We start from the raw sequence: 72,089 nt of genomic DNA on the forward strand, positions 1-72,089 counted from the left end.
GATCCTTGTACACTAGATGCTTTGCAAGCAGATGTGGTTGTGACTTTGTGCAAATTTGAGATGTATTTCCCACCCTTATTTTTTGACATAATGGTTCATCTGGTTCTTCATTTGGTGCGTGAGATTAAGTTGTGCGGTCCAGTGTTCATGAGGTGGTGCTACCCTTTTGAAAGACACATGGGTACATTACAAGATAAAGTACGGAACCGAGCTCACCCTGAAGGAAGTATAATGCAAGGGACAGTGGGTGAGGAGATAGGTAACTTTGTGGCGGACTACATAGCCCTTGCTCAACCTATTGGTCTTCCTACTTCTCGACATGAAGGTAGACTTGATGGTCATGGCACAATTGGGTCGAAACGAATGTCACCAGACCGAGATCATTTCTTACAAGCACACCTTTATGTGTTGCACCATGTTTCAGATGTGCACCCATATTTAGACGAGTACATGGCTTGTTTGCGTGCTGAATTTCCATCCAAAGGTGAAAGGGCACTTATGCAGTTGCATAATAAGAAATTTATTGATTGGTTTCGTGAACGAGTAATGAGTGGATTGAATGATACTAATGTGACCGATACAATACGGTGGTTTGCGTACGGTCCTAGGGATGATGTCCGTTCATTTGAGGGATATGACATCAATGGGTACACTTTTTGGACCGAGGCTCGTGATTTGAAATCTTCCTCCACCCAAAACAGTGGTGTAACTCTTGTGGCATCGTCAAGGGAGTTTGCAAGTTCTAAGGATAAATCATCTGTCGATGCAGAGTTGTCATACTATGGTCGAATTCAAGAAATATGGGAGCTTGATTATTGTGACTTCACGGTTGCTCTTTTCAAGTGTAAGTGGGTTGATAATATCAGGCGTAACGTCAAACATGAGGACTTTACTCTTGTAGATCTTGGACACTTGAATGATAGTACGGAACCATTTATCCTTGCATCTCAAGCTAAGCAAGTGTTCTACGTAACTGACCCAATGGATTCAAAATGGTCTATAGTGCTAGCTGGCAAAAGAAGAATCCTAGGCATTGGAGATGTTGAGGATGAGGAAGAATATGATGCGTTTGATGATTCAGCACCTTTCACTGTTCCTAGACCTGTTGTACTAAATGACATAGACAACGAAGCAAGTTATATGCGATCAGACCAAAACGAAGGAATTTCAGAATGAGGTAGTTTGATTAAAAGTTAGTAATGGTTTCATTGAAAATATAGTTTAGTTATCATGTATATAGGAGCATAAGTAGGCAAAAATGATATATTTGTAGTTTGAAATTGCCTAAGTGTACTCATTATCATGCATATACAAGGTTATAGGACCATAAGTAGGTGAAACTGGCATAAATAGCTTCTACTTAACCCAACTCCTTTGTTTTGTGTATGAACTAACATTTATTCATTCTAACAACCTATTTTCCATATGTAGATTGAAATTGGCATTTTGTACTCATTATCATGCATATACAAGGTTATAGGACCATAATAAGTAGGTGAAAATGGCTAAAATAGCTTCTACATAACCATAATAATTATCATGCATATACTTTACTATACACTAATATTGTTTTATGATTGCTTTGACAGGTGCTTATATCTCATGGCGGACGATCATGATCCTCCTTTGGTAGAGGACATTGACGATGATGAGTATGAGGACGAGTACGAGGATGACGACTCCGATGATAGTGATGTGCCTTATGATGTGAATAAGGAGGATGACTTGGGTGAGCCAGAGGATCAGGCTCAAGATGAGTTCGAGCGTAGGCTTGACGATTTTGAAATGTCAGCTAAACGTGCACCGGCCATTATAAATACAACACGTGAGATTGTTGGTGAGAACCCGACTCCTGAAAGTCAAGGCCAAGGACAAGATGAAAACAACACAGGTGGTGGAGGGGGGGGGGGGGGGAAGGCACCGGCTGAAAGAAAAAGAGGGGGTCCGATGAGAAGCTTTAAGAAACCGGACGGTCCCATAGTCTTGGAGTATGACAACAAAGGCCAACCCGGGCCCAAATGGCGTCGACAATATGCTAATCAAGTTGGCATATGTTCGCGGAAAATCCCCATTACACTTGTAATGCGGCAAGTACCTCCGGGTTTGATTCAAGCATTTTGGGATGATACAAGGGTAAGTGTGTTTTTGGCACATTTAAACAATTTAAGATACCTTAACCTTATGGTTGTTACTAAATAGAAACTAATAATCGGTTTTAATTTGTGCTTGCAGAGGCAGTTTTCTATTCCTAATGATCCCGAGAAGAAAAGGGTGTTTGTCTCTTTATTAGCGGAAAGATTCAGAGGCTTTAAGACCAAGTTGACTAATCGGTGGATCCACAAGAAGAAGAAGGTGCAAACAAAGAAGAAGAGTGCCAAAGAGGATGACCGTCTCCCATGGCAAATATGGCCGACCGTGTCAAAAGATGATTGGGAAGAGTTCGTTAGAATGAAGAGTCAAAAGAAAGCCATTGTAAGTTTGTGTAAATCTGATCTCAATTGAATAATAGCTTGACACTTTTTGTATTAATGAGACTAACATTTTTTGTTTTGTAGGAACTTCGAGAGCAAAATCAAGCGAATGCAGAAAAGAAGGAATACGTCCATCGTATGGGTTAGAGATGGCAATATTAAGTGGATATCCGCTAACCCGCTCCACCCGCTTAAAATAAATGGACGAAAATTCGAATTAAATGGATGAGAAGCGGGTGACGGATGAAGCGGATGATGGATCGGATCGGATGTGGATGATATTTTTTTCACCCGCTAGCCATCCACCCATCCGTTTAACATATATTAAATTTTTAATCAAAGAATTTTACTAATAAAATATAGAATGTGCAAGAAAATTACTTGTCTTTTTTTTGTTGTAAATTAATTTTTCAAACAATATGTTGTTATTGTTTCTTTTTTATTAATAAATTAAAAAAATTATTATATAAATAACCGAAAAATAAAGTTTATCTGAGTTTTTTGTTCATTTTAGTACTCATCCATTTGTCATCCGCTCCACCCGCTTCATCCGTGGATGATGGACGGACGGATATGGATGATGGGTGAAGCGGATGACGGATGGATGTGGATGAAGAAATTAGGATAATGGATGGATGCGGGTGAAGCTCCACCCGATCCAAATCCGATCCATTGCCATCTCTAGTATGGGTCCTAAGACTTTTGCTAAAAAGAGACCTGAGTGGGCCGCTTCGGGTTTATACCCTAAAGCGCTTCTAATGGCATCGAAGGAATCCTCTAGTTCCACGATCACTACATTGGTGAGTCGTGCCGGTGATTTCTTTTGTTCTCTCCATTCGTTTGATAAGAAAACCTGAAAATGGTTCATCAAGGGTTCGGAAGCCAAAAAACTGGCGGATAAGCTTGTAAGTTACCTATGAATTGTTGAAATTAAGCCACTTTTGCATCTAATCACTGTACAAACCATTAACTGTTTTAATGACCTCATTTTTCCTTATGCTATAGCTTGAGCACACTCAAGAGATGGTGGAGGGCAAATTTGAACCAAGTGTGGAGAATGACCCTTTCACCATGGCTTTGGGAAGGCCATACCATCTAGGACGAGTAGTAGGTTTGGGAGGGTCATTGCTTGGATGGAATAAGGTGATGGGTCCCGAATACACAAAATCGGGTAGATCTCGAGCCAGTGTTAACTCACCGGGGGAGTTGGATGCCAAGGTGGCATCAATTAAGGAACAAGTACGCAACGAGTTAGTTGGTGAATTGAATGCTTGGGCGAAGCTGATGAACTTACCGAATTTGCCGTTCCTCACTAGTACCCCGGTCGACTCATGTTCTGAACCAAAAGGACAAGGAGAAGGTGATAGACATGGAGGAGATGAGATACGTGGTGAAGATGTGCCACCTGAGGTAAAATCAATTGGGTAATTAAAAGTTTTAAAATACCGAGTTAATTGAGATTTGAGGTGCAATGATTGATGTACTATTGCAGGTTCCTACTCCTACACATGCGGACTCGAGGGAGCTTGAAAATCGAACACCGCATGAATTTCCAGAGTTACAGGTGATTTGTAACCCTCTACCTTAATGAATTTTGTTATATCTATGCTGTTGTAAAAGTCCTATTTAACTATCTTCTTTTTATATATATACTTGTGTAGGAAGACACCCGGTGTGCACTTCTAGCCCCGGGGCATGCAAATAGTACCGCGTTGAGTTTGGTGGCGTATGGTAGTGCCCAACCGACGACGGGTGCTACGGCGGGGCCACATCATTACTCGGTTGGGATCAATTCAGTGGTTGCGGGGTTCGAAGACATCCCACTACCCATACCGATAGAGGAGGTTGAGATAACAACTCTTTGCCAAGCTGTAGGTAGCTTCGTTGAATGGCCACGTGCATGGGTGAAATTGATTAATAAGGAGGTAAATTATTTACTTACTTGCCTATTTTCTTCATTTCTCAATTTATAAATTCCTTGCATGTCAAAACAACTCATAATCACATATTTAAAAGTGTTTGTCATTTGAAATTACATTAAAATCGCTAAGTTCTAAGGTTTTGGGTCCAATTCATCAAACTAAAGCCACTTTGAGCCGAAATGGCTACTCACTTGCCTATTTTCTTCATTTCTCAACTAATAAACTTATACATTCTTAAACCATATCATAATTACATATGTATAAGTGATTGTGACATGAAATTGCATAAAAGAAGCAAACTTTCTAATGTTTTTGGCGCATTTCATCAAAATAAAGCCAATTCGAGCCGAAATGGCTACTTACTTGCCTATTTTCTTCATTTCTCAACTTATAAACTCCTTGCATCTCAAAACAACTCATAATCACATAATTATAAGTGTTTTTCATTTGAAATTACATTAAAATCGCTAAGTTCTAAGGTTTTGGGTCCAATTCATCAAAATAAAGCCACTTTGAGCCGAAATGGCTACTCACTTGCCTATTTTCTTCATTTCTCAACTAATAAACTTATACATTCTCAAACCATATCATAATTACATATGTATAAGTGATTGTGACATGAAATTGCATAAAAGAAGCAAACTTCTAATGTTTTTGGCGCATTTCATCAAAATAAAGCCAATTCGAGCCGAAATGGCTACTTACTTGCCTATTTTCTTCATTTCTCAACTTATAAACTCCTTGCATCTCAAAACAACTCATAATCACATATTTATAAGTGTTTGTCATTTGAAATTACATAAAAATCGCCAAGTTCTAAATTTTTTTTTTAAATAAGCAACTTTCGCCGCACCGGGACACCCGAGGGAGCCGCCCCCGCTGCCGGAACAGCAAAGGAAGCCCGCGCTGAGGCCACAACAGCCCCGACAGGTGGCTGCCAAGGCTGTAGCAGCCACGGCAGGTGGCTGCCAGACTGCTGCAGCCTCGGCAGCAGCCTGCCTGGGCTGCTGCAGCCTCGACAGGCGGCTGCCATGGCTGCTGCAGCCTCGACAGGCGGCTGCCATGGCTGCTGCAGCCTCGGCAGGTGCTGCCTGTGCTGCTACAGCCATGGAAGCCGCCTGTCGAGGCAGTATCAGCCCAGGCAGGCTGCTTCCAAGGCTGCAGCAGACTGGCAGCCACCTGCCGTGGCTGCTACAACCTTGCCAGCCACCTGTCGGGGCTGCTATGGCCTCGGCACGGGCTGCCTTCACTGTTCCGGCAGCGGGGGCGGCTCCCTCGGGTGTCCCGGTGCGGCTGCCTTTGCATATTTTAAAAACAAATTAAGCAATTTTCATCATTTCATCAAAATAAAACCATTTTGAGCCGAAATGGCTACTCACTTGCCTATTTTATTCATTTCTCAACTAATAAACTTATACATTCTCAAACCATATCATAATTACATTTGTATTATTGATTGTGAGTTGAAATTGCATAAAAGAAGCAAAATTCTAATTTTTTTGGCGCATTTCATCAAAATAAAGCCAATTCGAGCCGAAATGGCTACTTACTTGCTTATTTTCTTCATTTCTCAATTTATAAACTCTTTACATCTCAAAAAAACTCATAATCACATATTTATAAGTGTTTGTAATTTGAAATTACATAAAAATCGCCAAGTTCTAAGTTTTTGGGTCCAATTCATCAAAATAAAGCCATTTTGAGCCGAAATGGCTACTCACTTGCCTATTTTATTCATTTCTCAACTTATAAACTCCTTGCATCTCAAAACAACTCATAATCACATATTTATAAGTGTTTGTCATTTGAAATTACATAAAAAATCGCCAAGTTCTAAGTTTTTGGGTCCAATTCATCAAAATAAAGCCATTTTGAGCCGAAATGGCTACTCACTCGACTATTTTCTTCATTTCTCAACTTATAAACTCCTTGCATCTCAAAACAACTCATAATCACATAATTATAAGTGTTTTTCATTTGAAATTACATTAAAATCGCTAAGTTCTAAGGTTTTGGGTCCAATTCATCAAAATAAAGCCACTTTGAGCCGAAATGGCTACTCACTTGCCTATTTTATTCATTTCTCAACTACTAAACTTATATATTCTCAAACCATATCATAATTACATATGTATAAGTGATTGTGAGTTGAAACTTATTATTTCTCAAACTATTTCAGATTTCCAATGGAAGCAAAACTTTAAAGAGAAAGAGGGTGGAGAAGCCTAAAAGAATTGATCAACCTAAGAAGAAGCTAAGTGAACAACGGTCCAAGAGTGAACAAGCGTCGAAGTTGCACTCTTCGAAAGGTTCACCCATGCCACCTACTCCACTTGTTGAAGACATTGTTCTTCAATCGCTCTCTACTGACATGACCTTTCTTCACAACCGTGCTTGTCATTTGGTCGATCCCATGGAAGTTGCACTTCCTAAGGCAATGTTCCACTATGATGAGGATGCAATTGCATGGATCAGCAAAGAAGATGTGAAGGAATTTCTACGTGGTGCAAAGCTTAACATTTCCCTCATTCAAAAATTCATGAGGTTCTTCAATGCCCACATAATCTATACTTTTTTCAAGTTATTCAAATTGATGGTGATTATCCTACATCTGATAAATTATTCAATGTTCATGCACGCAGAGCACTACAGGAGCACTTAACTGACACTGATTCTCCTTGTAAAGTTGGGTGGTTATGCCCCAAGCAGTTATCCACTACTAAAATCATAGGCAACCCCCATGACGTGTTGTACTATGTTGAACAGAGTATAAGGGAATCAGCGCGTGCAGGAGACAAGTTCATATTCGCCCCATGTTATAGAGAGTAAGTCTAACCATGTCAAATTTAATCGATTTGGCCTCATTATATGTTGACTCCTAAATATTAATTACCTTGTCTATTGTGAACTTATGTAGGGAGCATTGGAGCCTCATGGTGATTTGTAATTCCACTAACACAATTTATCACCTTGATTCAGCTCGATCATCGGAGAAGTGGCTCGTGAAGTCTATATTGCAAAAGTAAATATATATAGCAACCTAGTGATGATTATTGCTAATAATAAATAATTTAGTAATCATACGACTAATCAAATTTGAATGTACTTTTTTATACTACAGTGTTATGAAGAAGCTACATTGTCGTGCTCCAAAGGGTCCAACATGGAAGACACCGTTGGTAATTTACATGATATTGTGATTATCTTGAAAATCTATGGTAGTAAATATTTGCTCATTTCCTTTGCATGTTTCACTGATGTGATTTGTTTGTCATATGCTAGTGCGCACAACAAGAGAATGGACTTGATTGTGCTTTGTATGTGATGAGATTCATGCTTGACATTGTGACTCATTGTACGGACACTCAACAGCTTGATGAGGTAAGTCCTAAAACTTATTTAAATGGTATATTGATGTGATTTCACGCCTTAGACACCTAATATTACCCAACAATGGCATGTTATGAGAAACAAAAAAGCTATTTCACAAGAAAGGTAGAAAATGGGCTGAATAGAAGTCATATGGGCCATGTTAGGGCCATTTTGTGTTAATATGCTCTTTTGATGTGATTTCTTTCCTTATACACATATAACTAGATAATATGACATGTTATGAGATAAATAAAGTTCATTTAATAAGAAATGTAGGAAATGGGCAAAGTAAGGTCATATAGGCCATATTCGGGCCATTTTGAGTAAAAAGCGTCATAAATCTTAATAAAATGATCTCCTATACAATTTTAGGGCTTACACACATACAACTACCCAACATTGACATGTTATGAGAAAGAAATAGTTCATTTGATAAGTAATGTAGAAAATGGGCTACATAGAAGTCATATAAGCCCTATTTGGGCCATTTTGAGTAAAATGCGTTGTTAAACTTATTGAAATGCTATATTGATGTGATTTCACGCCTTAGACACCTAATATTATCCAACAATGAAATTTTATGAGAAACAAAAAGGCTATTTCACAAGAAAGGTAGAAAATGGGCTGAATAGAAGTCATATGGGCCATATTAGGGCCATTTTGTGTTAATATGCTCTTTTGATGTGATTTTTTTCCTTATACACCTATAACTAGATAATATTGACATGTTATGAGATAAATAAAGCTCATTTAATAAGAAATGTAGGAAATGGGCAAAGTAAGGTCATATAGGCCATATTCGGGCCATTTTGAGTAAAAAGCGTCATAAACCTTAACAAAATGCTCTCCTATACAATTTTAGGGCTTACACACATACAACTATCCAATATTGAAATAATATGAGAAATAAATAGTTCATTTGATAAGTAATGTAGTAAATGGGCTATATAGAAGTCATATAGGTAATATTTGATAAAATACATATTGTTTGCCTAATTAATTATATAATGTTTTTGTATTTCAAGTTTTGCAAGGTCCAAAAGGATGGTCCGTTGACAATCAAGGAGCTTAATGAAGTTCGTGACATGATGGCGTCTTTTATCACCTTCAACATGTAAATTGCATTGTAATTGTAAATTATTTATGTTAACTTTTGAACTATATAACTTATTATTCATTATATATGTACTTACTATTATTTGTATATGTAAGCAACTTTTTTTTTTGTATTGCGTTTGGGAATATTTATATCTATATATATAATTGAATTCTTGTTTCTAATATTATTTTTGTATCTTATTGTAATAATTAATAATATTATTATTATTAGTTATTATAATAATAAAATTATTAATTATTATATTTAATATAATTGCTAGAATTACAGGTTATTATTATTGCAGGTTTTTTTTTAAAAATATTATTGCACGATGGAAAAAAAAACGAAAAAAAAAAATTGGTTAATAGGCACCGGTTAGGCAGCAACCGATGCCTAAACTATCTACCACCAAAAAAAATGGCGGGAGAGCAGTTTTAGGCACCGGTTAACCGGTGCTTATTTCACCCTATGGCACCGGTTAACCGGTGCCTATTACACCCTATGGCACCGGTTTTGAACCGGTGCCAAAAACCAAGTTTTTGGCACCCCTCACATAGGCAGCGGTTCAAACCGGTGCCTTAGACCGGGTTTGAACAACTGCCAATTTCCTTTTTTCACCTAGTGAACGGGGGTTTCAATTAATGAACCGTCCGACCTTCCCCCTCGCAGAGCTCCTCCTACTGGGAGTCAGGCGGCTGGTGCCAAAGATAAGGACAAACGGCCACTTGAAGACATTATCTCTCCTCGAGGCGGCCATAGTTCTAGGAGCCGCAGCTCGGCGGAGGCAGCCGACCTGGATAGAGTGTTGTCTTCCGAGTTTGGGAGTGCTCCTCAGCGAGAAGAAGATGAAGCTGAGAATGCGGTCGAGGGCAATGCGGCGGCCGCTGAGGGTGAAGAGGTGATCGAGGAGGATGTTGCCAATATTGACAACTTCAAGGATCCGTTCGCCTGCATGGTGGGTAGCACAGCCTTGGGCTACCTGAACTACAAATTTGAGGAATACAAGGCATTCCTCCACCTTGGGGGAGGGATTTGAGATCCAGCCTCCAAGGAAGTCCTACGCTTTGGCCGCTTGAGAAGAAGAGAGGCCGCGCCAAAGATCCTTCAGCGTCTACAGGGCGTCCTTAGACGTTGGACTGCGCTTCCCCCTCCATCCTTTCATCCGCACAGTCTTGGACGAGTATGACATTGCCCTCTTCCAACTGATGCCAAACAGCTGGTTGAATATTTTTGGGTACTTAGTGACGTGCATCTGCAAAGGCTTCAAGCCGGAATTTGCAGTTTTCTGTGAGATGCACTCACTGACTAAGCTGGACGCGGACACGGACGGCTGGTTCATCTTGAGCACCACTAGAGATTATATGATGGTGGTGGACCGCGTCTCTAAGTGGCGTGACTGGAAGCACCGATTCTACCGCATCAAAACTAAGGACGTCGAATTTAACTTGCGGATGAATCGGTTCAATGCTGAGCCAATTCAAATTGGACGTGGGGACCTCAAGCCCGATAAGCCACCCGTCCACCCCAGCCAGGAGTACCAATATTTCAAAGTCAAGAGGGTGAAAAGGAACGGCAAAACTGAGTGCGTTCCAAGTAACTGGGTCCCTTTATCCAGCTGGCTGCGGGATCCCACCTTTATGTCCGCCTATGGCCTGTACAAGAACCTGCCCCAAGGTGGACGCACGGACACATATTCTTACACTTACACATATTATTTGATATTGAAGAATTTTCTAACACTTTTTCCTCTTCTCTTTCAGCTGAGGCGTAAAAGATGCTGGACCAAGAGCAGAAAGGGGAGGTCAACATGTCCGAGATTGACTTGGCTCGGTACAAGGCTCGCCAGAGGCTGTATGAGCAAACTAAAGGAGTAAGAAAACCCATCTAGCTTTCTTCTTGTCGTCCGTGTATGCATTACGGAAGAGACTTTCTTCCTAACTTGGCTCGGCCTATTATATTATCTTTGTTTTCTTTTACTAACTTTTGTCTCTACAGCTGGCCACTCCAACCCCCAGGTCCAAACGGAAGCAGTCGTCCCCTGCGTCCAAGACGGACCGGGACGGCAAGGCGTCCAAACAAAGGAAGACGGTCGCGTCTAAGACTACTTCCACTTCTGCGGCCAAGACGACGTCGCGGACTGTCTCTAAGCAGTCCAAAGGAGAACAACCCCGGCTGAGCGATAGCGGGGCCTCCAAGTCCATATATCCGGCCGCCATGCCGGGTCATGTTAGGTCCGAGAAATCGGACGATAGGGGTAAGTCGACCCTGGCAAAACCGACCGGGCAAGAAGTGACTCCGCCCGTCCAAAGAGTATATGAATCTGATTGGATTGATGCCAGTCAGTCGGCCGACGATCAGCCTGGCCGGACGGGGGAAGAGGATAACGAGCCTGCGCCGCCCCCGCCATTCACTTTCAACCTTCCTACCCCTCCAAGCTTCTCTGATGGTCAGTCCTAGTAACTTTGGATTTTTTTATTTTGTTTCTTCTTTTTTTATTGAGCTTACATTAAGTTCTTTGCGTCCGCCTACAGACATTGCAGAGGAGCTACAAATGAAGCTGCCCGGCCAGTCCCTTACTGGGGTGGACAGGAAGGCTATGCGGGAAGCCATGGCCTGGGCCGTCCCTGCTGAGCAGCGAGATAAGCTGCGGGGGATACATGAGGGCTTCCTCGGCCCCATGATCAATTGCAGCGCTGAGGTAACTTTTACCCTCAAACGCACTAAGTCAATTTTTCACTCTTACTTTTCTAACGCATTTACCCTGTTTTTCTTGTGCGCAGCTTTTCTTGCGGCTGACCGCCTTCCTTGAATGGAAGGAGAAAGAGAACGTAAAGCTGAAGCGCGCCTGGGAAAACATCCAGAAGGCCTAGGATGCTGTTACTAGGGAAGTGGCCGTCCAACGCTGATATTTTGTACCCAGATCAATGCGCTGTCCGATAAGGCAACGCGACAGGCGGAGGATCTGGTGAAACTGGGTAAGGCCCTCAAACATGAGGCCTTAGCCAGGGACACTATGAGGCAGGAGAGGGATCAAGCCCTCCTGGACGGCCAACGCTGGAAGGAAGGGTTTGAGGCTTCAGAGAAGCTCAGAAGTGAGGTGTCCTTGGCCCAGAAGCATTTGAAAGAATCCCTGGACGAGGTGGAGACCTTGAAGAAGTCTGTTGAGGACTTGACTCTCCAGCTAAAGACCCCTCGGGCCCCTAGCACAAACAAGGTCGTCCGCATTGAGCAAAACACTGAGGATAGGCTGAAGAGTTTCTTCTTCGAAGCGTTCGAGCTCATGGTGGACGATGGGGAGGCCGCCTATTTTCAAGAGCGCTTCACTAAGCGCCTCAACTTCGTCTGCCTTAGGGAAGAAGCTAAGAAGGCTGGACAGCCTTCTCCTGAGCTGGACGCCACACCAACAATCTCAGAGGATGAGGAAAACCAAGTGGCGGCCGACCATGATGGTGAAGCGGAGAGAAAAGAGGTGCCAGCTGAGGACGCCTCTCCTGCAGCTTCTTAGGATCCCATCCCAGTCCATGATTCAGCTTCAACCCTAGTCGCCCCCTGACTTTTAGCTTTCTCTGCTTTTAAGCTCTATTTATGTATATTTTTCTTAACTTTTTGAACCGCTTTTTCGAGTGGTTTATATGTAAGATATTTTACCGCCTTTTGAGCGGTCCTTTTATTAATTCAGCTTTCAGATTTTGTTTCATACTTTGCACATTTTAACAAGTTTTTGCATAGTTTTTTGCATTTTCGTACGCATACTTTTCACGTTTTTGTATCTTCGTACAATTGGGGGGTATGCCCCTTTATTCGGCGTTCGCCTAGTCCATATTTTGGGTGGTTTGATTGACTTGGTAGAACTTATACCTTAGGTGGTATGACTTCTAAAAAGTTAATCAAATCATAGTAATGATTGCCCTTGGACTAGGTGATACGCCGAATCAACACATTGTTTGGCCGTTTAACTGACTTTATGCGAGTTTGTCCGTTGAAACTATCGCTCGGACGCACTCAGAAAATTCCAAGTATGATCTCAACTCAAAATTTTCATGTTCGGCTGGGCTGGAATGCCTAGGTATGCCCTTGCCCCATTATATGGGTTTCACAGGGTACCTTACCTTTACCGTCCGCATTAATTAAGGGCGGACGCATTCATGTGACTTTTAGGATCAAGTTGACCATTCTTATTTTATTTGATTTACTTTTGTTCTGCGACCGCGTTTCTATGTTGCAAGCAACCTACTTGCAACTTTCACGCGGCCTGTCCGTATAAGTTATGACTGCAAATAAGCATAAATTAAATGGAAAAATAATTATAACAATGTTTGACTTTTTCATTGACTTGTCAAAATTACATTGTCGTGGCCGTACGACTTACATTGCTCGTTCAACAGACCTAGCTGTATACACAGCTTTTGGCTAAGTAATTAAACATAATATTTCTTCAGATTGTCAGTGTTCCATGTACGCGGAATAGGTCGGCCGTTCATGGCTTCAAGACGGTAAGTCCCATCTCGGACCTCTTCCCTGACTCGATACGACCCTTCCCAATTTGGGGTCAGCTTGCCATCCTCATTTGCTCGTCCCACAGCCTCCATCTTCCTTAGGACCAGATCTCCCAATTTTATCGGTCGCTTTGACACTCGGCGATTGTATGCCCTTGTCATCCGAAGACGATAGATTTCGTGTCTAAGCGCCGTGTTGCCCCTAGCTTCAGGAAGGAAGTCTAGGGCGGTCTTCATGGCTTCCCAATTGGTCGTTTCATCATATAGCATCACCCTAAGGGTGGGCTCATACATTTCAATTGGAAGGACCACCTCGGCACCATAGACTAAGAAGAAGGGAGTTTCTCCTATGGAACTCTTGGCCCTGGTTCGTATGGACCACAACACATTAACCAATTCGTCAGCCCATAAGCCGCCTGCTCTTTCAAGCTTGCGCTTAATTCCATTGGAGATCAATTTGTTGTATGCCTCTACCTGACCATTTTCTTGTGGGCGGCCGACTGAAGCAAAGCAATGAGCTATGCCTTGGTCTTCCAACCACTCTTTGAGTTGAGGCGTTTCGAACTGAGGTCCGTTGTCAAACACCATAGACTGAGGAACGCCAAAGCATATGATGATACTCTTCCATATGAAAGCTGAAACATCCGTCCATTTGATGCCCCGGACGGCCTCGGCCTCTACCCATTTTGTGAAGTAGTCTACTGCTACAAACACATACCGCCTCTGGCCGGACGCTGGTATGTACGGTCCTAAAATGTCCATACCCCAGGGGAGCGGACTACTGATGGCCGAAAGACTGTTGGCGGGTCGGTGAATTAATGTTGCAAACCTCTGGCACTTGTCACACTTCTTTACCATTTCCATTGCGTCCAACTCTAAGCTCGGCCAGTAGTAACCCAGGCGGGCAGCCTTTTCAGCCAAAGCTCGTCCTCCAATGTGAGAACCACACTGCCCCTGGTGAAGATCATTCAAGACATCATGCCCTCTCTCAGGAGTGATGCATTTCAGGTACGACTTTACAAATGCCTTTTTGAACAGCTCTCCTTGCTTAATTTCAAACCAGGCCGCTCTCTTTTTCATCAACCAGCTCTCTTTAGGATCGTCCGGGAGTAATCCGTCCTTTAGGTAAGATATGATCCCGTCCATCCAAGTGGAGCTTCTATCAATGGCGTGTACTGGATCAGCGTCAATACTCCTCTTCTCTTTCACTTCCCAAAACACTGACCTGGGAGTATCACATGATGCTGAGGATGCTAACTTAGAGAGGGCGTCCGCCTGATGATTGGACGAACGAGGGACCTGCTGTAGAGTAAAATGATCTAGGCTATCAGCCTCCTCTTTTACAACCTTAAAGTACTTTATCATGTCCGGCTCCCTCGCCTCGAAGTCTCCATTCACCTGGCCGACTACAAGTAGAGAGTCCAAGCATACATCAATTTTTGTCGCTCTTGCCACCTTAGAAATTTTTAGGTCGGCCAAGAGGGCTTCGTACTCGGCCTCATTATTAGAGGCTTGAAACTGGAATCTCAGGGCGTACTCAAACTTATATCCTTCAGGAGACTGGCATATAACACCTGCACCGTAACCAGTAGTTGTCGCGCTACCATCCACGAACACTTTCCAGATTTGATCTCCGGCCGTCTGAAGATCCGGCCGAGTCATTTCAGCTAAAAAATCAGCAAAGGCTTGCCCCGTTATTGCTTTTCTTGGCTCAAATGTAATATCCAAGCCTCTCATTTCCAAGGCCCATTTAAGCATACGACCGCTTGCCTCTAGCGTTGTAAATGGCTTCTTCAAAGGTTGGTCTGTGTAGACCACAATTGAATGTGCCAAGAAGTATGACTGCAGCTTTTTTGATGCCATGTACAATGCTAAGCCAAATTTTTCAATGGGGGATACCTTAGCTCAACGTTATGTAGAACGTGGCTAATAAAGTAGACAGGGATCTGGCGGTCGTCCCGTTCAGAAAGTAGGACGGCACTTAAGGAGTGTTCTGAGATAGCAAGATAGATAAATAGCTTCTCGCTCTTAAGTGGACTGACAAACCGAGGCAATGTATGTAAATGGCCTTTTAGCTGTACGAATGCTTCCTCGGCCTCCTCTATCCACTCAAACATGACTTTCTTTTTTATGGTTTGAAAGAAATAGCGGCACTTATCCCCTGATCTTGACAGAAGTGCGGCCAAACAGCCGGTCAATCTTTGGACTTCTTTAATTGTCCTTGGTGACTTCATGTCCATGACAGCTTGGATTTTTTCAGGGTTGGCCTCGATTCCACGTTGATCAATTAAAAATCCGAGAAATTTACCGGACTCAACACCAAAGACACATTTCTTTGGATTTAACATCATCTTATGCCGCCTGAGTTCGGTGAAAGTTTCTCGTAGATCCTTCAAATGGTCGGCCGACTCTTTTGACTTGAAAATCATGTCATCAATGTACGCCTCCATATTCCGGCCGAGCTGATCTCTAAAGACTGTGTTAACAAGTCGCTGAAAGGTAGCTGGGGCATTCTTAAGGCCGAATGGCATAACTTTGTAACAATACAACCCCTGCTCAGTCACGAACGCTGTTTTCTCCTGGTCTTCTTCCCATAACGGAATTTGATGGAATCCGGAGTATGCATCCATAAAGCTCATCAGGGCATGCCCGGCCGTCGAATCAACCAGACGGTCGATTTTGGGCAGGGGAAAGCTATCCTTAGGGCATGCCTTGTTTAGATCGGTGTAATCTATGCACATTCTCCAAGTTCCATTCGGATTCTTGACAAGGACCACATTGGCCACCCATTCTGGGTAATAGCATTGCCGAATGAAACCTGCGTCCAGAAGCTTCTTGAATTCTGCTGCGGCCACCTGATTCCTCTCTTCTCCATGATTCCTTTTCTTCTGGCGGACAGGTTTAACGGCCTGATTTACAACCAATTTGTGCACGGCCAGATCTGGACTTATATCTGGCATCTCGCCGACATCAAATGCAAATACATCCTTTAACTCTCTTAATAATTGAATTAACTCATCCCTAAGCACACCCAAAGCTATAGTGCCCACACTGACCGTCCGACTTGGTTGATCGGGGTCAAGCACTATATCCTGGTGACTGCCGGCCGGCTGGGGCTTAGCTCTTCTGGCCGTCCGACAGTCATTAGCTGCTATGCTTGCTCTATCTTGGTCGCCTTACGCTTCTGACCGACCTGGTGTGTTGGGAGTGAGGTTCCTTCTTCTTTTGGCTCGGACGATTTTGGTCCGCGCGCTGTAGGCTTAACAGCCAAGTGATTGCATTCCTTAGCCATCTTCTGACTTCCTTGGATTGTACCTATTTTCCCGTCTGTCCTTTCAAACTTTAGCAGCATTAGGTGAGGCACAATGACTGCTTTTGCTGCATTCAGTGTAGGACGACCGAGTATGACATTATATCCAGTCAGTTCTTTCACTACCAAGAAGCGGACAACCATATCTCTTCCTTCCCCCTTTTGCCCGAATCGGACAGGTAAGTCTATCCGCCCCACTGGGTGGATGACATTCCCCCGAAATCTGACCAGCGGGTGAGTGATGTCCTGGAGAGCATCCTCTGGGAAGCTTAGATTCTTCAAGGCGGCCAGGCTGATGATATCAGTCGCGCTACCCGTGTCTATCAATATTCGTCCGACCTTCAAATTGGCTATCTTCATAATGAATACCATGGGATCATTGTGCAAGGCTTTGACCTCCCCCCGATCGGCCTCACTGATGATTACTTCGGGGAAGGGTTCAGCCTTCACTGAATCCATCTGCATCACCTTTCCCAGGTTCCGGGCGTCCTGCTAGATCCCTTTCATAGTGGGACCGCCTGAGGCAAATCCTCCTGATATCACGGCCACAAAGCCTGAATCAGTTTTGTTGCCATCATCTTCTTTATCTTTGTTCTTATCATTCTTCTGTCTTTTCTCGGACGTGTTGGTTGTCCGTGTGTAAGTGAATTTGGACTTCATCACATATGAATTCAGCATGCCCTTCTCGGCTAGTTTGTCCAGCAGTCTCTTTAAGTTAATGCAATCGTTCATGTCATGTCCCACATCCTTGTGGTAATTTAAAACCATTGTGCCTTAATCCCCAGAGAAATTCAGAGTAAGCCATTTCGTCTTGCAGATTATGAATTTGGGCTTTTTCTTGGTTAAATCACTAGACGTACGAGCGTAAGCCCTCATTTTTCTTGGACGATTGTCGCCAAGTTAAGGCTAGTCTTTCGAGGCGGTATGTTGTATGAAAAATTTCCCACGAACAGCAAACTAAGAGTAGTGAAACAATTGATACAACCGGCCGGCAAACTGTTGAACCAATCCTGTGCCACACCTTTCAGAGTGGCCGGGAAACATTTTCACCAAGTAGCATCACCTACGCTTTGCAAGTACATCAGGTTCCTGTACGAGGTGATGTGCTCTTCTGGGTTGCCCGTGCCATCATAAGCTCCCACAAGTACACTCTTCACCTTTGGTGGCTGAGGGGCATTTAAGATATCTTGCGAAAACGGGGGCGGCTTATCTACTAGAGTAAGTACGCGCATCTGCCAATCGATGGGTTGCGGTTGCATGGACGGTCCAGCCAGATAGGGAGCCTGCCCGTACACCTGCCCATATGGCCTATACTGTCCGTACACCTGGGGGTTCGGCTGCATCAAGCCATTGAACCCCTGAGGAGGCTGATATTGCAATGATTGTGCTGGAATAGGAGTTGAGGCATGAAAGACTGGAATAGGAGTCGGGGTGCGGACTGTCTGACTTCCACTGGAGATGGCCGTGTTGGTATGTTGGGAAAGAGAATGATGTGAAAAATCATCCGGCATAGTTGGGGTTGAAGCCGTGTCCGAGTAGGCGACACGTTCCCGCTGCTTATGCCAAAGGTAATCTCTTGCGTCCTTCCATCGTCTGGACGGCTCAGGCTCCTCTCTTCGAGGCTGCCTATCCCTCCCCCCAGTCGACTGCGTTTTCGCCAGCAAGTCAGAGAAATTAGTCCGCGTTACTCTCGGGGACCTTCCAGTCGGCCTTCGAAATGGAGTGTTTCCAGCGTCTGTTGCATGGACTACTTTGCTGTGCGTCTTCTTTGGAGCCCTCTGTTCCTCTCTCCCGGGCAGCTGCCTAGAGGTAAAGGCTCCAATTTTAATTTCTTTCCTGAGTTTGTTAAGCGCGACCTTAAGAGAGGCTGCGGTAACAGGAGGGTCATCAGCTTCTTCAAATGTGGCTGTCAGAGGATCGCTAGTACGGATCGTAGGGATTAAGTCCTCTACATGTCCATCCTCGCCTGGATTAGGTGTCTAACCGTCTATCGCCATAACGTACGAGTATCCCCACAGAAAACGCCAAATGTTTCGGGTATTTTTTGGATTTCTTGGGATACTGGTCACGCTCTTCTGGCAATGAGTCGGTCCAACCTGTAAAATAACGAATATTCCGATCAACAGAATATTCGCCTCCGACGATCAAGTCAGTGATCAGAACGGAAAAGGCTAGAGAGAGAAAGTAGAGAGAAGTTGGAGCTATTTAATGCTCTGTTGTTTTTAAATTGTCTGAATCCCCCCTCTCATCATAAATGATTGGGGTATTTATAAGGGTGGGACTCGTGCCCCTTTCTAAGGTTTATACCCTAGATTTGCGTGACGTGATTGGCTGTGCAATCAGTGAGTGCCACGTGCTACTCTGGGGGCGCCGTTTTGCGGCTTTCATTGATATCTCTCGGGATTTGGGCCCTGACGTTGTTAGGGTTTTCTGGTATGTTGATTATTAAGGGAACAGATGCCTTTAACACATGGCATCTACCCGTAGTGACACGTGTCACCCTATAACTGGGCCACGTGTCACTATGGGATTGGTCCACGACCTTAAGGGCTCTGAATTAGGTGGCATCTTCCCGTGGTGACACGTGTCACCCTATAACTGGGCCACATGTCACTATGGGATTGGCCCACGTATACGGGGTATTTTTACCCACAACAGTATGACCTCTTATTCATTTCCTAATGAACCTAAGTTCAATTCTGGACATAATTAATTTTTAATTGACGTGTACCATTCATATTTCTAACTATATTAAAAAAGAATAAACAAGACACTTACGTTATATTTTTGCTAATTTCAAACTCAATTCAGACCCTTAAGAATCCAAATTCGTAATATCTCGGTCTTAAAGGTAGGAATTCCATCACTACATCAAGCATCATTGGTTATAATATGTTGCATAAATTCATTATTTATTGTAAGAATTGGGCATGAATTGAATTGACAGAACTTGAAGATGACTGATATAGACACAAACTTGCCATAAGCTCAATGTGAAATGAGATATGGACCGACAAAAGGGACCTAGACCCCGTTCTTTAGAGCTGCTTTGTTCTGCTAAAATCTGCTTTGCTCTGCTCTGCTGAAATCTGCTCTGCTCTGCTTCAATCTGCTCTGCTCTGCTCTGCCCTGCTCTCCTCTACCCTGCTCTGCTTAAAAATAGTACTTAAAAATAGTTGCTTCAATCTGCTCTACTCTGCCCTGCCCTGCCCTGCTCTGCTCTGCCCTGCTCTACTTCAATCTGCTCTGCTCTGCTGAAATCTGCTTTGCTCTGCTCTGCTCTGCCTAGAAGCTCAAAAGAACAGAGCCCTAGTAGCACATGTGGACAAGTTGTGCATGAGTTGTTTACATAGATCACTAGTTCATTAAGGTCGTCATAATATGAATCTTTATTTTCTTGTTTAGCCATGTTCCATTTGAGCTTTGAGCATAAGTTTCGCTGACACAACACATGAGCTTGTACGGTCCAATCCATATTTTTTTTACCATTATTCAAATTATCAATGGAATTTGTTTAAAAAAAAATAAAAGTTTATCAATGTAGTATTTTTTTAAAAATTTAATTAATTTATTTTCTTCCTTGGATTATGAAATTCAAATTCAAATGTTTCAACCAGGGCTCCAATAAAAAACCAAAAGAAAAATGAAAAAAAAAAAAAAAGTTGACAGTTACCAATTTCTGTTATTTTCGCACCAGAAATTGCAATTGCATCATTACATGTATTCCTAATCAAACGGCTCTTTCATCTGCACAGTTACTCAATCTCAATGTATCGTCCTCGATCATGTTGCGATCATTTTGGCGGCCCATTGTTCGCTTCTCTCTCCTATATTTCCGGTAACTTTCTTTCTCCAATTTTCAATTTCTTTTTGTTTGCTTAATTGAAATCAATTATCATTTTGGAGGTGAATTATCCTGATTACCGAAGTTTTGTTGATTGATTAGGTTTAGGGTTCATATTATTAACTCAATAGATTACTGTGATGAATTAGTTTAGCTTACTTGAGCAGAAAAGAAATAAAAATTAGGGTTTTTGGGTGATTAATTTGCAATGAAGGTTGAAATTTGTAAAATGTGAGATTAGTTTAAAGTGTTCTTAAATTATGGTATGCTTTAATTATATATAAACTACTACTGGTATTAGTTTAGTTGGTTTGCATACTGATTCATTTTAATTACAATGCAATGTTGGAACTCGATACTTATAATGCAAGGACTGTAATAATTGGAGTTCCTAGTATAATGGAATAACATTTGAAAGTAGAGAGTTGCTTCCGACTTTCGAGGTGGTTGTTGTAGTTCGAGGTGGTTGATTAATTCGTGGTGGTTGTTGTAATTACTCCAAAGGTGGGAGAGTTGTGGCATTGTGCTAAGGTTAGATGCTATTAATGCAAATGAGTGATATTGTTTGATGGAATGAATGCTTAAGATTTTAGTGAATAGATGCCTAATGGGGTCTAAGAGAGGCATAAATTCTGTATATCTGTAGTTTTATTAAGACAGTCATGTTAAAGGAAGAGAAGTGAAGGTGTTGAATTGGGATAATTCTTGCTAAAAAGAAGAAGATTCTTGAGCTGAGGCTTCAGGAGGTCTTTTAAGTCATTGAAGCATTGTTGGTCTGATTTGCCTCATTTTGCGAGGCTTCTCCATCATCTGCAGGCTTTGGTGCTACTTTGTGAAAAGCCATTATAAAATGCCTTTTTGAAACTGCAGTACAACACCTATCAAGGCCATTGTGTGCTTATGAATTTACCATTACAATATATCATTAAAGGCATTATTATATGTATTGTTATATTTGAGATTCTCAATGATAACCCTTTTGATTTATTTATAAGTCAAGCCAAACTTTTAGATTATCTTATGTTTTCATGAATGATATGAGGTATGATGTAACTGGAAAGTTTATAAGTGACATTGAAGAGACTGTTTTTTATATATATTTTCATAGAAATTCATGGACAAAGTCCAATTTGGATTAGCAAAAATGTCAAAACAGTAGTAATTAATCATCCATTCTTTAAGATACTTTTGACTAATCCCCATGGCAGTAAGGCTGAACAGGTTGTCATTTTACTCCTACAAGGGTATTTTGGACTATGTACTTATCATTACAGGATTGTAAGTGATAGGAAGATCTCTTCATAAATGATAGAAAAGCTTGGTTTGTCTATGCCATATGTCAATTGACTTTCTTTGTTGGCTTATGGATTGAAGGTCATGGGTGATTTTTTTTTGCTGTTTTGGTTTAAAAAACATAAAGTGATTACAAGAAGGTATACGAGCTTGCCTATATATTGCAATTCATTGGTTTGATTTTTTTTCTTATTTATGTACTATGTCAAGATTTGGTCTTTCTTAAGGGAATAATCCTCATAGATTTATAGTTTTGATTTGAGATCCATTTTAGTAGAAAGTTCCTGTGAAGTTAGATGAGTGAGTGCAAATGTTTTAATTTACTATTTATAGTTTCTATCATTTAAACCCCCGATTGATGTAAGCAGGAGGTTACAGAAGTTTATGAACTTTCTTGTATCTCAGGGAATACATTTTGTGAGTTGGAAATGCTTTTTGTAAGTCTAAGGAAGAAGGAAGTTTGGGTTTGGAACATCTCCTTAGCGGGATTTGTATCTTCTTTGACAAGCCTTCTCTCTGGCAAAAACTATTTAGGAGAAGCTATATTTTTTAAAGAAATGGGTAGGATTGGCATGAAGGAACTCATTTTTTTTTTGGTTGGACTATTTGCCGAGAGAACAGTTTTATTTTTTATTTTTTTTTATTATCCTTTTTCCTCATGTATATCAGTGATGCTCAGTGGAGTAAGTTCTGTAAACTTCCATGTTGGGTGGAATTTTCACAAGTGGGAGTTTATTACTAACTTGTTGAGAAGCCTTATGACTATTTTCTTGTGGACTTCTTAAGGCAGAAAAGTTTGTTGGCTAATTGCTAGTTCACTAGATTTGTTTATTTTAGTTAAAGCCACTACTAAAAATATGTATAACATGCAACTTTTCTGTATATTCTATATCTTATTATTTCGAATGCTTAGTTTCATAGGGGGTGACGATATATATGTAGCTGGGTAATTTGGAGAAATCTAGTACTGTTCTTTTGGTTTCAAGGCCAAGCTGGGCATTGTAAATATATCTAATGGACTGACTACTGTTAGGATTTGCTGGGTTTCATATATATATATATATATATATATATATATACATACACTTCCTCCTTTTTCTTTTACTTGCAACACTTTCCTAAAAAGGAAGTGTCACAATACTTGCAACACACTATAAAAGGAAAGTTACTTTAGGAAAAAACTATACTATTTCCCTTATTTAAAGCACATGGCCCACTAAATTACACTCCTAACAACCACTCATCCTATTTTAAAGTTTATTATATCATGTAAACCCCACCTTTCTTAATTACCGTGCTAAAGGGTGTGTTGCATCTAAAAGAAAATGGAGGAAGTATATATATATATATATATAATTTTTCATCCCCTAAGGGGTTGTCCTGTATATATGGGGTTTAAGAGATATGAGTAGAACACTCTTTGTCAAGATATCTATAGGGATGATTTGAATGGAGAGGGATAATAGGAGTTCTGATGTTCTATTGTCCATTTTCTTCTTTGGGAATTGGGAGCCTTATTGTACTGGTTATTGATTCTAAGTTTCTCTCCACACTCACAAGGCTTTTGTTGGGTGTGATCAGAATTTTCTCTCTTTTTCTGTCTTTTTGCTTGAGCTTGGCATACTTTGTTTACCTCTTACTTTTTTTTTACTTGTGTTAGTGTAATCTTTTCTTGGGTCTGTTTTAAAATTTTCTGTAGAGACTAGAGAGGCAATAAATTTTCCAAAATGATTCATGAAATGATGGTTGATTGTTTGGTGAGTGAATAGAGGTTTGCTGATTAAGCTGGAAGGTGGACTCTGGGTAAGAAGCTTACCTATGCACAGTCACTAATTTCAACCTTTCAGGCAGCTATGTGGAGTTTGAGATGATATGAAAAAAAAAAAAGAAACAGTAATGCTGCTCGTTCTGCAAATAGCTAGATTTTTTGTCTTGGCATCTTTCAACAGTTTTTTCACATTTGTTGTTCTCTATAGATTGTATTACTATACTTATTTTCTACAATTTAACAAATACGGGGCAATCGATTGAGTACAAGATAAGGGAGAATCTCTTAAGATGGTTTGGCCATGTAAGGAGACTAAGTGATGCACCGGTAAGGAGGCTTGAAGAATTGCAAAGTTTTGGGATCACGAGAGGTAGGGGAAGACCTACGAAAACTGTGAAGAGGGTGATTGAGAGTGACATGAGTTCTATGGGGATTGAAGAGAATATGGTATTGGATAGGGTTGTGTGGAGGGAGAAAATTCACGTCAACAGCGTGAATTGATTATATATACTTTTAAATTTTATTTTCATTTTAAATTTTATTTTTAGCTCACCAATATTTTATGAACTGTATTGTATTCTTTTGCTAAAGTTTTCTCAAACCTTATGTTTTCAACTTGAACGTTTTAACCACTCGTTTAAAACTTTTTTGAATTTTATTCTTGATTTTCTTTTACAACTCCCTCAATTTTTTTAATGCTCTTTTGTTTACTCACTTTACTTACCTTTTTCAAACTCTTTAAAATGATGGTTTTGCTAGGTCCGTTTCTTTATATTGTAAGATTTTTTTTGACGATTCATGTCAGCCGACCCCAATCATATTGGTATTAAGTCTTTGTTGTTGTTGTTGTTGTTGTTGTTGTGGTATCAAATACGGGGCAATTGTCTAGAATATCTGATGTGCATTATGATGTACAGGCGTGCAGCATATAAAGCCAAGTTTTTTGTATTTTAAAGTGCTGTAATGACTTCATGAGTATTTTCTGGAGAAATGCATCATTACATCCAGCTCTCTCTTGAATTCTTGATTAGTCATCTACAGTAATTCTAATTGTCTTTACTGAACCTTGGATCTCTGTTATATCATCAATGAATTGAAGGGAATTGAAGTCATTGATATATTTGACAGGGTATATACATTGCACGTTGCTTCTGTGTAATAAACTAACCTAAGGAGGGGTAATATGGGTAGTCTAGTATTATTAGGTTAGTAGTCTTAAGTTTTAGTATAGATAGAGAGAGGGGGGAAAGGAAGTAGTAGGAAGAAATTTGTTTTGGGAATCCTTAGAGAGTTATGGCCTCAAGCCATTGTTAGAGAGTTATAGCCTCAAGCTATTGCTATATTGAGAGCAATAGCCTAAAGCTATTAAACCTATCATTTTGTAAACCTTTTGCCATTTTCAATCAATATTCAAGCTTCCATCTTTATTATATCTTCTTATTAAATCAATTATCAAAAATCAGATTATTTTCTCTCTATTTCCTGTTGAGCAAGTTAGCAATAATCTCAGTCTATTACATTCTGTTTGACGTTTCTCTGCTGAACAATTGGATTTTGTACCTAATACTATGATTTAATGTCACAAATACTGTGGCTTTGGAGACAATAGTGTGATATTATATACAAATTTTCCAAGAAGCAGTTGTGGACATTTTATTAACTATCGTAGAAATTGTTACATATGGTGATAGGCATGACTCATCAATCTTTAAGTAAGAGTTTGTCTTCTTTTTTTTTTTTTTTTTTTTTTTTTTTTTTTTTTTTTTTTGTGTGTGTGTGTGTGTGGTAATATGCATTATGATACTTGTTTTAATTATTTCAAAGTCCTGCCACTTGAAAAAACTTTCCCAGATGTTTCACGGAACATCAAGTGTTAGCTGAGTTTGACCACGTGCTCAAGGTTAGTATTAATACCAAGAACAGGATTGAGGCAAAGGTGCTTCAGTACCTGAGCATAATGATACAAAATTTACACAGTGAACATGCAATTTGTAAGGATCCTCTATTATTCACATGCATTTGGCTTCTCTTAGGTCTCATTACTTCTCCTTACTGTGTGGGCATGGCATGTGTGTCTTTTTCCCCATTTTTCTTCTATTAGAGGCAGGTTAGTTAACATCTTCCAATTCCAATTCCCTTTTTACTTTTAACACTGACCTCATTACTGGTACTCTTGGGATTTTTTTTTTTTTTTTTTTTTATCAATTATATGTTTGTCTTTGGTATGACACTGACTATTGTATTATCAATGGGCACATCAACAACCTTATCACACATGAGTATGGGTTCCATATCAGTGATATAGCTTTGTACTGTCTGTCATTTATGAGGTCAAAATCTTTTATTTCTTAGCCTTGTTGAGGCAATCTCACTTGCCTTAATAATGCTTTTCAGCACAAGTAGCTGTTGAAATTGATAGAATCCCAGCTATAAGGGGAGACTGATATGCTTATGATCTTTGTGGCTGTCCTTGCTTTAAATCCGAATCAGGGCTGTCAGTGGGAAGCTGAGCAAAGACACCATCTGTCTTCTTCTAAAAGTCCAAGAGGTACTACTTATAGAAATATTGTGCTCATATTTATTTTATTTTTGAAATGAAAAATATATTCAAATAAATTTTGATTTCCGGTAACAATGCAATGTCGGAACTTGAGTATTGACAAATAAGAGAGTATTAACTACGTAAAATGCAAGCACTATAATAATTGAAGTTACTAGTACAATGGAATAACATTGGAAAGTAGAGAGTTTCTTTCGAGGTTGTTGTAATTACTCCAAAGGTGGGAGAGTTGTGGCATTGTGCTAAGGTTGGATGCTATTAATGCAAATGATTAAATTGTTTGATGGAATGAATAATTAGGATTCTCCCGAATATATGTCTATTGGGTCTAGGAGAGGCATAAATTCTGTATATATGTAGTTTTATTAAGACGGTCATGTTGAATGGAGCGAAATAGATGTATTGAATTGGGATAGGTTTTGCTTAAAAGAAGAAGATTCTTGAGCCAAGGCTTCAGAGATGTCTTTTAACTTTTTAAGTCATTGAAGCATTGTTGGTCTGATTTGCCTGATTTTGCGAGGCTGCTCCATCATCTGCATGCTTTGGTGCCTTTTTGTGAAAAACCATTATAAAATGCCTTTTTGCAACTTCAGAACAACACCTATCAAGGCCATTGTGTGCTAATGAATTTTCCTTTACCATAAATGATTAAATGCATTATTATATGTATTGATATTTTTGAGACTTACACTGATAAACCTTTTGATTTATTTATAATTCAAGTCAAACTTTTAGGTTCTCTTATCAATATGAGGTGTGTTTTAACTGGAAAGTTTATAAGAGACATTGAAGAGACTGTTTTTAAAACACTTGATTTTCAATGGTGAAGACATGAAACTGATTTTTCTGATATGTCAATTCATTATGGGGCAGCCTTGAGCATCATGAAATGTTGTATATGCAACTTTACCACACTTGACAACTTACTGTAGTCATGATGCAACAAGAATGTACTATTCTTGAGCCTATATACGTCACAAAATTGATGTGTAGATTACATTTCTAGGTTTATCAATTTTTTTTTTTCAATAATTTTGCATAAGGTCATAGTCATACAGTTTTTGCCAGTATGATTATAGATGCTAATGCTTAAAGTTGACATAGTGTGATCACAAAATTTCAAATGCAGTATTTTATTTAGAGAAAAAAACAGAAATAAAATGACCCTCTATTTTCTTATGTTTTATTGTTATCTTTCAAGGTTTAATTTCAACTATGAATCTCTTCAACATGTAATTTGTTTTTATAGCACAAGAGAATTTATTACGATTCTAATTTATTAATACAAGAATAAACTTATTTTTGTTTAGAGTTTCCCAGATATATTTTCAGAGGAATTCATGTGGAGCCCAATTTGGATTAGCAAATATGTCAAAACATTAGTAATTAATCATCCATTCTGCACCATTTTGTCACCTATTTGACTACCTGTAAGAGTCTGGTTCAATTAAAATGAAGTTACTTTTTACTCATCCCCATGACAGTGAAGGCTGAACATGTTGCCACTTTACTCCCACACACAGGAGCCTAAGTGATAGGAAGTTCTCTTTATAAGCAATAGGAAAGCCTGATTTGTCTGTGACATAAGTCAATTGGCTTTTCTTTGGTGGCTTATGGATTTAAGGTCATGGGTGATTTTCTTTGCTTATTTAGTCTTAAAAATATAAAGTAATTACAAGAAGGTATATGAGCTTGCTATTTATATTGCGATCATTGGTTTGATTTTTCTTCTTGTTTATGGACTTTGTCAAGATTTGATCTTTCATTAGGGTATAACCCTCATATGTTTATAATTTTGATCTTGAGTTCCGTTTTAGTAGAAGGTTCCCGTGAAGTTAGATGAGTGCAAATGTTTAATGTACTTTTTCTAGTTTTTACCATTTTAAACTCCCCGATTGATGTAAGCAGGTGGTTAGAGAGGTTTATGAACTTTCTTGAAGTCTAGAGAAGGCTTTTTGTGAGCTGTGAGAAATCTAGTACTTTCGAGTTCTTTTGGTTTCAAGGCCAAGCTAGGCATTGTAAATATATCTAATGGATTATAGTTTGTCGACTTATCTCTAGCATAGCCTTTAAGTGTTTTTAAAATTTGCTGTTTTTTTTTTTTTTTTTTTTTTTTCATCTATCCTTTATTTATGAGGTTTGAGAGATATGAGGTGAACATTTTTTGTTAAGCTATCTATGTGGATGATTTGATTGGAAAGGAATAATGGGAGTTCTGTGGTCTATTTTCCTCTTTGCAAGCTTTTTTGGACTGGTTATTGCTTTTAGCTTATCTCCACACTCACAATGCTTTTGTTGGGTGTGATAAGAATTCTCTTTCTTCTCCGCCTTTTTGCTTGAGCTTGGCATGCTTTTGTTACCTCGTATTTTTTTTTCCTTGTATTAGTGTAATCTTTCCTTATTTGTATCTGTTTTAAAATATTTGTGGAGAGGCGATAAACATTCCAAAATGATTCATGAAATTGTGGTTGATTGTTTGGTGAGTGGTAAATAGAGGTTTGTTGATTAAGTTGGAAGGTTGACTCTAGGTAAGAACTTACCAATGTACAGTCACTTATTTCAACCTTTCAGGCAGTTACATGAAGTTTGAGATGTTAAATAAAAAAAATGTAACAGTAATGTTGCCCGTTCTGCAAATAGCTAGAGTCTTTGTCCTGGCTTCTTTCAACAGGTTTTTCGCATTTGTTGTTTTTTCGACCTTGAGAATAGATTGTATAAATATACTATTTATCAAATACGGGGAAATTTTGAAAATCTGATGTGACATTATGATGTACAGCATATAAAGCTAAATCTTTTTTATTCAAAAGTGCTGTAATGACTTCATGAGTATTTTCTAGAGAAATGCATCTGTCTTTCTCTTGAATTCTTGATTACAGTAAATCTAATTGTCTTTTTTTGAACCTTTCTTCTCAGTTATATCATCAATGAATTGCAGGGAATTGAAGTCGTTCATACATTTAATAGGGTATACGTCTCGCACTGCTTCTGTTTGACGGTTCTCTGTTGAACTATTAGATTTTGTACTTAACACTATGATTTAATGTCACAGATACTGTGGCTTTGGAGACAATAGTCGGATATTGTATATAAAATTTTTTCCAGGAAACAGTTGTGGACATATTGCAAACTATTGTAGAAAAATTTACATATGGTGATAGGCATGACCCATCATCTTCGAGTAAGAGTTTGTCCTTTTTTTTTTCCTTTAATGTTTATTTGGTAATATGCATTATGATACTTGTTCTAATAATTACAAGAATTTTTTTTTCCCCAGTTCATGGAACATCAAGTGTTAGCTGAGTTTATCTGCATGCTCAAGATTAGTAGGGATACCAAGAACAGGATTGAGGCAAAGGTGCTTCAATACCTGAGCATAATGATACTAAATCTACACAGTGAACATTTATTTTGTAAGGATCTATGATTCACATACATTTGGTTTCCCTTAGCTCTCATTACCTCCTCTTGCTGTGTGGGCATGGCGTGTATGTCTTTTTCCTCTTATAGGCAGTTTAGTTAACATCTTCCAATTCTGATTCCCATTTTACTTCCAACACTGACCTCAAAACTGGTACTCCTTAATTTTATATTCAGTTATATGTTTGTCTTTGGTACAACACTGACTATTGCATTAGCAGTTGGCACATCAGCAGCATCATCACACATGTGTATGAGTTTCATGTCAGTGATATATCTTTGTACTAAGTTTTATGAGGTCAAAATCTTTTTATTTCCTAGCCTTGTTGAGGCAATCTTACCTTCATAAATAATGCTTCTTGGCACGAGTAGTTGTTGGAATTGATAGAATCCAGATATAACAGAGAGACTGATGCTTTGGATCTTTGTGGCTAACCTTGCTTTAATTCTGGATCAGGGCTGTGAGTGGGAAGCAGAACAAAGACACCGTCTGTCTTCTCTAAAATTCCAAGAGGTAAATACTACTTATAGGAATATTATGCTTTTTTTTTCTTTTTTTTTTTGAAATGAAAAATACATTCAAATAAACTTTGATTCCCTTTTTAGCAAAATCTGTTTGAGCTACATGCTCATATAGGTGTCTTGTTCATTATCTTATATGTTCTCCTGTCTAGTTGAAGCAATAATTGTGGCTTTTAAACCTTTTAATGGCTTGAGAGAGGACTGTAATAGACTAACTTTAGGAGAGGCACTTTGGGAAGTCTAGTATTATTAGGTTAGTAGTGTTTAGCCTAAGTATAAATAGAGAGAGGGAAGAAAGAAGGAGGTAGGCAGAATCTTGGTGCAAACCCATGAGAGTTGTGGCCTAAAGCCATTATAGAGTTGTGAGCTAAACTCACTTGGAGCTTGATAGGCTAAACCCATCTTTTGTAATCCTTTTTCCATTATCAATCAAAATGTAAAGCTTTCACCTTTATTAATCTTTAGTAATTTTATAATATTTACAATCAGAAAATCAGTCCATTACAGCTGGTGTCAGAGCAATACGGTCTATGACCATGGTTACCTCTGTATCACAACTAAATGGCCTCGAAGAGAAGGTTCAAGTTCAGGAAGAAAGATTGATGCTTTAATTAACAGGACACGAATTACAGAAAAGATAGGTTTAACCTATCAAGCTCCAAGTGAGTTTAGCTCACAACTCTTTTATCAATGGCTTTAGGCCATAACTCTTGCATGGGTTTACACCAAAATTCAGCCACCTTCTTCTTTCTCCCCTCTCTCTATTTATACTTAGGGTAAAAACTACTAAACTAATAATACTAGACTACCGACATTGCCCCTCCTTATGTTAGTCTATTACCAGGATTTCTTTTAGTTCTTTATTTACCTGTTATATACTTTTTGCGTGGTCAACTATTTATTATCGATTGGTGATGAGACAATACTGATTCTTGTAAAAAATTTGTTCATTGTTTTAACTGCAGGGTGTTTTTACATAGTTTCCTCTATATACTTTAGCCCTTAAATTTGCACACCATGGGGAGAAGGTCATTCAGACAGCCATTCATTCTCTTACTCTAAGCATATATAATGGTACGATTTTTTTTCCTTCCCCTTCTTCCGTTCTCCTCTCTTTCCTGGGGAGAGTGAAGTTCATATAAATGTGAAGATTTTAATTTTGCAAAAGTCCTTTTGACTATGCAGTTAGTGATGATATGATCTATCATTCCTGACAACACATCCAGTATTGAGTACTTCTCTGACTTGGTTCTCAAATTGGGGTATATTCTTTTTCTGTGTATATTAGAATATTAGATTCATAATCATTCACAGGCTGTGGATTTTGATTGTTTGTGGGATATTAAGGGGTGTTTATTTGTTTTCGACACAGGAACAAATACTTTTTTAGTAAGAGGACAGAGTTGATATCTATTATAGTCTTTATAGGCAAGTTCTTGGATGACCTTTACTATATTAAGGACATACTTTGTCTTGTTAAATCTCATTTGAACACTATGGGTCATTCACAAGCTCCTAGGTTTGCTGGTGGTGCCCATAATGGCATAATGAACCCGTATCCCGTTGCAGTTGGAAAAAAAAAAATGTAAGAGAACTTCTTAAGTAATCAGATATTCAGGGTTATGTCATAGCTTTGAAGAACTTAGATGCTGTTCACATGTGGATTGTGGAATATTTTACAATAAAAGGATCTGTATTAAATCACTTTCATGCTTTATGTAGTAATTTTGAAAAGAAAGTCCTGTTGTCTAATGTCAAGACAAAGACCATGAGGCAAAAGGATTAGGCTGCATATGATTTTAACTAGCTTACATGTTTGACATGTTATGATGTATGTAACATGTCACATTAGCAATTGCATTTTCGCTGTGATGTGAGATTTCTAAATATATCTTTTGTCTGACCACAGGGTGTCAAGATTTCTTCTGTACTTATCGATATCTACTTTCTCATCTACTTCAAGTGGTTGTAAAGAAGGATATGTTGGATTCTGTGGCCAGTCTAATTCTGAATCCTCATGTGGCATTGGGTCTTGTGATTGGTACTGAGGACTCTGCTGTTGATAGTACTCAAGCCATCTTCTGATCAGCTTAACAGTATTAAGAAAATTTTAAACTCCAGTCTCGAGTCTCAGTATGATGACGAAGAATTTGAGGTTATCTTGGAGGCCAAGTTATCAGCTCACTGTATAACAAGTTTTCAGTGCGACAGTCAGCAGGAGAGGAAGATAGCGTAACGTGACTAGTTTATTTCAGCATTATATACTTTTTAAATGCACAGTTTAAGAAAAGGCAGAGGTATAGTCTAGGGAGATTATGCATGTTGCTCAGCGTTGCCAGTGTAGCTTATTGTCCTCAGGCTGCTGTTGCTTGCAGGGCAGTTTACTATATAGTGAATGTATTTGGTAGTTTATGCCTTGATTTATTGTGGATAATGCATACTGTCAGTATAGGAGCAAGTACTTTTGATTTTAAACTATAGTTTGGTAAAACTTCATTCTCTTGTAGATTTATTTTTTTTTTTTTTTTTTTTTTTTTTTTTTTTTTTTTTTTTTTTTTTTTTTTTTTTTTTTTTTTTTTTTTTTTTTGCATTTCGAAGTGGAATGCTCCTCTATGGAGGTTGTGACTTGTGAGACGGGTTTTCATATTAATTATAGTTGTTAACACTGTTTTGGACCTTAGTCGGCAATTGCAGGTGTGTTTTTTTGCTGTGATGTCTTGTAATTGGTCTCGGTTGATACAAGATAGATTCAGTCATTATTTTGTCTGTATCGCCAATACATAATGGTCATGTATGGATTGTAAGAGTTTTGGCTTTTCACTGAGGCCATAATTTCATAACAGTTGATACGAAGTATATTGGAAGGTTGAGGGGATTTAGCTTATAGAACTGGAAAATAACAATAGTTGTGAAGGCATTAATGGTTTGGAACTGGTGGTTGATTAAGAGGTTGCTGCTGAGGGTTTTGGTGCTGCATTGCATTGTTGCTGCTCTGCTGTCCTTTCTTCTTCTTTTTTTTTTTTTTTTTTTTTGTGATATTTAAAGCATTTTAAAATGATATGTCTACGACGGAAATTCGAAAGCATTTTAGGAGGTGAGAGATGAATAAGTCTCCATTCCCTGAAAAAAAAAAATGACGAACAAGTCACCATTTTAAGGGATTTTTATTCTGTCTTAACTAGAGTGATTATGATTTATGACTTATGAGTGACAAAATGCAAAATTTTTGTCCTTTTTTTTTTGTGTATTAGAGGAAATGGAGAGAATGGAAGGAAAGGGAAATAGAGGAAAATATATTGGCTTTCATTCGGATAACAAATGAGAAAAGAAGGGAATTAGATGGAAAAAAAATAAAAGGATTAAAATGTAAGAAATTGATGTCATGGTATTAGTATCATTCCTATAATCAAATAAAGTCTTTTTTAGTCTTTTTAGTGCAGGATAGGAATAATGTACCCTCTTTCTTAGCTAGCTCAGAAGGCAAAAAATGGAACTTACTCCTGTTTTGTTGAAGTCAAAAACACTTCTGTGACCAATCATGTCTGCAATTTGATGTGAGTAGTTGTCAACTCCATCAAACATAAGAGTTTGAACGAAATGATATCCGATTTTCTTCCAATATCATGAACTTGCAACCTTTGTTGTAGAACAAAGAACATTAATATGTTTCAATCAAGCTATAAGACCTGTGCAGGTTTAGCGCATACAACCTATACATGTCTGAAAATAAAAGATAGTGTTTATCCATTATTGTGAAGTTACATATAAAAGCAAACTCCAACTAATAAACCAACACATGGCTGGCCACACCGTGTGATCAGTCACATATAAGATTTTGTGTTATATCAATACATTATATAAACCATACACATTTGCAATTGTAGAAAAGTAATGATGTGATTTACAAATTAAAAGATCTTTTATATGCAACATAACCTCCAACATGATCTCATCTAAAATCAAGCAAAAGCTCAAAAGTCAACTACAAGTTCACTTGCATCCAATTCACAATGCCCCAAATACCCTTAGCCCACCAAAATTCAGGGTTAACAAAAGAAAAAGTTCTAAGATTATAAAGGAAACACTTGACCTTTCACCATACCCGTTTATCATAGTATCAGAGGCAGGTTACATTTTGAGGAAGCATGCTTTTGTTAGAGGGTGTTTCTTATTACTTTCTATAGCATGTGCAAAAACTGTTGTCACATCCCTTGCAATCTGCGTACTAATTTTATTTTTTTCATTTTTGGATTTTACAAAAATGAGCGGCGCCCGCTTCAAAAAGATAAAAATGATAAAATGAAGCACATTCACATACTAGGATCCCCCGGAGGGACGATGTTTCTATTCTGAGTGACTCTTATCTCATGCAAATGATCTTCGAATAAAGTTATTAAATTACTATGTATTTAGATGAGATCAGATAAGTAAAAATAAGATTTGCTAACTAAACATAGATTAAGGGTTCAATTTAAATGGTTATTTTCCATGTTGCCATTTGAGCTTTCACCTAAATCAAAGCAGTCCTACTTAGCTTATATCCCTTACTATTCAGACCTTATGTGTGTAATTCGTTAATGGCAAGAAATGCGTGTGCTTCAACAACTAATACTACATATTACATCATAAAAAAAGGATGCTCTCAAAAGAACTAGCTTCCTCCAACCGCTGAGACTAAGGACCCGTTCTAATTGACTGAAATCAGTTGAACTAAACTGAACTGAACTGAGCTGAGCTGAACTGAACTGAACTGAAATGAATATTTTATAAGAGAAGGAAATTAGGAGCTGAACTGAACTGAAAATAAACGTATGAGAATAGACCCTTAGTATCTTAAGAGATTCTAATATAATGCAAATGGAATATTATACTTTAACTTCACTTCTATAAATCAAAATATAATCATGTGATGAAATTTTATTAGATTCGTTTCGAATTTTATTTATCCAAATATGTAAATTGTCTAAAAAGCAAATAAGACAAACACAAAAATAATATAGGGAGTACATAGTAATTATTGTTGAGTTATCTATTACTCACTTGAGAAGTAGATATGGTGGGAGTTAGCTAGGTTGTGTTCTATTTTCTTGTTTTTCACTTAATTATCTTATCTAATTCAAAATTACATGATCATGAAGTATGAACTTACTAAACTTATTCAACCTTATTTTAGTTATAAATTATACTTAATTAGGCAATCCTTATCACTACTTATATAGTTATATGAACTTAACTACTTATATAGTTATATGAACTTAACTACTCTTAAGTTATATGAACTTATTAGACTTAAAATAAGTGATACTAATAATATAAGGTGAACTGAATAGGGGTTTCGTAGGTATTATATCATTATATGGTTATTTTTAATAAAAAAAAATCAAGTGTGAAAAGGAGATAGTGGGGCGGAAAGAAAGATAAGAAATACGAAGTACATAAAGATAACTAGTGAAATCATAAATACAAGGAAAACCAAGTGTTTAATTTGATTTAATTCTGTAACTGATAAAAATAGATCATCGAAAGTGTTCAAGTCATTACTGTGTAGATTGTATGTGATAGAGGGACCAAGGGAGTAACTAAGTTTCATATATTGAAAATTTGAAATAAGTTTATACTTCTTGTAAGTGTAGAGAAAATAAGATAAATAGAACAAAATATATAATCTAAAAGTTTAAACAATTGTTCTTTATGAACAAAGGAATTTTTATAAAAAGTTTATTAGGGAATGAACACAAGACAAATAAAATAATGGAAACTTTTAGGAAAAGGAGTGTGTGGTACGTAATTCCATCACCTTTTAAATTAACAAAGCTGTCCTGTCAAAATTAGAGCAACTTTTTGCCCTCAAGCAAAAACCTTTATAACTTTAAAGACTGTCCCAGCCAACCCACACAAAAAATAAATACAGTACACTGTTTAATCAACTATTTCATCACTTAATTAGCTTAATTATCTTAATTACTTACTACTAATTCTATAACATTTTCATTGCTTGCGCCCACATGGCCACGTATCGTCCTCAAGATGCTTATTTGCAGCTTAAAAGCATATAAATTAGCCTCTCTTTTGAGTAGATAATGCCATTTTTTGCTTTTTTATATTGCTTTTCTTCAAGAGTGCTTAATTTGCTTTAACCAAAAAGGAGTTTTATTTTGAGGCCTTGAATGATATGCTTATGCAGTTGTGCTAGTTCTCTAATTAACATGAAGTTATTTATTAATGTATTATTACTTGATCGAATCCAGGTTTAATTTAAGGTTCTTTTACTACTTGATTCGACCTGGACACCTGATGATGAAAATTTAAGTATTAGACGACGCGAATCAACTATTTTAAAATATATGTTGGTGTATGTTCGAGTGTTTTACTTGAAGAATGTTCATTATTGTTGTGAGAATAAAGATAGGTTGTTAAGCAAGGCTTGATTGTGAAACAAGTAAGCTAATTAATTAAGAATCATGAATATCGACATAATGCTATATATCTAATACTTAAATACGTACTAATAATTGAGAAGGCTTCTTAATTATATACGTACTACTTTATCTTACTTTATAATTTTCTTCATATATATATATATATATATATATATATATATATATATATATATATATATATATATATATATATTCGTTTCAATTTGCTTCATTGCTAATGTAATAAAAGATCACACTTGAATAAGCAATACTAATAAATCGAGAAATACGAGACAATATGTGAACACATAACCCTACTTAAGCATTAACTACTTTACAAGTAAATTGATTTGACACAAACCTTGGTGCATGTTTTTTTTTCCATAACTATATAAATTATACAAAGTTTAAAAGCCATAACCAAGTGTTATGGGTAACTTTTGTTTCTTTTGTCATGAAGACAATCCTCATTTAATAAGTTAACCATTAAGGGTGAAAAGGGAGGGTTAAAGTAGAGGGAAGAGGTTATTTTTAAAGCAACTGTTATATTTTCCTTAGCTTGTATTCATTCAAACTATAATATATGCCCTTTTTCTAGCTTTTTTACAATATGTTTTTTTATTCAAATTATTTGGTGCCCTTAACTTTGTATGTCTTTTTAGGCCAAGAAAGATACAAGCTTTTTGACTGAGGACCAAGAATGGTGATTGAGAAGATGAGAAACACGTAAGATATTTCTTATTGCATGTAATTTTATGTGCATTTTAAAAGGATAACTTAATTTACGTACATTTATTATTAGTTGCTAGGTATACATGTATTCCACAATAATATTGATGTAGACTTGTATAACAAACACAAATCATTAGGACCCCAAAAAAATAATAAAAAAGCAAATCATTGCTAGATCTTAACCTTGAAAAAGTTGTTTCAAGCTAGCAGCTGAAAAACATCAGTACTTTGATTCACCAAGACTATTTTTGCCGACTAGCTAGCTTATTCTTGAAGCTCTCAAATGAGCAAAAATAAGCATAGTTGCACGTACCATGTTCAAGATACAACCGATTATGATGGCGGATCTAGAATACTAAATTTGGAGGAGCACTTAGTGAATAATTATACAGGCATAGCTATTTATATTATCAATATAATATAATTTTAAACCAATAAAGAAACATAAAGTAATTTTGGTGGGGCTCGTGCTACCCAGGCTCCCACATAGATCCGCCATTAAGAAAAATGATTTTTGATTGCTCAAACTTCTCTGATCCTTGCACGTATATATGTATATAGCAAAATCATTACCGTATGATTCAAATCAATATGGATTTATTATACTTCCCAAAGATGAGGTTTTAATTCATACATGCTGATTTGATTAAATAACCTATCTGGATTATTAAGTTGTACAAACAAGATAAAGACTTTTAATTACTGAGATTTATTGCATCTAATATTTCCTATGAGCTATTTCTATAGCCTAGCTAGCTAATTCGGAATCCAGTTAGAATGCCATGAACTCTCCTTGATTAATAATTTTGCATTTCCGGGATCAAATTAAACTGAGACCTTTGATTAAATTGAAACTACGTACAATACTTCTTTACCTGTTGATTGATGATCCAACCATATATGACCGAGTTTGGTGGTTCTTATAAGTTTATTACGGAATACTCAATATAGTTATTCGACTGTTCTACTATAAGGGATCCCTATTCCACAACTTAGGTCAATCCCTAACTAGCTAGCTAGATGCTTTTTTCTTTCTTGGAGACATGCAGGCATGAAAGAAATTGCCATTAAACGTTAGAATTATTTTCATGGGAATCGGACGAGGATATAAAATAAAGAAGAGAGTAAAAGTCGAAAATGATTGAGGAATGAAAGGGAGATCTCTCGTTTGTTGGGAAAAAGGAATAATACGTAGTGATTAGTGAAAGAAGAAGTTTTTCTTGATTTTATTTTTTATTTTTGGGGGTTTTCATTGCATTGAATTACTTTTGTAATTTTAATTCAAACGTACCTTGATCGATATGGTATGATAGTGGCGCAGCTCTCCTTTCCATGCAAAGGCATGCTAGCTCAAGAATATGACCAGCAACCCATTATGGTCCACAACTAACACCACCAAGCCAATAGTAACGCACTCGATAAAAAATCATTATTATATAAGCCAACTCTTAAATAGTTTTGAAATTCACCTAAAGAATGTACAATATTCCTACTTCTATTCTCTTTTAAATTCAAATTTACGTTGTCGTATATAAATACTTTCTCTATTAGTTTTTAGCTGACTTACTCCATACATCATGCTTAATTAGCTTGGCAATATATAATTTATGATTTTTAACCATCAATATTTTTTTATTACTCCGTCACAAAATTTGTGATTGTATTTATTTTGAGTTTAATTATGATGTAACTATTATAATTTCATTCACATGACTATATTTGCCTATACATACATATAAATCATGAAAATAGTTAAAGAAAGATGCATTTTTATTGATGCAGAGTGATGTGAATAGTGTAAAAGTAAAGTCGGGTTAAATCAAACAATGGAGCAAGTAAGTACGAGTATATTTTTGAAAATGTCACGCAAGCTAAAGAAAGACCTACATGAGTATTGTTCACTAAGCTAGCTAGGAGTTATTAAAACAGTAGGCTTTTGTTGTGAGATTCTTAACAATCTGGCTTAGATACTAATGACTACAAGTTTTGCTACATTTTTAATCAGGTGTAGGATTAGGCTCTCATGGTCTAGCATTATACATTAATGTCCTGAATAATTTTAATATTTTAAATCAAAAGTTTTGCAAATAAGATTCTTGTGACAGACAACATTATTTCCACTGATATGGTAGAATCTTTCATTTCTATTTGCTAATTAATGCTTAATTACGTACCTACTTTATTATTATTATTATTATTAATTATTATTTCATGTATTTCTTATTTTATTATGTTTGGTTGAAATAGTTAGGTCTAATCCATACTATGTTTCACAGTACGGAATATACATGGTTAAAAGATGTACTTTAACTGTGAGTATAATTAATAAATGAGTTAAATTAATTAGCATCTCATTCTTGTGCCCACTTCTATAGGTTAAGTACAGTGATTTTTGTTTCCTCAAAAGCTAATTATAAATTATGAAATGGCCTAATACCACTATATTATTTTGTACTCCCTCCGTCCCTAAATTACATTCCTCTTTCTCTCAATTATGTGAGGAATAAATGTTAGAAAGAGGAATGTAATTTAGGGACGGAGGGAGTACTGTCTAGCTTATTTATAACAATACACCAATATAAATCAGTCCATTCACTCCAATATGGTTCAATTCATATTTTTTCATTCTGATTTTCAATTCTTTTAATTTAAACTTAAAAGCGATGACATATATAACATTCGGATTTAAAAAGTACAACCAACCTTGTAAAGAACCATCATCTACAAAGTTGTAAATCTAATTCCTAGTACATACGCATTAGTGTTTGGATTTCTATATAAAAAATTGTTTCTATAATTAGGCCTTTTGGTGTACAAGTTTTTATTTTACCTATTTAATCTAAATTACTATATTAACCCCGTAGGCAAGACATCATTTTCATATTTGTGTTTCATTGTAGGCCAAATTAGCTTTAATTAAGGAGATCAAGGAAAGTTAATACGTAGTGGTATTCGATAGAAGTACGTGAATCCAATCAAGAATAATTAGTCCTTGGTTTCTGAGGTTGTGCCTTTGATCCAATGGGGTGACATTGAAAGTATTGTACATATTTACATCCAAATTTTAATAAGTGTACTTTAATGAAATGCATAAAATATAAATACCAAATTGCACTTTTTATTAACTTGCACAATCAAATGCCTTTCTATGCATGTATTATGTATACAGGAAAATTTGTATATCTATTTTTCCAATAAAGAAAAATGTTTTCTTATTATATGAATCTCTGGATTACCTTGATAAAATGTTTTCAATGGTTAATATATATTTAGTACTATAATAACAATTACTTCTTGCATGGAAGAGATAATTGTGTTTGTACAAATTAAATCAAAGACTAGAGTCCCATGAAATGTATAACTAGAGAGCACATAATATTTAGTTTTAACCTTATAATATAACATGCTCTCTTTCAACGGCCAGCTACATTTCACTTTCAATTCCCCGTTGAAGATAGAGTGTCTTAAATCTATTTGCACCCCGGCCTATGAACAACTCATTACGATTTTTTAAAATTATTTAGGCCTACTTTGTTAATTAATGTTTCAGGAGTGGTATCTTTTTAAAAAAATAAATAGAAGTATTATGATTTTGTATGTTGTAACTTTGGCCTCAAGGTCAGTGAAAACTTCTTCTTAGTAGCCTGTGGACATAACTAACACATACAATATGATTGAACACGTAAATATATATTCATCACATCTATTACAGCACTTGCCCTAATCCCTTATTATGTTCAAAGATAAAACTTGGAACAAGTGCATGGGAGATGTAAGTAGCATCCATAATCAAACTACTCCCTCGTCATGAAACTCAAAACAAAAATGAAACTAAAATCATTAGAACACCCCCCTTTAACTTTCTAGGAACATGATGAAAGCAATATCATATACTTGAAGTGTACACATATATAAGGTCATCATTTTAACAAAAAATCGGTGCAATTTGAAGTGTACATATATACAAGGTCATGATAATAATAAAAATGGTGCAATTTGAAGTGGATACAGTACAGTGACACACTGTTTTAAATTTGATGAGTTCGTTATGATAGGCTATACTATAATTCTTTTCCAATTTTTTTTATTTTTATTTTTTTGTTACTCCCTTTTTTCCTGGCCAAAATCATGATTAAATAACTTTAATTTATAACCAACTTTATGTAATAATATAGGGGAAGAAAAAGATAGAGGGAATGTATTTGGGGTAGAGATTCATAATCCCCATGCATTCAAAGTAGCGTCAAGTAGATGGAATCGATTAAAACTAAAAATCATACACTTTATTCTTCGTCTTTATTTATTTTGAGTTTAATTTGAAGGCTTAAAAAAAAAAAGGAAAGAATGGTGCACATTTCCCAAATTCTTTAGACTGATAGTTCCCCTTACCTTCTCTTTTCAGGTCCTTGGGAGTTGGCTGATGGACCAAAAGGGTTTAAATCTTCCCTCCTTAGCTTGCTTCATTTCTTTTCTTCATGTCTCTTATTTTTCGAGTAAAGTCGTTACAACTCGAAAAAGGGCAACAAAAAAAAAAAAAAAAAAAAAAAAAAGTAGCTTCTTAAAATTTTGACGAGTCTTGATTAAGTGATTTTGATTTTTATTCTTTGAAATATGTTTATTTGGTTATTTGATTCTTTGATCAAGGTGGTATAAGTTAGTTCGAAAGTGTAAAAATTTATTAATTGAAGTAAGAGTTAGTGGATGAAAATGTGTAACCATTATGTTAAATGAAATTTGCTACAATCATCTTAAATAGAAGTAATACTTGCATTGTATATGTTTTCAAAAAAAGAAGTAATACTTGTATATGAAATAATAAGTTTTAAAACAAAGCCAAACAAGCAATACAAAAAAGTTTCAATAGACATAAATTACTAGCAGTTTAGTTCATTAAAATGATGCAAGTGTTAAAAAAAAATTTAAAATTAACAACATTCATCATCAACATATAAATTATGATTCAATCAAAAGATTCATAACCATTGATATGAGACTGTCTTCAAATATTATATGTAGCCCTAAGGGTTATATATAAGCATTAAATATACTCTTGGAATTGTATAAAATTAAGAATTCATGACAAAAACACATGCAAACCAGTGTAATTAGTGTTTATATTTTAACAATTTCTTAACTTTTTATGATTTTCAAGTGTAAATTTAATGCTTATATGTAGCCCTGAGGGCTATGTATAACATTTTCCATAATTAATTTATGATGATAAATGGAAAAAAAAAAAAAATCAATGATGTTAACTTGGTCACTAAATACTCATTTTGTGACATTACATGTTTGCTCAAGTTACCAAGTTCGCATCACTTGATTGAATTAATTAAGTGACCAATTTTGTGTCAATTTATTTTCATAATTGTAGATAAATTGACATTAAATTAATGGTTGTAGTTAAGTCATACTTTATGTCAATAAATGTATGTAATTTACCTAAACATTTTCCATTGTTATATTATAAATATAAATAGTTTTTCAACAAAAAATAGTTACATACTTCATACTGTTTCTATATGTATGTAATTATGTATACTTATATACAGAGTATAAAGAAAAAGTCTTTAAGATTGAAACACCATAGAATGTTGCTCAATTAATTAGCATTGATATTATAAGAGCTTATTGATTGCAATATAATGTAATGCTACATACTTTTTGTAATATAATCAACAAGATTAAAGAGAGATCAAGCATAAGATTTTGTCGTGCTCTTGAGCTTTGAAGTGGGTGTAGGTTTCTAGGATAAATCACCCATGAAAATAACCCAATAATATTCATTCAAAAGCTCCCATAATACACTCATAAATACATAAATTTTGCATTGAAGAAAGAGACCCACTTCTAAATATATCATGTCTTTATCTAAATTTCTAGCCAAAAAAAAGATAGAAGAATTGAAGCTTAATTAAGTGAGAAAAAAAAAAGAGCAAAGTTAAGTTCCCTTTGATTTTGGTGCAATATTTTCGTACTCCTTGTCAGCACATGCAATCCACTTTTCCACTACTAAATCCTCTTTGGACCCCCAAACACATTTTTACCTCACTCACAAGAAAAGCATTTTTAAGCCTTACCCATCCATCTCCATTATATATCATTTTTATCATATCATTTCATACATTATAAACCATATTATATATCTTTATTTCACTTTCATATTAACTCCTACTACTCATCTTACTTTCTTATATACACTTCTTTTATTTGATCAATTCCTAGCTACTTCATTCTTCTATAGTATTCTAACTTCATGATATTTCATATATATCTACCTAAAAGTTAAGGTTTTTTTTTTTCTTTAATTTCTCTCCTATAAACTTTTCTCTAATTCATACATCTATTTACACATATTATTTGTGATCTTTTAGAACAGTAATTGTTACTATGAGGTCACAAGGTTGTACAATCCAACAAGCCCTTACAACGGAAGCGGCGGCGGTGGTTAAGCAAGCCGTCGCCCTAGCAAAAAGGCGTGGCCACGCACAAGTAACCCCTCTCCACGTCGCCCACACGATGTTGTCGGTATCATCGGGCCTACTTCGGGCTGCCTGCCTACAATCTCATTCCCACCCCCTCCAATGCCGGGCCTTGGAGCTTTGCTTCAACGTGGCCTTAAACCGTCTCCCCACATCCACCTCCGGCCCGATGCTTGGCCCGCACTCGGCCCAACACCACCACCCTTCTATAGCCAACGCGCTCGTGGCTGCCTTCAAACGGGCCCAAGCCCACCAAAGACGAGGCTCGATCGAAAACCAACAACAACCTCTCTTGGCCGTGAAGATTGAGCTAGAGCAGCTCATCATCTCTATACTAGATGATCCTAGTGTTAGTAGGGTTATGCGCGAAGCCGGGTTTTCGAGCACCTTAGTTAAAGGGAAGGTAGAACAAGCTGTTTCCGTTGAAACTCCAAGTAATAATACAAATACAAACAACAATAATAACAACATCATCAAGCCAAAGGATAGTAATAATAGTAACAACAATAATCTTAGTAGTTGTAACAATAATATTACTAATACTAATAATAGTAATAGTTTTCTATCTATGGCTCAAACAGGATCATTAAAAGTAGGTAAACCAAGGTTATGTGATAATCAAGGAGTTGAGAAAAATAGTGAAGATGTTATAAGTGTGATTGATAGTTTAGTAAACAAAAGAAAAAGAAATAGTGTAGTTGTTGTAGGAGAATGTCTTTCAATCTTAGAAGGTCTAGTAAGAGGAGTTATGGATCGAGTCGAAAAGGGAGAGGTGCCTGAGGCCTTGAAAGAGGTTAAATTCATCCATATGTCGTTTGCATCATTCGGTCATCTTTCAAAGGATGAAGTCGAGCAACGAGTAGGGGAGCTTAAGTGCCTTGTTAAGACATGTTGTATGGATAATAATAAAGGGGTGATCTTGTATTTAGATGATCTTAAATGGGTTAATGAGTTTAGGGCAAGTAATAATAATATCCTTGTTGATCAACATCAACCTAGGAGAAGTTATTATTGCCCTATTGAACACATGATTATTGAGATTGGTAAATTGGCTCTCTCTTATGCTAGTGAGAGTGGAAAGTTATGGCTTCTTGGTATTGCAACGTTTCAAACTTACATGAGATGTAAAGGCGGTCAATCCTCGCTCGAGTCGCTTTGGGGTCTTCATGCCATCACTATCCCTGCCGGTAGCTTGGGTTTAAGTCTCTTGCCTGAGAGGTAACTTACTATAATTAGTAATTTTTTTCTCATCCTTGATCATATGATTAAATTTTTTGTTTCTTTAAATAATAATGAATGTTTCTTATGAAATTTTATAGAATGGTTTCTCAAAACCTAGATAAGTCACTATCTAGTGATCATATAATTAATTTTTTATCTAGCTAGAAAATTCAAAAAAAAAAAAAAAAAAAGTACAAGAAAAACTAGCTAGTTATTGGTACTTTGCATATATGTATAGCTTATCAATTGCATGAGAAAAAGTTTATATACTTTTTTGGGTGAAGATCAATTTTAGTAATTATTAAGTTTATAGAGTTGTTTTCAAGGTGTTGATTATGTTCATGATTATTTTTGTCTAGTGATTTACAAAGTCCATTGACAAGCAAGAAGTTGGATATGAATGGAAGTAGTTGGTTGATGCTAGAAAGTGGTGGTGTTAGCGGTGGTGGAGAAGACAGTTACCGGGCAAGCGGCACCGTGAATATGGAGTCGTCACAAAGCCGGCAAAGTAGTGCTTGTAATAGTGACTCCACCAACTCAAGTCTTCCTTCATGGCTCCAACAATACAAGGATGAAAATAGCAAGAAAGCAAGCAACATTGCCAACAATGATCAGGTTATTATTTTATCCTAATTTAAAACTTAACTTTCTTCCAATTGAAAGTGAACTTGTTAATTATGATCAACTAAACTAACCCAAGTAAATTAATTTAGTAAAAGTGGCTCATTCTTTTTCAACTTTTTATTATTTTTTTTAAATCTTGTTATTTACTTTTACTATTAGGATTGTGTGCCAGTCAAAGATCTTTGCAAAAGATGGGGCTCAATATGCACTTCATCATCACCATCATTTGAAAGAACCTTAAGTTTTTCTTCAATTTCACCTTCTTCTTCAACCTCGAACTTCTCATATGATCCTCAACACTTAGGATTACAACCCACCCACCAAAGTTTTGAGCCCAAGAACTTTTGGGTGACCGAAACCTCGAATAGATCCCTTGAACCACCAACATCATTCACAATGTCAATGTCACCCAATGATCACCTCCAAAGAAGACATACCACCCCCACCGCGTTCATTTCATCAAACCCTAATTCGACTCCAACCTCAACTTCCTCAAGTGATATCATGGATCCATTAATTGAGTCACAATGTGTAAGATTCAAGGAGTACACTACAGAGAATCTCAAGATACTTTGCAATGCACTTGAGCAAGAAATACCGCGACATAAAGACATAATCATGGATATAGTAAGCACTATATTACATTGTAGGTCAGGAAAGTCGCGAAGAAAATCAAATGAGCAAAACAACAAGGAAGAGACATGGTTGTTCTTCCAAGGCATTGATATTGAAGCTAAGGAGAAGATTGCTAGGGAATTGGCAAGGCTCATTTTCGGTTCATCACAAGACAAGTTCATTTCCATTGGCCTTAGTAGCTTCTCCTCTACAAGAGTAGTAGACTCTTTGGAAGATTCTAGAAACAAGAGGCTTAGAGATGAGCAAAGTTGTAGCTACACCGAAAGGTTTGCTGAGGCGGTATCAAACGATCCACATAGGGTTTTCTTCGTCGAGGATATAGAGCAAGTGGATTATTGCTCTCAAATAGGAATCAAGAAGGCCATTGAAAGAGGTAAAATCTCTAAGCATTCAAGTGGGGAGGAGGTTAGCTTTGGTGACGCGATTATTATCTTTAGTTGTGAAAGATTTAGCTCGAGATCTAGGGCATGTTCCCCTTCAATGAAGCACAAAGTAGATCTTATGCCTCAAGAAGATGACCATGAAATGAAGAACATCGAAGATAGTGCTTGTTTGGATGACACAACATCTAGTCCAAGTCTCTCCTTAGATTTGAATATATCAATAAACGACGATGATGATAATGAAATTATCGCCGTTGAGAATCCGTACTCCATGGATGAGATTGGGCTCCTTGCAACAGTTGATAAATGTATTGTCTTCAAAAGCCACCAAGAGTTGTGATAATATGATCTTCATGCATGCATATTGTTATTTTCTTTTTTTGTTTTATTTTTGGAACTTTTTGTAAGGTTATTTTTCCTTTTATCACTGAAAATGGTAAGAATTTTCTACCTAAAATTATGTAAAATTGTACTTTTATTAGCTACTTGTAAATATACGAGTAACTTAAAGAAGTTATGTTCACTGTTATTGTAATATTATTTACTGTTCATCAATCTCTCTAATCACTTATTTTCCTTCTATATTTGGAATGATTTGTTGATTATAGTTAGTGACCAATTAACTGCTGGGTTTTCAATAGTAGAATGTCGTTGAAATACACGTTTTAACAATAATTAGAAGGTTTCTTTCGGCTGAAAATATTTGGAATATGGTCGCATACCTTAAAATTAGTGTTGCCTTTTCTTTTTCCCTTTTAACACCTTTATTTCATCTTTTATTTTTCAGTTTAATGATTTCTTTTGATTTTCAAGCTAAATAAAGGATAACGCGTACGATCCTCTCTTCCAAAAAAAAGAAAAAGGTTTAATTTATGCATGTAGTTTTGGTTACAACTAAACTTATGCAATTAAACTAATTAATAATAGCTCAAGTGGTTAGAGCTTCCCTCCCGATTCTAGGAGATCCTGGGATCGATTCTCACCCCCCGCCCTTGTGGCTCTCTAAACACCAAAAAACTAATTAATAGCTTTATTAATAACTTCTAGTGTGTATATTATCTACCACTTAATATAATATCTAGATTGCTTCACCTTTTTTTTTTAACTAATTAATTGCTTCACCTTATTTATGAACTATGATTTTAATTAAGTGTCGTGTCTTAGATATAAGTGCATAGACGCATAGTCCTCTTATAAATGCCTTTACTTAATAAGATTCATGTTTGGCTTTACTATTTTGTTATAACTCGCTTTTTAAAATCATAATTTACTTTGTACGAAGTATGTTTACAACTATTTGAAAAAAAAAAAAATACTCTTTTATAAGAAACTAAAGAAGTAGGGTTCAGAATAGATACTTATACATACTACAGAAAAAAAGTTAACGTGGACGTACACACACTGTGAGAAAGAAACATAGGTAATCTAGAAAAAATAAGATTAGATGCTTGGCGTATAAGATGCAAACAAATAATTATAGTAAATCTTATCTGTTCTATGAATGATTGGCGTGGTAACAAAATGTGTACAGATGCATGCATCTAAGCTACCTTATTAGTGTTCTTGTATAGAATTCCAACTAATTGGTAATATGTACAATTATGTGTGTGAATAATAAAGAAGCATATAAATACATATTCCTAGTCAAGAAAATGGAGTTATAAAGAGAATAATTTAAAAGAATATTTGCAAAGTAGTACTTGTAAGTTGTAACAGATGTTTTCCTGCTCCGGTTTATGTCATACTTCCTTTTTGTCTCTTGCTTTAACTTTCCTCTTAAGTTGACATCGATATGTCATAAACTACCAATGTTTATTTCAATAAAAAAGCATATTTAAGCAGTAGATAACTATTTTATGCTTTGCTTAATTACTGTATATATGAATTTAGGATAGAAGTATATAGATGAAATTTATCTATTATGATAATAGTGAAATGCATTATAAATGTGATTGAATGAAATTTATCTAAGTAATATAATTAATCAATACTTAGTTCGTTATTTACCTAAATCTTGCTATCTATTTATCTTATGCTATGATATTCACCCGCTAATTGTGATTAATTGTGTTTAAGCTGAGGAATAATACAAGTGCAAACCATGATCTAATAAAGGATCATTTGGTATACTAAACCGATCGAAATGGAATAATGGTGTATAGGGAAACTCATCATACCTTAATTAGAGGAATGGATAGTCAAGATCCTATGTCGAGCTTAAATTAGTCTTAAATCCAAATCAATAATTTTCTTCACTAATAGCAAAAATGCATACATGACTACATGAGACCTAGCTAGGATCAATTAATCTAAGGGTTCGTTTGGCATCATTGTGATTTTTTTTTTATTATTATTTGTTTTTCAAAATCATATGATATATGTCATATAATGAATAAAAAATTAGTCAAATTTATTGAATTCATGATAATTTTAAAAACTGACAACAGAAAAGTAAAAACGTCTTTTTCCTATTTCATATTTTTGATTTTTTTTGTTTTAACAAAAATAGAAAACTTAAAACAAAAAACGATGTCAAGCAAGAGATTGATTGTGTTTTAAGTGTGGGACGTACTAAACACCTCAAAAACAATCAATGTCACCCTCTCCACCATACCATTTGATCACAATTAAGCCTTTCTTCATGGCTCTTAAGATCACCATCAAACATGATATATGCTTAAACAACTGCATGTAATTGATAATATTCAACCTACAATGTGTTTTATCACACCAATTACATGATTATTTATCTTTGTTGGGTAAAATCTTTATAACGAGCTTTATTTATTACTAAATTAACTTTAATAATTAAGAGATAGAGCAACACATCTATCACATCAAATAAAAACCAATATACTTCTAATAGATATAGAACCCTTTGCTACTCTAGTATATGGCCTTTAATTTATCAATCAAAATCTACATAAGAAAAAGAGGTTGAAGGTATCTTGGATTACCTACCTAATAAATGGTGCTACGTATATTACAACTTCTTTTTTTTTTTTTTAATAACACGTATATTACAACTTACTAACATGAGATTCGATCAAAAAATGTGTGTAGTAGTAATTTACACAGCTATTTTTTTTATTTTAATTCTCTCTCTTTTAAGCTCAAAGTAACACATATAGGATATAGATTATAGAATATAGTTTACGTTGATCTTCATTATACTCAAATAAAAGACACGAATAATTGTTGGGAAAAAAATGTTGATAGCATGAAAATCTACGCCAGTAATTGGACAAATACAAGATAAAGCTTGCTAGCTAGCTAGAGAAACATTCCTATTACTAGATAGTCTTGTCAAGTGTCAACTCCATCAGTCAGGTAAGTTTCGGATTCAACGAATTCGAATTTTTTTTTTTCCCTTTTAATTCCATTTTTTTTCCTCTATTGAATTTTACACGGTTTTTACGTCTTATTATAATATATACTTCCTCCGTTTTTTTAATAGTTGCAACACATGCTTTTTCACGGTATTTAAGAAAATGTAGGGTTTATATAATATAATACACTTTAAAATAGGATGAGTGATTATTAGAAAGTGGACCATGACTTTAAATGAGGAAAATAGTGTATTTTTTTCTCTAAAATAACTTTCCATTTATAATGTGTTGCAAGTATTGTGACATTTTCATTTTAAAGAAGTGTTGCAAGTATTAAAAAACGGAGGAAGTATAATTTCATGCGTGTAAAAATTATAAAAATTATTAATAAATATACAATAAGACAAATCTAACAATACCCCACGTGAATATATTTTATTTTTTTGTCAATGGGAATTTAAGGTCAAAGTCTTTGAAGTTTGACCCAATTTTTGCAATGCAACAAAAAATAGGGACAGGGGGAGTATAAAATATCAAATTCACTACTTCTATTTCCAATCTTGAACGTAATATTCTCAAACTTTAGATTGATTTGTTTTGAATAATTCAAACTTTATTTTATTCTTAAATAATCCACAATTTAAGGTTCATTCACTTTCTTTAGTCTCAACCAGTCACCAATTTATTATAATAGATTATCAGGACACGTATCAATACCTTATTGGGTAAAAAAAAAAAAAAAATAAACCGCCGCCACCACTACCCTTTCCCAGCCTCCACCCTTCTCCACGTCTACCATTACTGGTCACCCCCATCCCCATAGCCACCATATATAGTTGCCACCCAACTACCAAAAACCTTCCTCCTTCCCTGTCCCACTACCAAAACTACCCTCTTACAGTCCTACTTCTTTCACGACATCGAAAAACCCCTCATCTCGATAACTTACTCCACCATCGATAATCACTCCCTCCCCTTCCCCCCATTGAAAACCCTTTTTTTTCTTTTCCCAAGCCACCGTAAACCACCCATCCCCTTTCCCATCACCAAAAACCCTTCTTCTCAGTCAGGGGCGAAGCCAGGAATAAAAATCTATGGGGGCCAAGAAACGATTAATTTAACCCCAAAAATAAAACAAAAATAAACAAACGCTCAAAATGAAGAATCGAACTTGAGACCTCCTCTAACCAATCAAAACTCCAACAAATCAATTAGGCGATCACTAACAACATGATATGTAACGTAAGACAAATATTAGCTATTTATTAGTTATTCTAGAGGAGCAGACTATATATTACATATATCACCAGTTAGGCCAGAAGGCTGGTGGCCCTTGCTCTTAGTTACCTACCACCAATTAAAAACCACCTTCTTCCCTTTTCCCACCACTAAAAACCCTTCATTTCCCCTCCCCCAACACCAAATGCCTTGTTTGTGTTGGTTTGAGGGGCATTCAAAGGTGGTATTGGTAGTCGAAAGGAAAAAAAGTTTTAAAGAATAATATACATTTTCAATAGGTTATCGATCATATGGGACCAAAGCAAGCGAACAACTCTGAAATTTCAAATTACTTAAAAATATTCCAAAGTTTGGATTTTTCAAAGGGAATGACTAAAGTTGGAATTATTCAGTTTTTCTTTAAAAAAAATTTGTGAAAAACATTTAAAATATGTTTATAAGTACATTTATCATATTATAATGTAATTGTAAAATTTTATTGAGTGTAGTTTATTCAATTCAAAAATGAAAATAATAATAATAATAATATAAAGGTATGAAAGAAGAGAGATAATTTCTTTATTTGTTCTAGGCATTTTAATAAATAATTAGTTGCATTAAAATCTGTGCCTACTAATTTTTTAAAAAAATATATTACTCCCTCTGTCCCTTATATACATGCCTATGAGATTCCTTAAAACCCATGATTGAGAAGTACAAATGTGCATGCATGTGAGGTTAGAGAGAGGTATAGAGAAAGAAAATGTAGTTGGTAATTAATGAAGAGATAGAAAGAAAAAGTGTTGAAAAATGATATCAAAAGTACAAAAAATATAAAAGAAAATTGTTGACAACTCATAAAAAGAGGGAATATAGTCAAAAAGTACATTCTTTAAATAGGAGAAATGATTGGCACACCAAAATTGATTTTGACACACCTCTATGTGACTATGTGAGAGTGTAGTTTTCTATGCTCATCTAACATAAAGGTGTGCCAAAATCATTTAAGAGTGTGCTAAAATCAATTCCCTTTACATAGAAATAGGCATGTAATTTTGAAACCCCCAGAAAGGAAAGTAGGCATGCAAATAAGGGACAGAGGGAGTACTATTGTTTTTGGCAAGTGAGATAGATGTTTGCTTTTATCGGCCATTTCTTGCTCCCTCTTCCTTTGTTTTGTTCATATTCTTCTTCCTCCTTTTTCCTTCCACCCACCTTAGCTTCATTTTATTCTTTCTCCTATCCTTACTTTCCATCTTCATCTTCTTCTTCATTGCTTCAATTTTGCCACCACGAACCCCATTCTAGCGGTGATTTAAACACAAAAATACTAAGAATAAATAAGTAAATAAAGGGCATAGTTAACCCCAAAGGCTAGATGATGATTTCCTCCTCCGTTCATTCTGTTGCTTCTTTGTTTTCTCTATTTTGCGGACGTTAAATATGCCTTGAATCAGATTTCGTGTCTTGGGAGCAGCTCGCTATGTAGCTCAGTTGTTCGTAGGCAAATTTATTTGGAGTTGTTGCGACGAAATTAGAGCTTTACCTCCTATGCGAGTGGGTTGTAGCTCAGGAAGAATAGTAGGTGGTGCAGAAGGAGTAAGCAAGAGCTCGATCAATAGCTTGCAGAGGATAGAAGCAGGTGCATTGGGGTTAAGCTATGGTTCAAGAGAGAGCTTGCTCGAGATTCAGTGAGAGATCGTCAGGTTTGGGCAAGGGGCCTTATTTCCCTATTTAAGGAGTTCTTTTGTTTTCTATTAGAACCTAGGGGTTATTATAAATACTCCTAGTTTATTTCCTACCTGCTATGATCAGTAGTGGATTGATTATTTTGAAATTTGAGAGTCTTTTGTGTGTTTATCACATGTGAGTTTTGAGAAAGATAATATTAAAAATTCGAGAGACAATCATTTTTTGTTTCTGTGATTAGTCTCAAATATATTCTGAATGTATAATCTGTTTCCCTAATATCAATAAAACTATTACTCGCATGCTCGTGGGCATAGCAACGCATTGGTGGTTAACCACGTAAATTTATGTCTATTTTTTTGTTAATTTTACATTCATTATTTGTCTTTTCTTGCACCCGTGTTATAACATTAATGACAGAGGTTGTTCGATGTTATTATGAAGAGGCGCATATCCGACCATTAAAATTGAAGGTTGAAGGAGGAGATAGTAAGTTAGGTGAATACCAGGCTCCACTATTAAAATTGAAGGTTAAAGGAGGAGAAAGTAAGGTGAAAAATAGGCGATGAGAGAAAAGGTAATAGGAGAATAGAGGGAGGTGGCTGAAAATAAGAGTAAAGCATAATACTAGGGTTTGAACTTTGGCCAAATGTAAGTATAGGGGACTCACCTTTCAAATGTTTGAAAGAGGGGACTAAGGCTACTATTCCGGCCAAGCTTACCTTCAGTAACCGGTTTCCTTCTTAAAAGCTAAATTTTGTAAAAAAAAAATTTCTTTTCACTGACAATATTTCAGTGCATCGGGAAACTTCAAAGTTGTTGATAAATAAAAATAGCCGTTACAAGAAATTTGTGAGGTATTTAAATTCTTGTCTTTGCAACACAAAAACCAGTTGAATTAATCCAACAAAATACTTAGAATTTTTTCCAAAATACAACAAAAACAAAGGTAATCCCTTCATTGCCGCGGAAATTCCATATTTAAGCTACCCTGCAAGATAGATTTGTATAAGTATGTCAATATAATGCTTTAATTTATATTTGTATAGCTTAGTAGGAATTTAATTTGTGGTGGTTTTTTTGTTTTCCAGACAAATGTCGAGGATGAGTGCAACTCCAAGGAGGTGTCACTGTGGGATGATGGTGTCAAGCACTAGGGCATGGACTAAAGACAACTCGGGAAGAAGGTTTTTTGCCTGTCCAGACTATGATGCGGAGACAGATAGAAGGGGATGCAAATATTTTAGGTGGGTAGACACAGACCCTCCTACAACCTGGCAGACTGATGTCATTTTAGGATTAATTGAGGAGAAGCAGCATCTCAAACAGGAGTTGTTATCAATGAGGAAAGATTTGTATGAAGCAAACAAGTACTCAAGGAAGGTTCTTGCTGACTACACTCTACTGAAGTTTAAACGGGCGGCGAAGTTGGGATGCAGATTTCAAGTCGTGCAACTTTGTTCCCAATCTGTTCCTCGAAGGTGGGACCAACAGGCCAATACATGAGTACACTAGAGAATTAAAGTAAATTTAGTGGTTGGAGCTTTCTGAAAATGGAGGTAAGCGTAATAAAGTAGATGAAAGATGCTACTCTTTTATAGAAAAATAATGTTCCCAAAGCTTGCAAGAGAAGCTAAGAATATATAGAAGCTTCAAGATTCCCCTTCAGATTCCCGCTCAAAATCTCGAACGACTAAGATTTGTCACGCAAACCGAAGAGCTCTGTAATTTCAGACCTTTATAATTTTTTTTTTAAAAGTTGGGCAACTGGTAATAACGGGTGAATACACCGGAGAAAACTCCCCGAACCGGTTTCAGTCCCCTCCTTCAAACATTTGAAAGGTGAGTCCCCTATACTTACATTTGGCCAAAGTTGAGACCCTAGTATTATGCTTTACTCCTGAAAATAATGCCAGTTAACATCGAGCTAAATGTCAATTACATAAATTTTTCTTGATAAACATTATATTTTATAAATTTAGAAATTTGAATTTTCTCTTTACTTGTCACATTTTTCTTCATTGGTGTCTTAATATACTACCTCCGTTTCATATTTGTTTCTGGAAACGGAATCCTTCTAAGCGTGTTAGGGTCACTACAACAAAATAAAGCAAAGGTAACAGTGCAAAACCATTGCCTAATATAAAAAAAGTGTTGCCTTGTAGCTAAGGCAACACATATGAGGCGTAGTATATGCCCCCGTTGTCTATTCATAAGGCAACACATTTTTATTCAAAGGCAACAATTTTGAAAGCCAAGGTAGAATGATACGTAAGGCAACACTTTTACAAAGACAACAAATGAAAAATGTTGTCATCTAAGGAGACAATTCAAAAATGTTTCTAAGTGTTGCCACTCCCAAGCATTTAGTAGTTGGTAGGGCTCGACCTTGTGACGTGAGTTTCCCACCAACTCCACCAAACTTGCTTATATATATATATATATATATATATATATATATATATATATATATATATATATATATATATATATATATATATATATATATTTGTTAACACAAACTTATTTTTCTTCAAAATTCTCAAAATGTCCATATATAATTACTAAGTAGACCCTAAAAACATGGTGAACTTAAATGGTGAAATTAATAAAGGACGGATAATAAAGTATAATACTCCGTTTAGTCTTTGCATTGCGAGAGACCTGCAAACTAGGTATTAATAGAAAATTGTTTTAGATGTCACATGTCATAGTTTTTATCCTTAGGGTTTGCATCATACAATGGTTTTCTAAATATTCATGTTGTAGTTTGTTTCAAATTCGTACATAGTCAATGGTCAATAGTTCAATTGAAACAGTTTTATATATACATATATAAAAGTGGACTTATTAATTAGTATCGTTTAGTCTTCACAACTCCTTATTACATAGTACTACTCAAAACAATATAAATATGAAAAATGATGTAAATTCTCTCTTAATCAAAATATACTACATTTTATGGACCTTTAACAAGACATCTCGGGTCTAAACAAGTTAAAGCATGTAGAATATGATAAATTTTCACGGGCTTTTAATATTTCAAGTAGATTTTGATTGATTGACTCGAAATTAGATATATGCTTACAAGCTCACACTCTTTTATGAGCTAGCCTATAAATCAAGTCAGTTGCGTCATGTATATATTTCCTTAACTCAATTGCATAAGTAATAAGTTGTTTGATCAAAAGAATAGAAAGTAACGTCTAGTCCTTGATAGATCTCCATACAAATGAAGAACACATGAAGTGCCATTATCTGCGGAATTCACTTACAAAAGGTAACCAACTTTTGTCCAAAAAAATCCTAAAAATTTTGCTCTCCATGTGTCTAATATTAAGAATCATACACAAAAATATATTCATTGTATAGTGTATGATTCAATAATGCATGGAAAGCTTTTTCTCCAATTGCTTTGTTACCTGAACCAAGAATCAGTAAAAGGCAATTCCACATAAAGGGTGCAAAAAGAAGCCCATATCCTAAGTCTTTTTTAATTTAATTAATTGTACATTATATTATATACTCCATAATACTATAATTTTAATAATAATAACTATAATAATGTTACATTATATGTAAATGAAAGAAAAGGTGGTAAACACCAGCCACAAAAGTGTGAGAAAGTTAAGAGCTTTTTCTCATAAAAAGGGACACCCCACTTTCTGCCTTATACCATAATTTCACATTTCTTAAATGAAAAGCATATCTTTAACTTGGTTCCTCCTTTTAAGAGAAAATTAGATTCCCATAATTTCAAAGTTCATTATAATATTCCCCATGTTTCCTCATAGGGTATAATTCATCCATTCATTGTACATAAATATTCAACATGTTAATTAGCTAGCTTAACAACAACTAACCCTAATATTACTATAGATGGTGTGGATGGTGATACTTATATATATAGCCATATATGATTCAGGTTTTCAACTGATCTAAATATTTTTTGCGTAAAATAAAAAGAAAATAAAAGAGTGTTTGATTCAATGTATCTTTAATTAAGACAAAAGTATGAAAGAGCAACATTATTATGTGGTGTTAGTATATTATAGGACGAAATTTCGCCTTAGTGACAAGCATAAATTGAGCATATACCGTTATACTAAGTTAATGCAAACTATTGTGCTTCATGCTTTTGAGAGGAGGATAGAATCTCATACCCACACAGGCTTCATCAGACCATAATATTCCTAATGGATTTTTCTCCATAGGATATAACTAGCTCATTATTAAGTTTAATATAATATCTATTTAGCTAGAATGTAGTACATCAAATAAAATAGTTTTATTAACCAAATACTTAACCTTAATAATTATCAAAATTTAGCAGTAGATTGGTTAATTGATTGCCCGAATAGTCGAAAGATTGAATAATAATATAGGATGACTTGTGAAGAAATGAAGAATACATAAGGAATATGATTTTTCAATTCTCTTATTGTTATTTGATGACTAAATTTTATTGTGAAAAGGCATGACCGTTTTATAGACAATAATATAGAATTTGCCCGAGCAAAATTAGCTTATTGACTATTAAATAAGCTAATTAAGTGCTAACTTAAAGGTGCTTTATGGAAAGCTTATTTAAAGAGCTTATTCCACTAAATTAACTCTTTTTAAAAAATAGCTTTTTCAATTAGCTTATTCATTTATTATGGTGAAATAACAATTATACCCCTATTTAATTTAAAATCTTGTATGAACTACCTACCCCCACAATTAGATTATTGATCATTTCACATAATCAATCGGTTATTTACCAAACATTTTTATATATCAGCTAATTAATAATATAAGTTAGTCAAACCAGTTAATACAATCACCAAGTCAAAATCAGTTAGCATAATTAGTTTCAGCTTTCAGCTTTTCACCATGGCCTAATTGAAAAATAAAGATTATTAATAAATAAACGGCTTAGGTTTTCACTATTATTTGAATATGTTATTTCACCTTTCACCTATATAAGCAGCAATGGATTAGAAATATTTCAAAGCATGCACACGGGATAATTATATAACCTAAATACTAAGAAGTATATATGCACGTGCATGCAAAAGTTGAAGCTTTAGCATTGCACGTGTTCAAGTATTAAAGACCATCTTCAAGAATCAAGATAAATTTATAAAAACAAATAATTAGTTATTAAATATACTTAATATATATTCATAGGATTTTGAAGCTTGATCGATCAATTATTGTTCTAATGCTGGTGTCCATCACAATTCAGTAATTCACAAATGAGATTAATCTTTTGTAATACTCAAAATATCTAAATGCATATATGATATGAGTCATGACATATTTCAACTTACAAGCATTAATACGATAAAAAAATATTCAAAAAATTACACAAACCAGCCTATTCTATTTTAACAGATTAAACCCTTGTAAGTTAAAGACGTGTCGCATCACATACAAGACTATATACACATTAATTTACGCGTCTTAAACATTTTTTTTTTTTGAGGAATTAAACAAATTTATTTATCTACTACGTTAAGCACATGAAAAAGGCTGAAAGATATCGCAGCTCATAGGGCCTACATAATTACATAATAACAATACTTGATGCATTGATCTTGAAGCTCCTCCCTAATCTTTTCACCATGTAAATAGCGACAAATTCTCTACTTATGCGTTAGGTTTTTAATTTTTTTTTGCCCCTCTTTAATTCAAAAAGGTGAGAAGATAATTATCTTTTTGCGATTCTAATCAGACTCACTTTAAAGTTTTGTTTATTTATTTATTTTAATTATTATTTAATTTTAATTTAGAAAAGAAAAGGAGATGCTTGATTATGTGCGTCTTTGTCAAATTTGTTCTAACTTTTACCCCTTCAATTATTTTAACTTGAAACTCCCTTTTATATATACCACAACTTTTTCTTCCATGCTTTCCAAAGGTGAGAGAATGTTTGGGGTTACGAAAATCAAAGTGAGTAAAAGTTATTCTTTCTTTTCTTTCTTTGTTAAATTATTTTATATGAAATATTTTTTAAGAAAATAATTATTTTTCACTAAAACCACATTAACCATTAAAAGAAGTGCTCTAGCTTTTTTGATTTTTCTTAGGGAAGATTTTGCTTTTCCCTTCCAAAATAAAGTTTAGTCCAAAAAAGTTGCCTCGCCTTTGCACAATGCTTACGTTATGGATCATACCTTAAATCTTTACTTTGTGCATTTCCAATACCATACTTTATATTTTTTATTGGTTTTTATAATGTATAATAATGCTATGGCCTTTATACTATTTTCATGGTGATGAATTTGACACTTCTACATTCATGCAACCAGGTTGTGGTTTATGATAGACTATATTTCCTATGATTTATCCGAATTAAAGTGTACAAGGTTGCGTCGGATGATTGAATCTTTGATGCATCTTAAGAGTTGCATGTAGCATAATACCCTCGTAATAAATTATTATAGATTAAAAAAAGTTGAGTTAAAAACTCTATAATAAGACTAAAGAGGTACTCTATTCATTGCCATATGATTTTGGAAATGTTCTTAAGGGCTTTTTTTAAAAAAAAATTATTGATGAGTACGATATATATTACTCTGTACATTTTTTCTAATTTGGCTAGACCAATGACTGAAATTTTTAATTACATCAAAGTAACTTTCATGGTTTCTAGGTACAATATATGCTAGACATATATTCAAGAAAACGATCGAGAGTAAGAAAAATAAGGGTGGTAATAGAATATTCATCCCAACCATCCTTACTTGACAAGATTCAAACCTCATATTCTCGTACATCTGACTTTCTTTTAGTCTTGCTTGATAAGTAAGCATCAATTACAAAATACTTTCATAATGAGCTAATTCTACTAACATTTCATAAAAGAAACAATCGAATTACGTAAGTGCTACCCATCCATTTTGCAACTCCAATTAACTAGTCTTGCCAAACACATCCCAATTATAGATGAAAAAAAAGGAAAATCTTACTAAGGGCATGTTCTCTTACGTTGAAGTTCAGTTCAGTTCAGCTCATTTCAGTTCAGTTCAGTTCATTTCAGCTCATTTCAGTTCAGTTCAGTTCAGCTCCTAATTTCCTTCTCTTATAAAATATTCATTTCAATTCAGTTCAGTTCAGTTCAGCTGAGTTCAGTAAATGAGAACAGACCCTAAAACTCTACTTTGTTGACATAATTTTAAATATTTCAAGAAAAATAAATCACAATAACATAAGTTTAAGAAATGTACATAAACATATACTTCCTATAAATTATTATAAAGATTGATAAATTAAAGGCTACTCAATTTCAATTTACAAATATAATCTGATTAATTAAAAATTACAAAAATAAAATGTACCCTAAGTTCATGTAGAGTGTATATATGTTACAATTATAGATTAGTACTAAAGGGCTTGTTCTCATTGACTGAACTGAACTGAGCTGAACTAAACTGAACTGAACTGAAATGAATATTTTATAAGAGAAGGAAATTAGGAGCTGAACTGAACTGAATTGAACTAAACTTCAACGTATGATAACAAGCCCTTTGTATATTATTTTTTAAATGGTAAATACGAACATTATTTCTTCTTCTATACACAAGAAATCTTCAAAACCGACGAAAATTAAAGCCACGGGATTGCTTAAGTAGTTCGATCAAGTAATGGTTTAAAGCTTAAAGTAATTAAAGAAAAAGAGCAGCTGGAAGATGCTTAATCGATCGTATTGCAATGATGAGGGTACAATTTTTATAAAAGGCCACAGTTTAAGAACTAAAGAGAAAAAGAACAACTATTATACGCCTATTTCATAAAGTTATAAGATTAAAGCTATCTAATAACATTCATGAGAAAGCTACATGAATTATTATTATTTTTTATTTTTATAACTTAATTGGCTATATGATAAGAACTTAAAATTCTATTTAAAATAATTTGAAGAAGCGTCAAAAACAATTAAATTTTGTGCAGGGAATTTTGAAAATGAAGAGTAGATAAGTAAGAATCTTGTGACATTACATATTTATAATGCAAATTGCAGGCGCCTAATGCACTTTCTTCTATTTATATATGAATTTGTATTTTTTTCCCCCCTTTAATTTGGTGCGTAGGACATACGAGCTAATTAATCTTATTACAATCTCCATTACAAGTAATTGATGGTGCTAAGTTTTCTTTTTTTTTTTTTAAATAAAAAGAATAATTTGTTTTGCGAGAAATAACGTGTTGAAAACGTGAAGTACAGTCAGTGGCGAATCCATATGGGTGCTGGGTCACCGTCACTCCACATACCTATCGATGCACGAGGTGAATTTTAATTTGTGGAGGATGATTTTGTGACGGAGGAGGATGATTTTATGGAGGAGGAGGATGAATTTTGGACTAAAAAACTTGTCATTATATCACTTTTTTTTTTCTTCATTTTGAAAATTAAGTCACAATTTCAATAATGGTTACTGATATTAATTAATTGATATCGCTCATATAATAAATATATGTTACCGTTATGGATAGCACTAAGGGGCCGTTTGGTTCGCATAAGGGAATGAGAATGGAATGAACAGAGGGAAAGGAGAAGAATGGAATGAAAATACCTAAAATTTGTCATGTTGTTTGTTTTAAAACAAAGGGAAACACTCCCTCTAGTCCCACCACCACACCACCACCACACAACCACCAATAACATTCACTCTCCAACGTTCCCACCACCAAACCACCACCGAACCACCACCAAACCAATCGCCACACTTCCCCCACTGTTCACCGCCCTTCGCCAGCCTTCCCCTGTCCCTCGTCGACCCAACGGAGGTCGTCCCTCCCCCGAAAATCTCCTTAGCCCAGAAAAACCCTAACGCCACTAGAACCGCTGAAAATCCTCACCACTCCCCGTGAAATCCGTCGAACGGCCCTCCCCCACCCTCGAAACCCTAGCGCCTAGTGTTTCGAGGGTGGGGGAGGGTCGTTCGACGGATTTCAGTGAAGAGGGTTGGTTTTTTAGGATTTTCGATGGTCGTGGAGACTCGGGGAAGGGGCGGCGTCGGTCGGGGAGGGGGAGGCGACGGTCGGGGAAGGGGCGGCGAAGGTCGGTGGAGCCGTGGAGGTGCGACTGGGTGGTGAAGGTAAGGAAAAGGGTGGTGGCTAGGTGTGGGTGTGGTGGTGGAGGGGTGGCTAAGGAAAGGGAATGGAAAAGTCTAGTGAAACGCTAAACATCGCCCGCAATTTACCATATAAAGCCCACAAATATGTTATGATTTCACCATTATGCCCTTTTGCTAAAATTGAGATAATCTCGGTGTAAAAAATGTGGAGCCGTACTGGCTCGCCGGGGGAGACCGGATGGCAGGTCGGAGATGCGGGGGACGCCGGAGGTACGTCGTCGTCGACGGAAAACGAGGTAAGTGACCGCTAAAATTCACGGTTTACCGTCGTAGTGGCTCCGGCGCCTAGGGTGGACGCCCAAACCGTAGCCTGGACGTCCAAGCCGGACGCCAGAACCACCAGAGTGGCGTCCAGGCCAGACGCCCAGACCACCAGAGTGGCGTCCAGCCCAGACGCCCAGACCACCAGACTGGCGTCCTGGGCAGACGCCACTCCACTGGGTGAGGCGGCCCTGCCAGGCGCCAGTCCAGTGGCTGTGGCAGCCGTGGCAGACGCCACCTTTATTAATTAAATTTTTTTTATCTTTTTTGATTTTGTTGTTGTTTTTTATTTAATTTTTTTGTAAAAAAAAATCGAAAATGATTTTTTAAAAAAATTCGAAATGGGTTTTTTGTAAATTAAATTTGAAAATTCGAAATAGGTTTTTTTAAAATTAAATTTGAAAATTCGAAATGATATATTTTTAAATTTAGTTTGAAAATTCGAAATGGGTTTTTATAAAAATTAAGTTTGATTATATATAATTATGTTTTTTTTTGTGTTAATTATGTGGAAATATAGAAATTAAATGTATTATCCGTTAAATGTATTTATTGTAATATATAATTGATGCAGGAATATGGTGGAGACGGAAATGATTACAGTGGGATATTTGGACATGATGGTCCATTCGAAGAAGCTCAACAGGCGATTGATTGGGCAAAACAGGTTGCAATTGCAGCTGGATTTTGCTTGGTAGTAGCAACTCATAAATCTCAACGGGATGGTAGAATGGATCGCATTTTGAGATGTGACCGTTATCGCAAAAGAGAAGAAAGAGATTTTCGTACAGCCACTCGGTTTGACACAAAGCGGAAAGGTTGTGGGTGTGAGTTCAGAGTAAAGGTTCGACAACTACGGAGTCGTGACGGTTGGGAAGTGATAGGTTACTCTAAATGGGGGTATCACAACCATGAGATGATAGTATATGAAGAGGGTCATCGACAACTGAGCGGCTTAAGTCCTGCTGCGAAACTAGTTGTGAAAGAAATGAGTGATGCTCAAGTGAAGCCTGCTAAAATATTAGCATCTGTGTTAGAGAAATTTCCAGAAGACCATCCAAACCGAAGACACATCTACAACGTCAGACAGCAACTCAGGTTTGAACGGTCAGAGGGAAGGAACCCTATACAGCAGCTGCTACACCAGGCACAATCACGTGGTTACCTTTTCTGGTTTGATTCTGATGAAGATACAGCGGAGGTGACTCATCTTTTCCTTGTGCATCCTGATTGTGCTGATATGATCAAGTCTTGGCCATTTGTGATTTTGATCGACTCAACGTACAAGACAAACAAGTACAAGTTCCCTCTGGTTGAGATGGTTGGGATGGCTCCAACGAACCAGAACTTTCTGATTGGTCTTGCAATCATCAGGGATGAGACGGCTCCAAGTTATTATTGGGTTTTGGAGAAGCTGAGAAACTACATCGGGCCTAATGTTCATCCAACAGCCATCGTCAGCGACTGTGAGGGAGGTCTCTTTGCCCCCATAGCAGAGCTGTTTCCCGAATCGAACCACTTATTGTGCACATGGCACATCAACAACTGCGTGAAAGTGAAAGCCTACAACCTTTTCAAGAAGAATTTGGAAATGGCAGAGAGATTGGTGAATGGTAAGTGGCGGAAGATCCTACAGGCTACCACAGAGGAAGTGTATGAGCGAGCATTGGCTAACTTCAGGGATTCGTACCAGTGGTGTCCGGCACTGGTGGACTATGTGATGCATCAATGGGTCCCTCATAGGGAAAAGTTTGTCAAATATTGGACAAACCAGGTACTTCATTTTGGGAACACTACAACATGTAGAGTTGAGAGCGCTCATAGAGCTACCAAGGACTGGATTGATTCATCGACCGCTGCTTTGGATACACTGTTCGCTAGACTGAACAAGTCAATTGAAACTCAGAAGAACGACATCAGGAACTCTCTAGAGGACTCCAGACGACGACATGGTACGATGTATAGCCATTTTATATTTAAGATTCTCCATGGTCGTGTGTCGCACTACTGCTTGGGGTTGATTCTCACTGAGCTGAACAGGGTGAGGGACTTGGCTGACAAAGTGTATACTCGGTGTGGGTGTACTATTTCAGTAACTCATGGATTACCTTGCGCTTGCACCATTCATCGCGTTATTACAGAAGAAAGGGCGTCGTTACATGTTGATCAGGTCCATTCATTCTGGAGGACGCTTGTTATTGGTGAGCATGCAGACAATCAAACGGCCGACCGTGAACAGGAAGAATTTGAGCAGTTCCGTTCGATGTACGACCGAGTGTCCTCCAGCCATCCTTCTATTATTCGTGACGCTACTCATGTGCTTCATGACATGTTCCACCCGTCTAACTTAGATTATGAGGAACCCGAAGGAGTTGACCGTCCTCGAGGTCGACAACGGCGGAACAGGAGTGCGTTTGAGTATATCCGTGGTCTTGGTCGTGGTCGTTCTCGTGGTCGGACATCGTCATCTAGTCGTAGTCAATCTTCATCGTCTGTGAATATGCCCCTGAGAACTGGTACGTTTTAGTTGTTTTTATTGCACATAGTTTTAAAGTGTTACTCCTGTCTTCTTAACTGTCTATAATTAATTATTTGGTGAATAGGAAGAAACGATGTTGATCAGTTTCCGTACAAGGAAAGGATACCTGCGATCATCATGTCGTACGTGGAAGGGTGGAATGATGTAATCGGAGATGGTAACTGCGGATTCCGGGTCGTGGCTGATGTTTTTCAAATGGGCGAAGACAACTACGGTTTGGTGCGTGAGTTGATGTACAGCGAAATTGCCTCTAATCGAAATGTTTATCGTCATGTGTACCAGGATGACTTGGATGGCGCTCTCCGGCGTATCCGGTGGGGAGGTGGACCTTGCGGCGAAAATCATTATTTTGACGCGCCCCTAGATCTGTTTGCCGTTGCAAACATTTACAAATGCGCAGTCATGCATTTCGGCCTGGGAGTGCATAGTCAAGCTTATTATCCTTGTACGACGGTTCTCCCTTGGCGGTCGCGTGAGACTGTCACCACACCGGTCAGAGAGCTAGCTATTGCGTTTCTTGGGTCGTCATACAAACATTTCATCCGACTAGACATGTCAACCGATTTTCCGGTGCCACCGATTATACCTCGGTGGTACAACATTCGCACAGCGAGCGTAGAGGGTTGGGATGCGCTATATAATGACCGGATCCACGAATGGAACACCCTAGCTGCATTTTAGTTTTTCTTGTTTACATTCTTTATTTGTAATCTTATTTGTACGTTGCTCTTTTAATGAGAACATTAATATTTTATATTGTATTGCTTACTGCATTCTATATGTTGCATGGGTAAGTTGCGCGGATCCACGAACGGTTATATCAAAATTTAAAAACAGCACTGATAATATGTTTAAGTTGGAAGCTAAAAGCACAATCTAAAATGTTACAATTTTACAACATAATGTCCAACATAATGCTCTATAAATAAAATACAATAACCATCAGTAATCCCTCCTCGACGACGACTCCCACTGCGCAAGGGTCTGTTCCAGACTATCAACAACAGCTCTCCCTGTTGCACTCATGCTGTCCTTCTCAAGAGAGAGTTTACCCTCAACACGAATCCCCAGAATGGCCTCGACGTCATGTAACATGATCGTCATCTCACCGAACGGAAGGTGAAAAGAGTTTGTATCCGGCTGCCATCGCTCAATGAAAGCCGTGATCAGCGTACTGTCAATCTTATCGTGCATGGTGGCAGGAACGTGCTTCACCCCAGTGCCCTCCAGTCGCTCGAACATCTCGCTCTCCGCCGGCCAGGCCTCAGCCCATGTACGCAAAAAACTACAAGTCTTTTCCCGGGTATGACATTTCAACAACCCCGTAACTGAAGGCCTCTCCTGGTCCTCCCAAATACGGGCAGCTATGTGTCCTAGAAAGCTAGGAATCACACTCCCGTCAACAGGCCCACCGGGCACCTCACTCCTAACAACCCAAGAATCATTACCCGCCCTCGACCGTTTCCTGCTTGCCCCAGATACAGTGGACGCAGATGATGTGCCAGATCTACTAACAAACCTACCACCCCTACCCTTACGCACCTCCACCATATGCGTCTTGTACATGTCATCAACCCTCTGACTGAATGGACCGTAATCATCATACGGTCCACTGCCATCGTCCACATCCTCAACCTCATCTGCGCCCTCCTCCTGCTCCTCCTCCTGGTCACCCTCCTCAGCATCATCATCGTCATCGTCATCCTCATCCCGACGGTGGATCCGTTCTCTACGAACTGAGGCCGAAATACCACGGGATCTGACATGTCTATGCCCCGACCTCTCCACTGAATAACTTCTACTAAGAAGCTCCATATTCTTCCCCCCACCATGACGACCCTACACAAAATTTTAAAATATATAAACATACAAAAATTTATACGATAAATAATCATCATCGCAAATCAAAGACACTAAAAACATACAAATAATAGTAAACAAAATATAAACGTAGAAAAAATACAACGAAATTGAAAAAATTTATAAAAATAAACAACAAAATATGAAAACAATTCAAAATTATATTACAAAAAAAAAAAAAATATTAAAAACAATTTTTTAAAAAAATAAAAAAAAAAATGGGGGGGGGGGCGCCCTGGCTGGACGCCCAGCCGGCGGTGGTGGCGTCAGATGCAGACGCCGCCACCAGTTGGCTGGCGCCTGGGCTGGACGCCACAGCCACGGTTGCGGCGCCTAGACTAAACGCCACAACCGTGGCGGTGGCGTTCAGCCCAGGCGCCAGCCAACTGGTGGCGGCGTCTGCATCTGGCGCCACCACCGCCGGCTGGGCGTCCAGCCAGGGCGCCCCACCGCGTTCACGGCGGTTTTCCCCTTTTTTTTTTTTTAAACAAAATATACCTTTCCTCCTTGGGACATCCTTCCCTCCGCCGCCGCCGCCGCCGCCACTTCCTTGCCTTGCCGCCTCGACATTGCCGTTATTTTGAATTTTTTTTTTTAGAGAGGTTGAAAGAAGAAGAGCAATGAGAGTGTGAGTGATGAGAGTGTGAGTGATGAGAGTGTGAGTGTTTTTTTTTAAGGTCAAGGGCAATTTTGGGAAACCAAGTGAATTTTGTGGGCTTTATGTAGTAATTTGTGGGCGATGTTTAACAAATCCCAAAGTCTAGGGGGTGGGGAATGAAGTTAGAAGGAAATGGGGTAATGGGGAGGGTAAAGGGAATGAAAGAATGTGCTTAACAAACAACAACAAAGGGAATCGGGCCAGTTGATTCCATTCCCTTTGTTGATTACCCCCAACCAAACGGCCCCTAAATAGTTAGGATTAGGTTACTTAAAGTATAATTGTGTTAAAAATTAGACGTAGTATAGATTAAGGAAAAATAAGGTAAAACTAATCACATTGATCCCTAACTAGAGTAAAAATAGAAAAAACTAGGGAGTAATAATCCTATATATAAAGTGAAAGGGGGTTTTGGGTGATAAATTTCAATATATATATATATATATATATATATATATATATATATATATAAAATACTCCAAAAATGAGTCCCAAGATTTGATCCCGCGCCATCAATTTATTGTAAGTAGCAACAAACCGCTAAACCACCTATGCACATGTGATAATTGAATGCTTTCATTTTCCACTCGGGAAAGCTGCAGTCCTTCCTTACCTTTCATGGGATGAGACTGCCCCACTCTCTTTCTTGCTGTCTGGCTTTGTTGGTTGCTTTTTTTCTAGCTGGAAAAGCCCTCCCCTTCTTAAGTTTACCTATAGAACTCTGGCTCTTCTTCAAGAACTTCTATTGCTAAAAGAGCTAATTCAAGTGCAGTACTTACTGTAACAAGAATCATTCTCAAGCACTTGCAGCGACAATAGCGACAATGTGGTATTCTCTTCCACGCAGCCTTTTCCTGTCAGACTCGACCCTATCTTTCGTAGCATGCATTCCCATCCGTGTCGCAACTGGCCTTCGATTCTTTGGCTGGGGAGGAACCCATGCCTGAGATGATGCGGTCCTTGAATCTTCCGTGGTTGAGAGTTAGCAAGCAACCTTTGCCTCTTGGAAGAAAAAAAAGTTCTGTTAGGTTCTTAGCTGCTTTTCGTCTCCTTCGCCTCTTTCATTTTAAAAAGTTTTCTTTCCTTGCCATCTTCCCAACGAAATTGATTGGTGCCCTGTGTGACATAGACTTAACGCTGACTACATCCAGGGAAGTCCGTCGGGTGGGCCACAACCCGCGGCAATCATGCCAACTTCCTTGACCTTCCGGCACTGGGCAGACGTCAGCCCCCATACATGGTCTTACGCAAGCCGTTTTCTTGCTCCGATAACGCTTTTCTTTTTTTCGTCGATGAAGGCTGGCGGCATGCTTAACACATGCAAGTCGGACGGGAAGTGGTGTTTCCAGTGGCGGGCGGGTGAGTAACATTCGCTAAGTCCAAGCCTAAACAAGGCAAGCCAAAAAGATGATTTTCTTTTCCCTCACATCGATGTTCACCAAAGGCTTCATCAATGTGCGCGTTAACGGCCCCTTATTCGCCCTTTTGAGAGTGAAACAATGACGGGTAAGGCGGTCAAGCTACCGGCACCTGTCTGGTCCGATCGGCCTTCCTTCCCCAATAATGCCGCTATCATGCGCGAAGCGAAGCTTGATAGGTTACTGTCTTTGGAAAGAGTTGTTCCCCGCATTCTTTCCAAAAACTTCGCTTTAGCAACTCGCTACGCCCCTTTCTACTGGTTTTTGTGGGAAGCGACGTCGGTTGATGAGTGGTTATACAACGGTGGTCCGGTCCCGTGGTTCCTATGACGCCGCGTTTCCCGGTCTGTTACAAGTATGGAAGACCTTGGAACTTATTCAAGGCGGAATCGATATCCGCAGGGTTTTCCCGGCATGGGAGTCCTTGGGCATTGCTTGGGCCTCCTGATAGGGTTGAGAAAAAGATTCTGTTACGGCACAGTCAGGCAGGTTTTTACCATTTCGCTCACGAGCAGAATCTTTTACATTTTTCTTCATTTCTTCACCGGGCTTGGACCATGTCTCCCGAACAATCTCAGCCCTACGACACCAAAAAACCGGGCCGAATAAGAGCCCGCCCGCTTCCATAGAACAATATCGTGCCCCATGCTCAAAGAAAAAACTTTGTCAATCGTTATATACCTTAGTTTTGTTTTGTTTTGTTTTTTTTTTTTTTTTTTTTTTTTTGTAATTTTTTCCCTAGGTCACGTGACCCACTAGGACCATAGCTGGATCCGCCAACGAGTACAGTATGGAATGCGACTTATCGTACGTATAGCAATTACGAGGGTACAAGTTTATTTATTGTAAAAATGGAGTTTATGCTATAGTTACCACAATAAACGAACTAAAAAATTATTGAAAACTTAATATATGATCCAATTCAAAATTCAAAATTACAAAGAAAAATTCATAAAAATGAATTAGTAACAAATGCTACGTCAATTTCATATTATTTGCAACGATTTCACATAAAGTAGAGAGAAAAAAATGTCTAATCGTTGCTAATAATATTGTTTGGGCCAACTGCATTGTCCTCAGCCCAGTGACCCGAAATTACAAAAATACCCCTTCATAATCCAACCCATCATTAATCATTGCAAAATACAAATTTACCCATAATCTGTCCAATTAAGTACAACTTTTTCCACCTGAAAGTACAATTATAAATAGCACTTTAATCATTAATGATGGTAACTTTTTCTTAATTATCTCTCCTTGTCTCTCTACTTTCGCTCTCTAAGTACTTTCTCTCTCTAGAAAGTACTCTTTCTAACTTAAGCATCGAAGGGGCTTTCCCGAGTCACACCCCTGGGGTAGCTAACCTTCCTTATTTTGCAGGCCGAACTCTCGGACGTGTAAGCGTAGCCCTGGGACTTAAGGACTATTCACTTCAACTTAATTTCTGTTCAGTTCAATTCATCTCCAATCAGTTTGTTCAGTTCTGTTCAACTCCATCAGTTCAGCTCAGCTCTTAATTTCCTTCTCTCATAAAATATTCATTTCAGCTCTATTTAGTTTAGTTTAGTTTATTTTAGTTCAATTCAGTTCAGCTCTAATCAGTTCAATTCATTTCTGTTCAGCTCCAATCAGTTTAGTTCAATTCAGCTTAGTTCAGCTCTAATCAGTTCAGCTCAATTCAATAAATGTGAGCAGACCCTTACTCTAGCCAAGCGGAGCTAAAAGGATACATAGCCATTCAAACACTAGGTTTAGGACATCTTTATATATCTTGTAATACCGCATCCAAGTAAGTAAATCAATCATCCTTTTTTTATTTCGGATTAGAAATCATGTTAGAATATTATTTTAATTCCTAGTATCATGTTTAGGATATTTCTAGTATCATGTTTAGGATAATGCTTTGATTGTTTCTATTAGTGACATGCTAGGATTTGTTATTAATCCATTTAGTATCATGCCTAGGATCTTGCTATTAGTGATATTTTGATGATATTATGATGATTGTTATATTAATCATACATTGCTTGATTATTCATGATTGATTGTTATTGCTTGATCACGCCCCTTCTTGCAGGTTTAAATGGAATTTGCACTTGAAATCATGTCTATTAAGATAATTAATAATTTGATTTAGGCTAATATGATTTTAATTTCAAGTGATCACCAATAATAGATGTGATTGTGCATTAATAATCAACCGACGTAGATTAAACAGGTTTAAGATTAACTTGTTGTATGTATGTTGATCGAGAAGCGCACAATGTATATCATAAGGATCAAGTAGAGCCCGATTTTCCGGGCGAGTCCAATCTCTTTTTGATTGCATTCGTACCATCATCCCCGAATATCCAGTTATGGTTTCGTACCACTATGGAGTTAGCGATCTCCATGATCGTGAATGGGGTGTAACCTTCACACCCATGAATGGTTTACAAGTTCCTAAAACTTGTTGGCCACTCTTCTATTTCTAGCTTTTTTCCCTTTAGACACCACCATGCCTAAAAGCATGATCACAGTGGGGATCAAAGTTGATAATTGAAAAATTCCCCACAGTTTTTAGCGACTCCACTAGGGAGGATTTCTAAAATCAGATTCCTAAAATTTATTTTGGCAATTGATTTAGAATGAGTGGATGAGACTTGAAAGATTCTAGATATTCATTGTGCGTAATTTTGGTAACATTGTGGCATAAGCATAAAAAGGTTCACATTGGAAAGACCATCTGTAATGCGTCAAAAAACATTGGAATTTATTCGTAGGAAGAGCTGGAAATATCTTTCACAACTAGAATTGAAAAAACGCTACAGAAATTGGAAAAATTATCAAACACAAAAATTGCCGCAGCGCTCCAGAACCATCGCAGGACGCCAAAGTCCATTGCTAGAATTTTATCTTCTTGTTTTGCCCGGTTCTAGTACTGTTTCGATGATTCTACTTCTTGATTGAGTTTTTCCGACTTTTTTGAACCCATATGTGTTCTAAATATGGTTTTATCCCCTGGGAATTCACGCTCCATCTACCCTAATGAAGGCTTCATGCAACAATGGGTGCATCCGAGATTGTGAATTTACCAAACCATGGAAGCAAGCTTAATTTGCGGGGTTCCATCCACCGCGCCAACCCTTCTAAGGTAAGGCTTCTGGACGCTGCATCCGGACTCATAACCATGGACTCTTTTTGGACACCAAAAACCCTGACCTTAGAGAACTAGAGCCATGGTTAGGTTGCAAACTCATTGCATCATGTTGTGACTACTTGACTACTTGTGCATCCCTTACTTGTGCATACCTTAATTGTGATTAAACTAATCTCTTGTGATTCATCTGTTTCTTGTACATTTGATTATGAACTAACCGAACTAAAAAGGACTTTTCTTAATTAAAATTTGTTAATTAATTCGAACTTACAAAGTCTA

The 72,089-nt window shown here is 36.8% G+C and overlaps 1 protein-coding gene and 1 long non-coding RNA gene across 4 annotated transcripts; both read left to right on the forward strand.

Annotated features, from left to right (window-relative positions):
• Positions 1–19,999: 19,999 nt before the first annotated feature.
• On the forward strand, positions 20,000–33,211 carry LOC110731026. 3 transcript variants are annotated; one of them, XR_002513224.1, is made up of 8 exons: positions 20,000–20,508; positions 25,970–26,123; positions 29,052–29,103; positions 29,188–29,316; positions 29,413–29,548; positions 30,013–30,069; positions 31,043–31,151; positions 31,987–33,211. It is a non-coding gene; the product is annotated as an uncharacterized LOC110731026 (long non-coding RNA). The 3 variants fall into 3 exon arrangements; XR_002513225.1 differs by having other exon boundaries at positions 26,066–26,123; XR_002513226.1 differs by lacking the exon at positions 25,970–26,123.
• A 9,859-nt stretch (positions 33,212–43,070) lies between these two features.
• Positions 43,071–47,530, forward strand: LOC110731028 (protein SMAX1-LIKE 3-like). Its single transcript, XM_021910882.1, has 3 exons — positions 43,071–44,928; positions 45,291–45,546; positions 45,715–47,530. The coding sequence occupies exons 1-3, from the start codon at positions 43,619–43,621 to the stop codon at positions 46,912–46,914; spliced, it is 2,766 nt and encodes a 921-aa protein (XP_021766574.1). The 5' UTR covers positions 43,071–43,618; the 3' UTR covers positions 46,915–47,530.
• Positions 47,531–72,089: the final 24,559 nt, after the last annotated feature.

The sequence above is a fragment of the Chenopodium quinoa genome, unplaced genomic scaffold, assembly GCF_001683475.1.
Source record: "Chenopodium quinoa cultivar QQ74 unplaced genomic scaffold, ASM168347v1, whole genome shotgun sequence".
NCBI lineage: Eukaryota > Viridiplantae > Streptophyta > Magnoliopsida > Caryophyllales > Amaranthaceae > Chenopodium > Chenopodium quinoa.

Excerpts from the sequence above, each read along its gene's own strand:
- LOC110731028 (XM_021910882.1), top strand. The coding sequence starts at position 43,619 with ATGAGGTCACAAGGTTGTACAATCCAACAAGCCCTTACAACGGAAGCG. Across the intron at positions 44,929-45,290 it reads TTAAGTCTCTTGCCTGAGAG|TGATTTACAAAGTCCATTGA; the intron begins GTAACTTACTAT and ends ATTTTTGTCTAG. Across the intron at positions 45,547-45,714 it reads ACATTGCCAACAATGATCAG|GATTGTGTGCCAGTCAAAGA; the intron begins GTTATTATTTTA and ends TTTTACTATTAG.